Genomic DNA, 72,089 nt, shown 5'->3' on the forward strand with positions numbered 1-72,089 from the left:
TCTAGATATTTATAAAAGTTATATACGTTTTAATAATAAAGTTCTTTTTAAACTGAAAACGTTTTTGTATGTTTGAAACTAAATAGATCAATCGAGTCTTTATGAGATTCAATCTTCCACTATCCTTTGTATAGTTCTCAATGATTGACAATTTGTTCATATTTATAAATCACTTTACCATTTTCCGAATATTGTTAAAATGAAAAGATTTCTCAAATCAACGTGGGCCTTTCAACAGAGACTTGTAATCATAATTTAATATATCTGATAATGCAATCATTTGATCTTATCTTCTAATTCCATTGATAAACATTTTGAAACAGATACAATCATATAAAGTATTTAATCTAATATTTTGTTTACATTTCAAGTTATAATATATATACACATATACATATATAATCATATTCGTTTAATGGTTCGTGAATCGTTGGAACTTGGTCGAGGTTGAATGAATGTATGAACATAGTTTAAAATTCTTGAAATTTAACTTAACAAATATTGCTTATCGTGTCGGAATCATATAAAGATTAAAGTTTAAATTTGGTTGGAAATTTCCGGGTTGTCACAGTACCTACCCGTTAAAGAAATTTCGTCCCGAAATTTGAGTGGAAAGGTCGTGAATGATAATAAGTATGTTTTCATGATGCATACGGGCTGAAAATTAGAGTTTTATCATCAGCGAATAATTTGGATAAACAATCCATTTATATGAAGAGTACGAATGAAGCTAACATAGAAGAGTGAAATGAGTAAGTGTAGATTCATCTTATCATTTGACGTAGATATGATTGATTCCTAGATTTTAAGGGATTTGAAGAAAATCTTCTTAATAAGATTTGACTCTCCGGTAATCAAGGGAATTAGGATCCGCTTTAAATGCGATCATCCATTTTAATTGTTCTGTCAGAGATTTTCTTATAAAGTCACCTCCTTCGTTTCCTTACAACTCACACCATCTGTTGATGCATTTTATGCAAGTCTCTAGACATCTACCCACGTCCATTGCAGGTACAACAGTTTACAGGCCACCATGATTGCTCGTTATTATCCTATCCGTGTTTGTATGTGGTTACAGGAACTGCAGGAACGAGATTTAGATGTTTAACTATGTTAGACTTAGTCAGATGTACGAGTGAAGCCTCACTAGTACGGCTGACAGGCTCATACGCATGGTTGATGCTGAGCTAAGTCACAATTACAACCTAAATGATAAGACACGAGTGAGTGATCACCCGTACGGTCGATGAAGCCAACTCGTACGTGTGATGAATGAATTGTATGGGTGTGTCAACAGCAGGGGTATATAAAGTCTTATGTTCTTCATTTTAGGTTAAGCCTCTCATTTGTTACACACACTTAGATCTAGTGAGCTCCTTCGATTCTCTCTCAGTCCAAATCACCCAGGTGGTGAATAATAGCTCTAGGTGTTGATCTAATCACACTTGATTTAGTTGTGGTTTGACTAAATTAATCAAAAAAAACTTAACCTATTCACTAGAGGGTTTGATTCACTTATTCTGCCATTGTGTGAGTTAAATCTGTTGATTTCTAAGTTCCTAGTCATGTTTCATCACCTTCTATTCTTTCCCCCTCAACTCATATTTTAAAGTATTCATCAATATGATCCATTCAGTTCTGATTCTCGATATACTTCTAACTTTCATATCGGTCATTCTTCTTTTTTTTCATCTATCGCCGGAAGAATCTATTTACTTCTACTATACTCTTGGATTTATAGTGTTCCTAGTTCTCCCGTGTCTTTATATTGCTATATGCATCGATATATATGGTTTATAATTTCTGGTTTGTCGTTGGGCTTTATATGTTCCCTTATATTTCAAAGTCTCTGCTTCTGTCTTCTATAATCATTATCATTCACAGTTAATGCTCTCTTTTATTTGCTGCAATTTATACCCCAATTTCTATTTTGGAGTTTTGTCCTTTCGTTTCTTCTTCTTGCGATTAAGCACCGCTTGTAATGGTCCAGAATTCACAGATATGAATTTCGAAATGAACATTGTTAATGTTCTAGGAAGGAAATTGTGATGGCACGATCTTGACTTGTCAAATTACTAAAATACCTTGGAAAAGGCCGAATCATCAAGAAAAATTTTCTTGATATTTTAGAGGTTAAATAGAATACAAGAGTCGTATAACATGGCACATGATGATGTTATGATCTGTGAATCATCACGTTCCATTTAGAAACTCAGCATGACTTACTGTAATATAATCACATTGATCAAGTGTCATTATATTATACTAATTCATGCTTCAGTTCCCAACACTACTTCAAAATATTCCTATTTTAAACTTGAATGTTTCAGAATTTAGAAACTAAAATAGTTTCTTTTATGATGTAATACAAATAGCGCGAAGAGGTAAATGATTTCAAATAAGAAAAATTAAGAAAATATCTTCAGAAATATGGAGGATATTTATTATGAAAGATATGATGATATTTTAGAATTTCTAATATCAGAGGATAATGAAGAATATTGTCCGCAGGGGTTTAGAGTCAGGAGCAAGGTATTCGTTAATGACTTCAGCAGATACTGAATTATTTGGATCCTTTGAAGTCAGGTCAGTCTTTGTAATTTGTTCACAGCCTCCTTCCTACTTTGCTCAATCCGTTTTCCAGTTCCAAGACTTCTCTTTTTTTGCGCTTTACCAGCACACCTATTCATTATCATCAAACTTTTACTGTTAAGGTCATTTATAGTTTTTTTTTTGCTGCTTCATCAGTATTTTTCCATTTTCGGAGAACCAATTCTTAGTTCGAAGTGTTTTTCAGAATCTTCACATTCAAATTAAGTCCAGAAGATATACGTTATATATACACATATAACTGTTGGTGTAGACATGCTGCGAGATTTCAAAATACTGATTGCTAATTCCCAATGATTCGTATGGAAATTCTCATTACAAGATGCGAAGTAGTATATGATGGGGTTTCAATGAATAATTATAATAACTTTTTGGAGAGGCTAAAGTCAAAGGGTAATGAAGTTGTTGATACATCTGTTAATAATGTGGTGGAATGTAAAAGGTTCCTTGATAACGATGGTGTATATCTCAAGGTTATAATAAGGTTAGTCTGACTAAAAAGTCGAAGTTGACTTGCTGGAGCTGTGACAAAACTGGCTACTTTGAATAGGAGTCGCAAAGTTATTTTTGTTAATAAATGCTAAAGAATCTGACGCGGATACGTTGTTTAAACTTTTACTTTGGTTTCAAGAGTTTTTCGGGTACATAACTGTGGGTAACATGTGGTTGGATCATCATATCGATTGCTCATCATTCGAAGTGTCTTCAGAAATTTTCAAAGGGTTTGAACACAGATTGTAATCATTAACATACATTTGATGTTCTAACACAGTTTTGAAGTCAAAATATAGCTTGTGAAAGATGTAAGGATCTAAGAGTGATGATTTTGGTCATATCTCAAGTTGAATTTTGAGATTTCAAAATCAGAATATGTAATTAAATTTTGAATGAGTATGGTTGTTTTGATTTCTATAAAAGAATGTATATTGTTGTGAAAGTAGGGAGTATAATGGATGATTTGCTGAATCAGATTCGAAGAATGTAATATATTAATTGTGAATTTATATATCTCTCGGGTATTACCTACCCGTTAAAAAAAATTTCACAATTAATATTTTGTACAAAAGAATTTTATTACAGTCTTTATGAAAATATATATATGTATATTTTCTTCAGATGTAACATAGATTTAATGAGTTAATGTTAAATTAAACTCATTTGATTTACGGTTGAAACTAGAATTGAATAATCCCTAAAGGCTTTAAAAAGTATATAACTTTTACGCAGTATTTCTTTAATGACATTGAAATTATGAATCAATACTTCGTTATTTGTTGATGTATGATGTTCGGTTCGTGGAATTCTTGTGAATTTCGCAAAGTACGAATGATGTTATCTGAAAAGTTTCGGGTACATCGATGATGAAAGTCTAAAATCAAATATATACTTGATTTATTATGAATTGGAATTTGTTGAATTGCGACAGAGATTGTAGTTAACGCTGGTTAAGTTGCGGCCGAAGGACGTACATTATTGCATATTTGTAATATGAATTAACCGAGTAGTTAAGATTCACACACAATAGCTTAGCACGGAAAGATTTATTTTTATTTCAAAATATATAAAATATACATATAATTTCTTCAAAGGGAATGAGTTAATTCTTCATAACTCGTTGATACAATATACGGGTTATTGATTCGTAATGATGTCCATAGTGATTCTTGAGCTGACAGAGTTTGTGATGTTATAGGTGTTGTTGATTCTGATGTTGACTGTACTGATGATGCTGGTGACACTGACGGTACTGTTGATGCTGTTGGTAAAACAAGTTTAGCTTGTTAATCACACACCATTTTTGTCAGGGTTTCTACTCTTCCTTCTATCATTTTGGTTCGCTTAACTGATTTATGGTTAGGGCTAGATTAGATAATCTCTAAGACTTTAGAGATTACATAATCTGCGCGGAATGTTTCTCCAATGAAGTTATGAATTAATACTTCGTCGGTTATTGTTGTTGGTATTCCTTGGTATCTACAGGGCGTATGACATTGGTGCTCGTGGGACAGAGTGTAAAGTTGAGGTTTACGACGTGGTTGTGGTTGGGGTGGTAATGGTACTATTGGCGTTGATGATGGTGTTACTGGTTATGCTGCTGATGCTGCTGCTGGTGTTTGTAATCTCTGCACCATATTCTCCAAAGCCACTACCCGAGCGCGAAGCTCGTTGACTTCTTCTATTACACCGGGGTGATTGTCGGTTCGGATGGGCGGATAAATAAAATCTAAAATTTGATGTAATATATAATCGTGATGAGATACTCTGGAAATGAGCGAGAAAATGTTGTTTCGAACAGGTTCGCCGGTAAGTGCTTCAGGTTCTTCATCAAGAGGGCAATGTGGTGGATGGAAGGGATCACCTTTTTCTTGTCTCCAATGATTGAGGAGGCTACGAACCTATCCCCAATTCATCCAGAATAGGTGATGACTGATTGGTTGATTTATTCCGGTCACACTGCTTTCGGAGCTGGAGTGGAATTCCATTTTAAAATCCGAGGAACTTGAATTAATGATGAATTCCATTTCGTACGATTGAATAAGGATTTTTTTTTTTCGATATGAAATGATTTTCGGTTATCGGATGGTATTCTAATTACATAGAATATCCATATATATAGAACAAAAGATTTCGTAAATTATGGAGGAATTTACGGGATATATCAGGCAACGTTTACAGTAATAGATACGATAAGATATGATTTAGCAGATACGCTAAGATATGAATTTTTGTCTATACACTATTCATTCAATCAATGCAGCAAGACGTGTCTTAGACTAAAAATGATAAGCAGGTAATTTCCTGAGGATGATAAGTAGTTAATTTTTGACACAAAATGATAAGCAAAACTATTGACGTGCAGACACGGTCGAAGTCCAGACTCACTAATGCATCCTATCGACTTATCTGTTAGACACACTAATGCAGACCTGGTTCGCTAAGACCACCGCTCTGATACCAACTGAAAGGACCCGTTCATATACATTATAAATGATTCACAATAGTTGATTACATTGCGAGGTATTTGACCTCTATATGATACATTTTACAAACATTGCATTCGTTTTTAAAAGACAATCTTACTTTACATCGAAAATTGACAGGCATGCATACCATTTCATAATATCCACTATCCAACTATAAATTGATTTAATAATAATCTTTGATGAACTCAATGACTCGAATGCAACGTTCTTCGAAATATGCTATGAAAGACTCCAAGTAATATCTTTAAAATGAGCAAATGCACAGCGAAAGATTTCTTTAACACCTGAGAATAAACATGCTTTAAAGTGTCAACCAAAAGGTTGGTGAGTTCATTAGTTTATCATAATCATTTATTTCCATCATTTTAATAGACCATAAGAATTTCATTTCCAGTTCTCATAAATATACGTCCCATGCATAGAGACAAAAATAATCATTCATATGGTGAACACCTGGTAACCAACATTAACAATATGCATATAAGAATATCCCCTATCATTCCGGGATCCTCCTTCGGACATGATATTAATTTCGAAGTACTAAAGCATCCGGTACTTTGGATGGGGTTTGTTAGGCCCAATAGATCTATCTTTAGGATTCGCGTCAATTAGGGTGTCTGTTCCCTAATTCTTAGATTACCAGACTTTAATAAAAAGGGGCATATTCGATTTCGATAATTCAACCATAGAATGTAGTTTCAATTACTTGTGTCTATTTCGTCAAACATTTATAAAAGCGCATGTATTCTCAGTCCCAAAAATATAAAGGGTAAAAAGGCAAATGAAACTCACCATACTGTATTTTGTAGTAAAAATACATATAACGTCATTGAACAAGTGCAAAGTTGGCCTCGTATTCACGAACCTATATTAATTATATATATTTATATGTTGGTCAATATTTGTATAGCAATGTAGGTCAGGTCATAGTGTAATCCTATCCTATAGCTCGAGTCTGACTCTACAGTATAGTAACATGTTATATTACTCATGCTCAATTAAGATTCTAGTAAAAGGTGACGTGTGAAACAACGTAACACAAATGGTTTCATAATCATAAAATAGTATTTTAGGTTTTTTTTTTTTTACAGAAAATCAACACAAAAAGTTAACTGAAAAGTTAACAAGAAAAGTCAAAGTTCAAAGTCAAAAGTCAAAGGTTAAAGTCAAAAGTCAAAGGTCAAAGTAAAAATGAGGTCGCATGCAAATATATAATAACTTATACAAAAATGATTTTCGGTCAAACATGACTAAACGGGCCACTTCAGCTATTTTTAGAAAAATTATCGGAACTCCGATTGATAAACGGCCAAAGATAAAAGTTACACATTACCAAAAAGATTAAGCATAAATATTACAGAAGTAAACTAAACCTAGACAACTCGTAGTTGCCAACGCGTTTTCGGCGTTTCAAAGTTAATTTTTCAGCTTTAATAAATTTACAAAAGTGACCGAGTAGCCTACTTTGGAGATTTTTAGAAAATTCCTCAAAACTCGTATTGACAAACGGTCAAAGCCTGCAAATTCTCGTTACCACAAAGATATAACATGATTTTTGGCAAGAGTAAACACATATCAGGCCGACCATGACAACTGATACAAAACTGACATTTTTAAATAAAAAAGTTTCAGCTCTTTTTAGAATTTTAAAATGTGACCAAACCGTCAACTTTGATGATTTTTAGAAAAATCTTCGAGACTCGAATTGACAAACGGCCAAAGTCGTTTGTTAGACCTTACAGCAAAGAATTTAGTGGTATTTTTTTTATATATGAAACAACGCAGATCAGCGAGAATTTCAGTTCCCATTTCGATATTTCATCAAAATTTGCAAAACTTCTTTTGTCCATAACTTGACAACCGTTCAACGAAACGAGACGTGCTTTATATGAAAATTCATCTACTCGACGAGTAGAATCCAAATAACCACTTTTTATAACCCAGAAAATTAGTTCACTAATTATCATCAGCAATTTTAATTACGAAATTAATTATGCAATTTGTTTATTTCATAACTTTCTAACCGTTATTTGGATTCAAGTGATTCTTAAACCAAAATTCAACTATTTTTCGCTAGCTTTCCAACGAAATGTATATCTTATACCTTATCTCAATCGTATATGTAACTAATTCTGGAATCAACATAACCTATCTAATGGCAATATCAAAAGTACAAGCATGCATAATCCTATATACTCGAGCACTAGTCAGGGATACACTATTAGTATGTAAAAATTAAATTATGAGTACTCACATATCAATATTGAGATTCAATATTGCAGGAAAGGTACGTAAACGCAACGGAGATGATAAACACTATATTGACCTCACGAGCATACCCATGAACCATACTCAATCACCTCCATAGCTATAACCCATCATTTCCTTAATCCTATCCCACTCGAAAAAACAACTTCGAAATCACTCGGACAGCACTCCGTCGTAATATTTTATGTATACTAATAATATCTTGAGATAATACGGAGTAAATATATATATGTAAATCGATTGAGAGAGTTTAGAGAAAACTATTTTCAAGTTTCTATGAAATAATGAAACCTATTGAATTCTATTTATAATAGATTTTTGAATTATTAAAGTGAATTATTAAAGTATGAATTATTAAAGTGAATTATTAAAGTATGAATTATTAAAGTGAATTATTAAAGTATGAATTATTAAAGTGAATTATTAAAGTATGAATTATTAAAGCGAATTATTAAAGTATGAATTATTAAAGTTAAAGTAAAGTAAAAATAAAGTAAAGGTAAAGTTTAAGTATTGTAAAAGTATAAAACTATGTACGTATAATACGCGTATAAATATATATAATATTAATTTAAATCGTTATATATATTTAATAAAATAAAATATAAATATCGTTATCTTTATCATACTAGTTAAGTAATGAGTTGTCAAAAGTGGTTCTAGATATTTATAAAAGTTATATACGTTTTAATAATAAAGTTCTTTTTAAACTGAAAACGTTTTTGTACGTTTGAAACTAAATAGATCAATCGAGTCTTTATGAGATTCAATCTTCCACTATCCTTTGTATAGTTCTTAATGATTGACAATTTGTTCATATTTATAAATCACTTTACCATTTTCCGAATATTGTTAAAATGAAAAGATTTCTCAAATCAACGTGGGCCTTTCAACAGAGTCTTGTAATCATAATTTAATATATCTGATAATTCAATCATTTGATCTTATCTTCTAATTCCATTGATAAACATTTTGAAACAGATACAATCATATAAAGTATTTAATCTAATATTTTGTTTACGTTTCAAGTTATAATATATATACACATATACATATATAATCATATTCGTTTAATGGTTCGTGAATCGTTGGAACTTGGTCGAGGTTGAATGAATGTATGAACATAGTTTAAAATTCTTGAAATTTAACTTAACAAATATTGCTTATCGTGTCGGAATCATATAAAGATTAAAGTTTAAATTTGGTTGGAAATTTCTGGGTTGTCACAAAAAGAAAAACAAATACTAACACAGCTCGTTTACCTCTGTTTTGTACCACATTGATTAAAACCTCGAATTCAAACAAATTTCCAAAATCTAAAAATGCAGTTTTGTTAGAAATCTCGTGTTTAAACTATCTGCAAACTTTCAAAGCTCAATTTTTCAAAACGAAACCGAATTTCTGAGTCAAAGTTTTAGATATGAAAAAGTCAACAATTGTTCTTCATTAAAATTCGACATCTGGTTGATGATTCAAGTTTAATTGACAAATCAGAAAGTTTCTAAAAATACTTTAAAACCTAATTCATGTTGTAAATTTTCTCTGAAAATGTCTATAAATTCGAATTAATGTTTGAGTTATGTCCGATGTACTCGGAGCTGTACTTCGGGTTTTTTTTAATTTTATTTTGTTCTTTCTTTTTCTTTCACTATTAAATTCAACCGTCGATCAAGTTGGTCTATTTCAAACAAAAATTCAAAAACTAAATTTTATTTAGTTGTGTTGATTGTTTAACTCGTTGGTCGATTCAAGTATTGAGGAAGAAGAAAGTAGAACAGAAATAATATTTTTTATATTTAGTCTGGTGAAAGGACCCGTTCATATACATTATAAACGATTCACAATAGTTTATTACATCGCGAGGTATTTGACCTCTATATGATACGTTTTACAAATATTGCATTCGTTTTTAAAAGACAAACTTTCTTTACATCAAAAATTGACGGCATGCATACCATTTCATATTACATCCAACTATAATTGACTTAATATTAATCTTGATGAACTCAACGACTCGAATGCAACGTCTTTCAAAGTATGTCATGAATGACTCCAGGTAATATCCTTAAAATGAGCTAATGCACAGCGGAAGATTTCTTTAATACCTGAAAATAAACATGCTTTAAAGTGTCAACCAAAAGGTTGGTGAGTTCATTAGTTTATCATAATCAATCATTTCCGTAATAGTAATAGACCACAAGATTTCAGTTTCCATAAATATCCGTACACTCGCAAATGTTTAAAAGTATTCTATAAGTTGTAGGCACCCGGTAACAAGCCTTAACATTCATGTTTTACCCTCTGAAGTACACCAGATCAGGTGTGTTTAAAATAACCTCGAAGTACTAAAGCATCCTATAGTCAGGATGGGGTTTGTCAGGCCCAATAGATCTATCTTTAGGATTCGAGCCTACCGTACATAGACAAGTAGTTTAATGTTACCAAGCTAAGGGTATATTTCTGGTTTAAACCCACATAGAATTAGTTTTAGTACTTGTGCCTACTTCGTAAAACATTTATAAAACAGCGCATGTATTCTCAGCCCAAAAATATATATTGCAAAAGCAATTAAAAAGGGAGCAAATGAAACTCACAATACTGTATTTCGTAGCAATTATGTATATGACATCACTGAACAAGTGCAGGGTTTGTCTCAGATTCACGAACGTATCAATATTGTGATTCAATATTGCAGGAAAGTACGTAGACGCAACAAAAATGATAAACGTTTGGTTGACCTCACGAGCAATACCCTCGATCAATACCCATAACCTCCATAGCTATAACCCATAATTTTCTTAGCTCTATCCCGTTTGAAAACTTATTTTGAAATCGTCTGAGTATAACTCCGTCGTAGTATTTTATGTATACTAATAATATCTTGAAATAATACAAAGAAAATATATATATGTAAATCGATTGAGAGAGTTTAGAGAAATATATTTTCAAGTTTCTATCAAATAATGAAACCTATTCAATTCTATTTATAATAGATTTTTGAATTATTAAAGTGAATTATAAAAGTATGAATTATTAAATTGAATTATTAAAGTTTGAATTATTAAAGTGAATTATTAAAGTGAATTATTAAAGTATGAATTATTAAAGTGAATTATTAAAGTGAATTATTAAAGTATGAATTATTAAAGTGAATTATTAAAGTATGAATTATTAAAGTGAATTATTAAAGTATGAATTATTAAAGTAAATTATTAAAGTATTAATTATTAAAGTGAATTATTAAAGTATGAATTATTAAAGTTAAAGTAAAGTAAAGGTAAAGTTAAAGTATAGTAAAAGTATAAAACTATATACGTATAATACGCGTATAAATATATATAATATTAATTTAAATCGTTATATATATTTAATAAAATAAAATATAAATATCGTTATCTTTATCATACTGGTTAAGTAATGAGTTGTCAAAAGTGGTTCTAAATATTTATAAAAGATATATACGTTTTAATAATAAAGTTCTTTTTAAACTGAAAACGTTTTTTGTACTTTTGAAACTAAATCAAATAAATATGAAAATTTTGTTTTCCAAAACTAAATATATTTAAGAATCATTTTGTTAAAAGGTTAAAATAATGGAAATCGTTATATCATAAAACATTTTAGAAAAGTAGAATTATATATATTCATAATAGGTTTCAAGTTTTTAAATTACATTCTGTTGGTGAAGCATGGGATAAAGTCTAAAGGTTAAATAAATGTATGAAATCATCTTAATGAAAAATGTCGAGTTACTTAACTTGTCGATATCCAACATCTAAGTTATTTACACTCCACGTTCTTATTTTCATATTAAATAAAATGAAAGTTAACATAGTTATCTTATCAAGGTCACGAGAAAAATATTATAAAACATGCCTTGGAAATTAAACAGGAATTTCCACTAACCCTTTTCTAGTTCCCGTTAATTAACACATTTATTCTTATTTATAAATCACTTTACCATTTTCCGAATGTTGTCAAAAAGAATAGATTTCTTAAATCACAGTGGACCTCATAACATAGGCCCGTAATCATATCATAATGTATCTGATAATTCAATCATTTGATATTATCTCTTAATTCTGTCGATAAATATATCAAAACAAATACGTTCATGTAAAGTATCATATATCTAATACTTTGTTAATGTTTTTAGGTTAATATTATATATTATATATACATATCTATATACTCATAATTGTTCGTGAATCGTTGAACACGGTCAAAGGGTAATTGATTACATGAATGTAGTTCCAAACTTTTTGAGATTCAACATTACAAATTCTGCTTATCGTGTCGGAAACATATAAAGGTTAAGTTTAAATTTGGTCGAAAATTTTCGAGTCGTCACAGTACCTATCCGTTAAAGAAATTTCGTCCCGAAATTTGATCGAGGTCGTCATGGCTAACAATAAGAATGTTATTATGATGAATATAAGTTGATTCATAGGGTTTTATCATGATTGAGAAATATGGATAAAATAATTCGATTACTCGCAACGTATGAGTGAAGGAGTGAAATGAGAAAATAGGGATTCGTCTTATCTTTTGACGTCATCACGGTTGATCTATGGATTAAAGAAAATCTTTGTAATCTATATAGGATTTGATTCTTCAGTGATTAAGGAAATTATGATCCTCTTCGAATTAATGCGATGATTCATCTCGATTTTTCTGTCGGATATTTCACTATAAATCCACCTCCTTCGTTTCCTTTTAATTCACACCTTCTATTCTTTCTCCCTCAATTCTTACTTTAAAATTATTCGTCAATATGCTTCATCCAGTGCTAATTCTCGATATACTCCTCACTTTCATATCTGTCGTTCTTCTTTTTCATCTACCTCCAGAAGAATCTATTTACTTCTACTATACTCTTGGTTTTATAGTGTTTTTAGTTCTCCCATGTCTTTATATTGCTATATGCATCGATATATACGGTTTATAGTTTATGGGTTGTTGTTGGGTTTTATATCTTCCCTTATATTTCGATGTCCCTGCTTTTGTCTTCTATAATCATTGTCATCCCCAATTAATGCTCTCTTTTATTTGCTGCGATTTATACCCCAATTTCTATTTCGGAGTTTTGTCCTTTCGTTTCTTCTTCTTGCGATTAAGCACCGCTTGTAATGGTCCAGAATTCGCATATATGAATTTCGAAATGAACATTGTTAATGTTCTAAGAAGGAAATTGTAATGGCACGATCTTGACTTGTCAAATTACTAGAATACCTCGAAAAAGGCTGAATCATCAAGAAATATTTTCTTGATATTTTAGAGGTTAAAGAGAATACAAGAGTCGTGTAACATAGCACATGATGACGTTATGATTTTTGAATCATCATGTTCCATTTAGGAACTCAGCATAACTTACTGTAATATAATCACGTTGATCAAGTGTCATTATATTATACTAGTTCATGCTTCAGTTCCCAACACCACTTCAAAAATATTCCTATTTTAAATTTGAAAGTTTCAGAATTTAGAAACTAAAATAGTTTCTTTTATGATATAATACAGACAGCATGAAGAGGTAAATGATTTTAGATAAGAATAATTATGGAAATATCTTCAGAAATATGGAGGATATTTATAATGAAAGATACGATGATATCTTAAAATTTCTAATATCATAGGATGATGAAGAATATTGTCCGTAAGGGTTTAGAGTCAGGAGCAAGGTATTCGATAATGACTTCAGCAGACACGGAATCATTTGGATTCTTTGAAGGTAGATTTCGTCCTTGTGATTTATCCACAGCCTTCTTCATGGTTTGCTCAATCCGTATTTTTCAGTACCAAATCTTCTCTTTTTCTGAGCTTTGCCAACACACTACTCTTTATCATCAAACTTTTTACTGTTAAGGTCGTTTATAGTTTTTGCTGCTTCATCAGTATTTCGAGAACTAGTTCACAGTTTAGGGTGTTTTTCAGAAACTTCACATTCAAAGTATATAAGTCTAGAAGATAGACACATATAATTGTTGGCATAGACATGCTGCGAGATTTCAAAATACTGATTGCTAATTTCCGATGATTCGTATGGCAATTCTCGTTACAAGATGCAGATGAGTAAATGATGGGGTTTTGATAAATATAAATTTTTTTCAGAAAGTCAAAGATCAATGAAGTTGTTAATAAGTTTACTGCTAATGTGGCAAGATATGAAAGGTTCTCCGATAATAATGATAAAGGGGTAATCATTATAATAAGGCTTATTCGAATGAACAATTGAAGTTGGTTTGCTGGAGCTGTGACAAAACCGTCTATTTTTAGAAGGGATTGAAAAGTTATTTTAGCTAGTAAATGCCAAAAGGTCTGACATGGATACATGTTAAATTATGACTTTGGTTTCAAGAGTTTTTTAGGTACGTAACTGTGGATAACATGTGGTTGGATCATCATCTCGATTGTTCGTTATTTAAAGTGTCTTCAGGTATTTCGAAGGGCTTGAACACAGATTATAATCGTTAACATACATACAATGTTCTAACACAGTTTTGAAGTTAAAGTATAGCTTTGAAAGATGTAAAAATCTAAGAGTGATGATACTGGTTATAACTTGAATTGAATTTCTGTGATTTTAAAATCAGAATATGTAATTAGATTTTTGAATGAGTATGGTTGTTTTGATTTCTATAAAAGAATGTATATTGTTGTGAAAGTAGGGAGTATAATGGATGATTTGCTGAGTCAGATTCGAAGAATGTAACATATTAATTGTGAATTTATATATCTCTCGGGTATTGCCTACCCGTTAAAAAAATGTCACAATTAATATTTTGTACAAAAGAATTTTATTACAGTCTTTATGGAAATATATGTGTATATTTCTTCAGATGTAATATAGATTTAATGAGTTAATATTAAATTAAACTCACTTGATTTATGGTTAAGGCTAGGATAGATAATTTCTAAACTTTAGAAATTACATAATCGTCGTAGAATGTTTCCCAATGAAGTTATGAATCAATACTTCATCGTTGTGGTATTCCTTAGTATCTACAGGGCGTATGACGTCGATGCTCATTGGACAGATTGTGAAGTTGAGGTTTGCGATGCGGTTGTTATTGGTGGTGGTAATGGTACTGTTGATGTTGTTGATGGTGGTACCAGTTATGTTGCTGGTGCTACTGCTGGTGTTTGTAACCTTTGCACCATATTCTCCAAAGCCACTACCCGAGCGCGAAGCTCGTTGACTTCTTCTATTAAACCGGGGTGATTGTCGGTTCGGACGAGCGGATAAATAAGATCTAGAATTTGGTGTAGTATATAATCATGACGAGATACTCTGGAAATGAGAGAGAAAATGGTGTTTCGAACAGGTTCGCCGGTAAGTGCTTCAGGTTCATTGCCAAGAGGGCAATGTGGTGGATGGAAAGGATCGCCTTCTTCTTGTATCCAATGATTAAGGAGGCTACGAACCCATCCCCAATTCATCCAGAATAGATGATGGCTGATTGGTTGATCCATTCCAGTCACACTGCTTTCGGAGCTTGAGTGGGATTCCATTTCAGAATCCGAGGAACTTGAACTGATGACAAATTCCATTTCGTACGATTTGATAAAGGATTTTTTGATACGAAATGATTTTCCGGCTATCGGGTGGTATTTTAACTACATAGAATATCTATATATATAGATCAAAAGATTTCATAGATTGCGGAGGAATTTACGGAATATGTCAGGCAAAGTTTACGGTAATAGATACGATAAGATATGATTTAGCAGATACGCTAAGATATGAATTTTGTCTATACACTATTCATGCAATCAATGCAGCAAGACGTGTCTAGACTAAGAATGATAAGCAGGTAATGAAAGGACCCGTTCATATACATTATAAACGATTCACAATAGTTGATTACATCGCTAGGTATTTGACCTCTATATGATACATTTTACAAACATTGCATTCGTTTTTAAAAGACAAACTTTCTTTACAACGAAAGTTGACGGCATGCACACCATTTCATAATACATCCAACTATAATTGACATAATAAAAATCTTGATGAACTCAATGACTCGAATGCAACGTCTTTCAAAATATGCCATGAATGACTCCAAGTAATATCCTTAAAATGAGCTAATTCACAGCGGAAGATTTCTTTAATACCTGAGAATAAACATGCGTTAAAGTGTCAACCAAAAGGTTGGTGAGTTCATAGGTTTATCATAACAATCATTTCACTATATTAATAGACCACAAGATTTTCGTTTATAAATATATGTACACTCGCAAGTGTATAAAAGTATTCTATAAGTTGTAGGCACCCGGTAACAAGCCTTAACGTTCATGTTTTACCTTCTGAAGTACACCAGATCAGGTGTGTTTAAAATAACCTCGAAGTACTAAAGCATCCCATAGTCAGGATGGGGTTTGTCAGGCCCAATATATCTATCTTTAGGATTCGCGCCTACCGTACATAGACAAGTAGTTTAATGTTACCAAGCTAAGGGTATATTTCTGGTTTAAACCCACGTAGAATTAGTTTTAGTACTTGTGCCTATTTCGTAAAATATTTATAAAAATAGCGCATGTATTCTCAGTCCCAAAAATATTTATAAAAGGGAGCAAATGAAACTCACCATACTGTATTTCGTAGTAAAAATACATATAACGTCATTTAACAAGTGCAAGGTTGGCCTCGGATTCACGAACCTATATTAATTATATATATTTATATGTTGGTCAATATTTGTCTAACAATTTTTTGGTCAAGTCATAGTGTACCACAATCCTAATGCTCGAGACTAAAATGCAAAAGTCAACAAAAGTCAACTTGACCCAAAATGACTTCTAAAATTTATACATGTTTATTATATAACTTAACTATAGTCGTTTTATATATTTAAATATATTTATTAGATTTTATAATAATAAAAGTCATTTATTAATAAAAATTTATATTAACGTTTATATATGATAAAATATACTTTTATATATCTTAAGTAGTAAAATTTATAAAGTTTACTTAATATCGTAAAACTATAGTGGTAAGTATTATTAATGTAATTATATTACGCGTGGTGAAAAATATCTTTGTATCCCCTATTTATTTGATAAAATAATATTGATCATAATAATAATAAGTAAAAGTTGTATTATTTTGTAATAATAATAATTATTATTCTATAAAAAAATAACAATATTTATATTTACTAAAAATGGTATTATGATAAAATGATAATACTAACATAATAGTAATAATGATATTTTATAATAACAATGATATTTCTATTAAAATAATAACGACGATAGTAATAATAATCATTTTAACAATAATACTAAAATTCAGTTGACTATAACTTCTAATCCGTTCATCGAAACCATTCGATATCTAAATGAAAAGTTCTTAATTTTTCGCTAGCTTTCCAATGACATGCATATCATATACCCTATCTCAGTAGCATATGTATCTAATTCACGATTCAACAAACCTATCTAAGGACAATATTGAATGTACAAGAATGCATAATCCTATATACTCGAGCACTAGTTAGGGATACACTATTGATATATAAAAGTTAAGTTATGAGTGCTCACATATCAATATTGAGATTCAATATTGCAGGAAAGTACGTAGACGCAACGGAGATGATAAACACTAGATTGACCTCACGAGCATACCCATGAACCATACCCATCACCTCCATAGCTATAACCCATAATTTCCTTAGCTTCGACTCATTCAAAATAACTATTTTGAAATCACTCGGACATCACTCCATCGTAATATTTTATGTATACTAATAATATCTTGAAATAATACAGAGCAAATATATATATATATATATATATATATATATATATATATATATATATATATATATATATATATATATATATATATATATATATATATATATATATATATATATATATATATATATATATATATATATATGTAAATCGATTGAGAGAGTTTAGAGAAATATATTTTCAAGTTTCTATGAAATAATGAAACCTATTGAATTCTATTTATAATATATTTTTGAATTATTAAAGTGAATTATTAAAGTATGAATTATTAAAGTGAATTATTAAAGTATGAATTATTAAAGTAAATTATTAAAGTATGAATTATTAAAGTGAATTATTACAGTATGAATTATTAAAGTGAATTATTAAAGTATGAATTATTAAAGTATGAATTATTAAAGTGAATTATTACAGTTAAAGTAAAGTAAAAGTAAGTAAAGTAAATTTAAAGTATAGTAAAAGTATAAAAACTATGTATGTATAATACGCGTATAAATATATATAATATTAATTTAAATTGTTATATATATTTAATGAAATAAAATATAAATATCGTTATATTTATTATTCTGGTTAAGTAATGAGTTGTCAAAAGTGATTCTAGATATTTATAAAACTTATATACTTTTTAATAATAAAGTTCTTTTTAAACTGAAAACGTTTTTGTACGTTTGAAAATAGATTAATAGAATATTATGGAAACCAATTCTCCACTAGCTTTTGTCTAACTTTCGTAAATGACACTTTTTATTTTTATTTATAAATAGCTTTACAAGTTATTCTGAATATCATTAAGAGGAATAGATTTTCTCAAATCATAGTGGACCTCTCAACAGAGACTTGTAATCATAATTCAATGTTTCTGATAGTTCAATCATTTAATATATTTTTTTTAATTTCGTCAATAATCATATTGAAACAAATACGTTCATATAAAGCATTATACGTTTAAATACTTTGTTGACATTTTCAATTTATAACATATACACATATACATACATATTCATATATGTTCATTTAATGGTTCGTGAATCATTAGAATTTGGTCGAGGTTTAAATGAATGTATAAACATAGTTTAAAATCCTTGAGATTTAACTTAACAAACATTGCTTATCGTGTCAGAATAATTTAAAGATAAAGTTTAAATTTAGTCAGAAATTTCCGGGTCATCACAGGTAATTTCCTAAGGATGGTAAGTAGATGATTTCCGACTAAAAATGATAAACAAAACTTTTGACATGCAGACACGGTCGAAGTCCAGACTCACTAATGCATCTTAACAACTATCAGTTAGACACACTAATGCAAGAACTGGTTCGCTAAGACCACTGCTCTGATACCAACTGAAAGGACTCGTTCATATACATTATAAATGATTCACAATAGTTGATTACATCGCGAGGTATTTGACCTCTATATGATACGTTTTACAAACATTACATTCATTTTTAAAAGACAAACTTTCTTTACATCAAAAATTGACGGCATGCATACCATTTCATATTACATCCAACTATAATTGACTTAATATTAATCTTGATGAACTCAACGACTCGAATGCAACGTCTTTCAAAGTATGTCATGAATGACTCCAGGTAATATCCTTAAAATGAGCTAATGCACAATGAAAGATTTCTTTAATACCTGAGAATAAACATGCTTTAAAGTGTCAACCAAAAGGTTGGTGAGTTCATTAGTTTATCATAATCAATCATTTCCGTAATAGTAATATACCACACGATTTCAGTTTCCATAAATATCCGTACACTCGCAAGTGTTTAAAAGTATTCTATAAGTTGTAGGCACCTGGTAACAAGCCTTAACATTCATGTTTTACCCTCTGAAGTACACCAGATCAGGTGTGTTTAAAATAACCTCGAAGTACTAAAGCATACCATAGTCAGGATGAGGTTTGTCAGGCCCAATAGATCTATCTTTAGGATTCGCGCCTACCGTACATAGACACGTAGTTTAATGTTACCAAGCTAAGGGTATATTTCTGGTTTAAACCCACATAGAATTAGTTTTAGTACTTGTGCCTACTTCGTAAAACATTTATAAAACAGCGCATGTATTCTCAGCCCAAAAATATATATTGCAAAAGCAATTAAAAAGAGAGCAAATAAAACTCACAATACTGTATTTTGTAGCAATTATGTATATGACGGCACTGAACAAGTTCAGGGTTTGTCTCAGATTCACGAATGTATCAATATTGTGATTCAAAATTGCAGGAAAGTACGTAGACTCAACGAAAATGATAAATGTTAGGTTGACCTCACGAGCAATACCCTCGATCAATACCCATAACCTCCATAGCTATAACCTATAATTTCCTTAGCTCTATCCCGTTTGAAAACTTATTTTGAAATCGTCAGAGTATAACTCCGTCGTAGTATTTTATGTATACTAATAATATCTTGAAATAATACAAAGAAAATATATATATATGTAATTCGATTGAAAGAGTTTAGAGAAATATATTTTCAAGTTTCTATCAAATAATGAAACATATTCAATTCTATTTATAATAGAATTTTGAATTATTAAAGTGATTTATTAAAGTATGAATTATTAAAGTGAATTATTAAAGTATGAATTATTAAAGTGAATTATTAAAGTGAATTATTAAAGTGAATTATTAAAGTGAATTATTAAAGTATGAATTATTAAAGTGAATTATTAAAATAAATTATTAAAGTATGAATATTAAAGTGAATTATTAAAGTTTGAATTATTAAAGTGAATTATTAAAGTAAATTATTAAAGTATGAATTATTAAAGTGAATTATTAAAGTATGAATTATTAAAGTTAAAGTAAAGTAAAAGTAAAGTAAAGGTAAAATTAAAGTATAGTAAATTTATAAAACTATATACGTATAATACGCGTATAAATATATATAATATTAATTTAAATCGTTATATATATTTAATAAAATAAAGTATAAATATCGTTATCTTTATCATACTGGTTAAGTAATGAGTTGTCAAAAGTGGTTCTAGATATTTATAAAAGATATATACCTTTTAATAATAAAGTTCTTTTTAAACTGAAAACGTTTTTTTGTACTTTTGAAACTAAATCAAATAAATATGAAAATTTTGTTTTCCAAAACTAAATATATTTAAGAATCATTTTGTTAAAAGGTTAAAATAATGGAAATCGTTATATCATAAAACATTTTAGAAAAGTAGAATTATATATATTCATAATAGGTTTCAAGTTTTTAAATTACAGTCTGTTGGTGAAGCATGGGATAAAGTCCAAAGGTTAAATAAACGTATGAAATCATCTTAATGAAAAATGTCGAGTTACTTAACTTGTCGATATCTAACATCTAAGTTATTTACACTCCACGTTCTTATTTTCATATTAAATAAAATGAAAGTTAACATAGTTATCTTATCAAGGTCACGAGGAAAATATTATAAAACATGCCTTGGAAATTAAACAGGAATTTCCACTAACCCTTGTCTAGTTCCCGTTAATTGACACATTTGTTCTTATTTATAAATCACTTTACCATTTTCCGAATGTTGTCAAAAAGAATAGATTTCTTAAATCACAGTGGACCTCATAACATAGGCCAGTAATCATATCATAATGTATCTGATAATTCAATCATTTGATATTATCTCTTAATTCTGTCGATAAATATATCGAAACAAATACGTTCATGTAAAGTATCATATATCTAATACTTTGTTAATGTTTTCAGTTAATATTATATATTATATATACATATCTATATACTCATAATTGTTCGTGAATCGTCGAACATGGTCAAAGGGTAATTGATTACATGAATGTAGTTCCAAACTTTTTTAGATTCAACATTACAAATTCTGCTTATCATGTCGGAAACATATAAAGGTTAAGTTTAAATTTGGTCTGAAATTTCCGGGTCGTCACATCAGGCGTATTATAAAACAAAAAAATAAAAACGGAGCAATGGTTAAGTAAGGTTGCGGGGTAGAGAGTGGTCGCGGGTTCGAGCCCGGGCATGGGCTGTTTTTTTTTTTTTGGAACACCTTCCTTTGAGGTTCGTGACTCCGAAACCAACCATGCATTGTTCAGTTCAGTCGAATGAATATTTTTACTACAAAATATTGTATTGTGAGTTCATTTGCTCCCTTTTTACTCATTACATTTTTAGGCTGAGAATACATGAAAATGCTTTATTAACTGTTTTACAATAATTATATACGTGAGTTCATTTGATTCCCTTTTACTCTTTACATTTTTGGGACTGAGAATACATGCGCTGTTTTTATAACTGTTTTATTAAATGCTTTTGAGATATATTTTTGAACTGAGAATACATGAAAATTTTTTATAAATGATTTATAAAATAGACACAGGTATTCAAAGCTACATTCTATGATAGAATTATTTGGATTCAGAGGTTCGATTATATAAATATTGTATTATCGACCATCGGTGAGATGATTTTTTCATTGCACTATGCATTAGCTACCGAAATGGTTCGATTTAATAGTTAGTAACGGTGAGATGATTTTGCATTGCACTACGCACTAGCTACCGTTTTAGCTACCTTGGTGAGATGATTTCGCATTGCACTACGTGTTAGCTACCATTGTATTGTATTATATTGTATTCGATTTTGTGGTTAGTAGCGGTGAGATGATTTTGTCATTGCACTATGCATTAGCTACCGTTTTAACTACCCTAGGTGAGATGATTTTTCATTGCACTACGCACTAGCTACCGTTGTAAAATTATATTGTATTAACTACCACGGTGAGATAATTTTGTCATTGCACTACGCATTAGCTACCGTTGGTGAGTTGTTTGAAAGGTTCCGGTGTTCTTCATATGAATGATTTTACAGCCGGAGTAGACCTTCACAGATTGTTTTCTAAATATGAGTATCTTGTGGTCTATTATACTATTAGAAATGATTGTTTATGATAAACTAACTAACTCACCAACCTTTTGGTTGACACTTTAAAGAATGTTTATTCTCAGATAGTAAAGAAATCTTCCGCTGTGCATTAGCTCATTTTAAGGATATTACTTGGAGTCATTCATGGCATATTTCGAAATGACGTTGCATTCGAGTCGATGAGTTCATCAAGATTATTATTAAGTCAATTATAGTTGGATGTATTATGAAATGGTATGCATGCCATCAATTTTCGATGTAAAGAAAGTTTGTCTTTTAAAAATGAATGCAATGTTTGTAAAATGTATCATATAGAGGTCAAATACCTCACGATGAAATCAACTATTATGAATCGTTTATAATGTATATTAACGGGGCATTTCAGTTGGTATCAGATCGGTGGTCTTAGCGAACTAGGTCTTGCATTAGTGTGTCTAACTGATAGTTGTTTAGATGCATTGGCGAGTCTGGACTTCGACAGTGTTTGCATGTCAAAGTTTTGCTTATCATTTCGTGTTGAAAATTACCTACTTATCATCCTTATGAAATTATCTGCTTAATATTCTTAGTCTAGACACATCTTACTGCATTGACTGCATGAATAGTGTACAGACAAAATTCATATCATAGCGTATCTGCTAATTCATATTTTAGCGTATCTGTTACTATAAACTTTGCCTGACAGTTTCCGAAGAATCCTCCGTAACATATGGGATTTTAGTATTATAGATATATATATGAAAATATGTATTTAAGAATATCAATCTAAATCCTATAATCTATTTCATATTGAAAATCAATTCTCTGATCATACGAGATAGATCCCTCAACCAGTTCGAGTCCCTCGGATTCCGATAGCTATTCCGATAGTTATTCCGACAGTTATTTCGATATGGATATTCATCTGAGCTCCGAAAGCAGTGTAACCGGAATAGATCAACCAATCAGCCATCATCTATTCTAGATGAAATGGGGATGGGTTTGTAGTCGACTAAATCAATGGAGACGCGAAGAAGGCGATCCTTTCCACCAACCAAATTGCCCTCTTGACGAAGAACCCAAAGCACTTACCGGTGAACCAGTCCGAAACACCATTTTCACCCTCATTTCCCGAATATCTCGCCACGATTATATTCTATCTAAAATTCTAAACCTTATTCATCCGCTCGTTTCGACCGACAATCATCCCGGAATAATAGAATAAGTCAACGAACTTCGCGCTCGAGTAATCAATTTGGGGAATATGGTGCAAAATTTACAAGCTTCAACAACATCACCGGCACCAACAGTACCATCAGTAACAGCACCAGTACCATCAACAATCCATGCCTCAACATCTCATTCTGTACCTCGAGTATAATCATCGTTCTGCGTATCGTTCTACATCAATTATCTTCGTTCTTTATGGCGATTATGTAATCTCTAATGTTTTAGAGATTATTTATTCTAGTTTGACGATAAACCAAATGAGTTTAATACTATATTAACTCATTAAATCCATGATTACATCTGAAGAAAAAATATATATATGTATGTATATTTTCATAAAGATTGTAATTAAAAATTCTTTTGTACAAACTGTTAATGGTAAAAATATTTTAATGGATAGGTAATACCCTAGAAATATTTAGAATTCATATTAATAAGTTACACTGTAAATTCTTCCAATTTGATTCAACAGTCATTTACTATCCTACTTACATCCACAGATATACGTATCCGTTCACCGCAGAATAACCATTTTCTTTCAATTTCATATTTGGATTTTGACATATCAGAATCTAACAAGTGGCATAATGAAGAAAACATTGGACAAAAATAAAAATTGTTAGAAACAAACAAATTAACTATGAGAAATTTTGTTAAGAATCCACCCTAACAAAATCCTAGCCAACTGTTCCTAGCTAACTGTTAATTCCTTATTACATTTATTTATCGCAATTTTAATTATCGCAATTTTATTTATCATCTTTTAATTTCTGTTATTTACTTTACGCACTTTATATATCGTCGGATAAATCGGGACACATATACAATGTTTTGACATATCATATCCACGTCATCTATATATATTATTTAGAATAACCATAGACACTCTATATGCGGTAATGTTCGAGTTAGCTATACAAGGTTGAGGTTGATTCTCAAATAATATATATACTTTGAGTTGTGATCGAGTCTGAGACTTGTATACAATGGATCACGACACGTATTAATTAATTCGAATATTATATGTTAAACTATATATGAATTATTGAACTATTAACTGTGGACTACTAACATTGGACAATTAAAATGAATTAAAATATTGATTATAACATATGAAACTAAACATTTCTTCAAGTTTGCCACTTGATTTCATCTTAAACCTCATTTATATCTTGATGTTTACAATCTGCGTTCAAACCTTTCATGATTCTTGAAAACACCTCAATCGAGAGGATGAACCAATCGCACTTCATCTACGGAAGAAAAGTTTGATGCATATAGTTATGCACCAGAAAACACTCAGAAACTGAGTAAATGTTTAACACATAGCTGTGCTAATTCCTTTAGTGTTATTATTACTGAAAAAAACTTTACAACTCCTGTTCGAGATAGCCAATTTTGTCACAGCTCCGGCAAGATAACTTCGACTTTTCATTCGGATTAGCCTTATTATCACCTTGATATATAAGTTAGCCTTTCGTCATTGTTACCGTAGAATCATATTTATATCCTATCACATTAACAGTAAACATACCAACAACTTCATTGATCCTTGACTTTCCGAAAAATCATTATATTTATCGAAACTCTATCATATACTCATCTGCATCTTGTAACAAGAATTTCCATACCAAGTACCGGGAAATCAGCAATCAGTATTTAGAATCTCACAGCGTTTCTACATCAATAGTTATATGCATACATATAACATTTATCTCTTAGAATTATGATCTTCCATTCTGAAATTCTGAAAAGCACTCAATCTATGAAACAATACTCTAAATTTTGAAAATTGCTGATGAAGCAGCAAAAACTTTAAACGACCATAATAGTCGAAAGCTTAATGATAAAGAATGGAGTGTTGGAAATGCTCAATAGAAAATTTAGTACCAAAAAGTGGATTGTGCGAAATTATGAAGGAGACTCTGAACAAATCACAAGGACTAAACTTGTACATAAATAATCCAGATGATTCTGTTTCTGATGAAATCTTTAGCGAATACATTGCTCCGTAATTGTTCTAAATCATTGTGAATGAATTTCTTCATCACATTTTGATTGTAGAATTCTAAGATATCATCATATCTTTTATTATAAATATCCTCGATATTTCTGAAGATATTTTCATATCTAATCTTATCTGAAATCATTTATCTCTTCGCAATATCAGTGTTACATCAGAAAGGAAACTGTTTTAGATTCTAAATTTTGAAAAAAAAAAATCGAATTTAAAATATGAATGTTTTGAAGGAGTGTTGGGAACTGAAGCATGAGTTAGTATAATATAATGACACTTGATCAACATGATTATATATTACAGTAAGTCATGCTGAGTTTCTAAATGGAACATGTTGATTCACAGATCATAACGTCATCATGTGCTATGTTACACGACTCTTGGATTCTACTTAATCTCTAAACATATCAAGAAAATATTTTCTTGATGATTCGGTCTTTTCTGGGATATTCTGGTAATTTGACAAATCAAGTTCGTTCCATTACGATTTCCTTCTTAGAACATTAACTATGTTCATTTTGAAGTTCATATCTACAAATTCCGGACCATTATTCGCTTGACTTAGAGTCGAGAAGAGAATAAAAAGGCAAAGAGCTCCGAAATATAAGGGAGAATATAAAGCTCGATAACAACACATAAATTACAAACCGTGTATATCAATGTTTATTTCAACATAAAGACACGGGAGAATTAAAAACACTATAACCCCTAGGGCGAAGTAGAAGAAAATAGATTCCTCCTGTGGAAGTTGGAAAAGGAGAATGATTGTTGCGATAGTAAGGATAATGACAAGGATTAGAACTGGATTAAGCATTTTCACAATCTTTGGAATTTGGGAATTGAGTATAGGAGTGATAAAAGTAATGGAACGGAAGAAGTTAATTTATAGTGAAATATCTGATAAAGAAATCAAGACAGATAATCGCATTTAATTAAAGAGATTTTATTCACCAAAGAATCAAATCTTTCAGATCTCAAGGATTTTCTCTAAATCCCTTGAATTCCAGAAATCAACCATATCTACGTCAAAAGATTTGACGAAACACTATTTACTCATCTCACTCTTTTGTGATAGCTTCACTCATACGCTACGAGTAATCGAATCATTTTATCCATATTACAATATGGTAATAAAATTCTATTTTATCAACTCATATTCGTCATGAAAACATTTTTATTGTTAGCCAAGACAACCTATATCAAAATTTGGGACGAAATTTCTTTAACAGGTAGGTACTGTGACGACCCAGAAATTTCCGACCAAATTTAAACTTAATCTTTATATGGTTTCAACACAATAAGCAAAGTTTGTATGGTTAATTCTTAAAAAAAATCTAAGCTGGTTTCATGAATTTAATTTGACATTTGACTATTCCCGACGATTCACAAACCACTATTTGTAAATATAAATGTAAGTATATATATAATAATAATAATTGGAAATAATAAAATATAAATTAAATATTAAAATTAAATATGTAAAATAGAATATAAGATAATAATATTGTTATATATATATGATTTATATACATAAGCTTTATTATATGTATATTGTAATACATTATTATATATAATATATAGTTAGTAATGTCATACCACGTCCAAATTCTTCTGAACGAATACAATAACATCTGGTACCATTGCGATGAACGGACCTCTATATGCCATGAACGACTCCATGTAATATGAGCAAATGCACAGCGGGAGATTTCTTTCATACCTGAGAATAAACATGCTTAGAAGTGTCAACCAAAGGGTTGGTGAGTTCATAGGTTTATCATAAAATAATAAAATTCATCATTTTGATAGACTATAAGATTTAAATGCTGCAAGGTACAAATGGGCCCGAATCCTACACCCACCTGTAATGTACATTCGATATCTTTTAAATACAGTACACCTTTCTCGTGTACGAAATCCATTTTTCATAAATCTTAGTAGTGTACACATATCTCGTGTACAAAATATAATACACATAACCTGTGTATAAAAATCATTCTCTCGATACGTAACATTCACTTTGCATTCATTGCTTGGCTTGGTAACCGACCTTAACATATAATGCGCATCAATAATATCCCCAAAACAGAACATCTCGTCTGTATAAATATATAAACTTCGAAGTACTAAACACCACGCCCACTAGCACTTTCGTCTAGTGAACATTCTGGGTGGGGGTGTTAAACCCGGTAGCTACCTTTAGGATTCGCGTGAATTATGGCCATACCCGATTCTAATTCTTAGTTTACCAAGCAATAATAATCAGAAAAAAATATATTCATCAATTGGTGGCAATTATCATGTCCACCTAATTCCATAAGAAACCACAGAACTTCTGTCTGCATAATAATTCATTCGAGGAATGTTTTGCTTGTGTCTATCTCTTCAAATATTTATAAAAGCATTTCATGTATTCTCAGTTCAAAATATATTTTAAAAGTATTTAATAAAGCAGTTGTAAAAACAGCGCATGTATTCTCAGTCCCAAAAATATAAAGAGTAAAAGAGAATCAAATGAACTTACTATACTGTATTTTGTAGTAAAAATACATATGACGGTATTGAACAATACAAGGTTGGCCTCGGATTCACGAACCTATATCATTTATATATATATTAACACACATAATTATAATTGAACAATTTATATATTAATAGTGATATAATTTTTATTTTAATAAATTATAAGTTTCATTAATAACTTAATTAGATATATTTATTTTTATATACTTTAAATTACTAATTGATATTTATTACAAAAATATAAGTATTGTTATGTTTTATGTCAATAATATATTTTATTATAGGAAATCTTTATTTGATATGCTACTAATGATAAAAGTAATACTAATTATGATAAAAAAATCATGATAATCCTAATAATAATGATAATAAAATATTTATAATAATAGTTATAATATCTATAATAATGATGTTTTTACTTAATAATGATAAATAATAATGATATTAATACTAATAATAATTATCATAATGATAATAATAATGATAATAATAATACTAATAATAATAATGAGTAATAAGTAAACTACCTCAAACAAGTAGTCCTTAAAAAATGCCCAAGTCCGGGTTTAAACCCGCGACGTCCCGCTAACCCGATAATATCCTTAACCCTTACTCCATTTGTGATTTCCTGATATAATATGGACCCAAATTGTTTTAACCCCAATTCAGTTTTCTTTTTAAAGAACCCATTTAATTATTCATCATCTTTAATCATCACCTCATCGTAACTCATTATGATTATCATAATCATCATTATACTTAAACTATCTTTCTCGACACCATGATCTTTACTCGATATCATCACTAGACTATTATCAACTTAAATCGTCATCCGATTATTATTTCATGTATTATTATTGATATTATTTATCATGTTCACTATCGAATTATCAACGAGATCATTATCATCATCGTCCACAGTCGCCATCACCAACTTCCATCATCATTATATCATCATCATTATCGTAACATCACCATATCATGCATCATCCTAACATTATCCTAATCATAACCTGATATAATCACCATTTCCTAATCATAATCATTCTCCTTTCTTGTTCATATAATTCATCATCATCTTGGTTATTCCCCTCATCATCGTCTCCATCCTATATCAAGATCTTCATTACCATCTTTATTCACTTTTTCATCGTGATCATAATCATCCTCACCTCATTACTATTAACTCGTCATTTTCAACCTTACATGTGAAAGTCCTAATCATAAACGTCACCTTCTACTTCTTGTCACTCGCGTGTAACTTCCCACACAGGAGTAGCGAATAACAGAACCAAGTAATATTAACTTCAGTATCAACGAATGGCCAATAATTGAATCAGAAGTCTAATGGGTTTGTAAAATGGCCCAACCGAATTCTATGATTCTCGTTCTAACAGAAACATTAATCCAACATTATACTAAGCCCAATAAGATGTAAAGAAGCCCAAAAATTCTATCCTGTAATCGTTTAATAAACATTAGCTCTATAATCCATAGCACATACACGTCATCAGGTTATTAGACATACACATCCATTTTGGTTTCATATTAAGGATTCACACTTGGTTCTTTCAAATAAAATAATTACCCACTAGCTTATGAATATGATATTTGTCGGCCATAAAATCCAAAACCATCCCACATGTGAGAACTTTACCTAAAGCATTTGATTTTTAATTTCCTTTATAATCATGGTGCCAACTCATTAATATTTGTTTTATTACTTACCAAATACAAGAAAAACAGAGCAGTTGCATATAAGATGGTCCTTGTGGCTTTTGCAGGAGAGAGAGAGAAAGAGAGAGAGAGAGAGAAGAGAGAGAAGTGTTTGTGATCAAGGTGGTTCGAGTTGATGTTAGTTGAGGTTGTGTTGTGATTCGAAAGTGATCGAGAGTGATGGCGGTTTGATCAAGCAAAGGAGTAGGATAGTCTATGGTGGTTCACGAGTAGTAAAAGGAAGAAAATGAGTGGTTGTCCTAAGGAGTTCAAGGTAGTGGTGGTTTTGGTTGATCATGTAAAAAAAATACAACAGTTTCAAAAGTTGTGGTAGTTGATAGTGGTGAAGATGACTGATGGTGGTGATAGGAGGTGGTGATTGTTATTGTATTCGAAACAGAAACATAAACATAAAATGAGTGATGGTGTTATGGAGAAGAAGTGGTTGTGATGTAGGATGAAGGTTTGTAAGGTGAGTAGACAAAATGGTGGGTTTGGTTAATGAATGAAGAAAAAGTGATTGGTAGTGAAGGTGGTTTATGGTTCCAGTTTGAGTTTGTATTTGATCACAAAATAGAAGGTGATGGTTTTTTTTCACAACCCGTCCTAATCCATCCGGACAAGTCCATATTGATTATAGACGATTCGTAATAGTTGATTACATCGTGAGGTACTTGACCTCTATATGATACATTTTACAAACATTGCATTCGTTTTTAAAAGACAAACTTACTTTACATCGAAAGTTGACGGCATGCATATCATTTCATAATATATCCAACTATAATTGACTTAATAATAATCTTGATGAACTCAATGACTCGAATGCAACGTCTTTTGAAATATGTCATGAATGACTCCAAGTAATATCTCTAAAATGAGCAAATGCACAGCGGAAGATTTCTTTCATACCTGAGAATAAACATGCTTTAAAGTGTCAACCAAAAGGTTGGTGAGTTCATTAGTTTAACATAAATAATCATTTCCATCATTTTAATAGACTACAAGATTTTCATATTTCATAAACATCATTCTCATATCAGGCATTTCGCAAACTGCATAGAGATAAAAATTATTCATATGGATTGAACACTTGGTAACCGACGTTAACTTAATGCATAGAATATCCCCAAAACAGAACCTCTCGTCTGTATAATAATCTCAAAGTACTAAAGCATTCGTACCCCGAATGGGACTTGTCAAGGTCCATAGATCTATCTTTAGGATTCGCGTCAATCAGGGGCCATTTCCCTAAATTCTTAGGTTACCAGACTTGAAGGGCGATATTCGGTTTAATAATCCAACCATAGAATGTAATTTTAAATACTTGTGTCTATTTCGTAAAACATTTATAAAAGCAGTGCATGTATTCTCAGTCCCAAAAATATATATATAGCAAAAGCATTTAAAAAGGGAGCAAATAAAACTCACCTAATGTATTTTGTAGTAAAAATACATATGACTATATTGAACAATGCAGGGTTGACCTCGGATTCACGAACCTATATCAATTGTATTTCTATTAAAACATATAATAGAAATCTCATAATTTTATTTATTTATATATATTATTTATATATATTTCGTAGTTATATAAGATTTATACTAGATTCTATTTAAAACATATTCTTTATTTTATATCTTAAATTATATGTTGTATATATTTATTATTTTGGATATGTATTTAAAGTGATTAATATAGTTATATTAATATCTATATATATTTAGTATTATATTATAAATACCTAATTTGTTGTATATAATTTTGTATATATGAAATGTTAATATGTTTTATATATAGTTATGTGAAATATTAATATAATTATAGTATATGTAATAACTATGTTTTATGTACAAAATATTTATTTGTTTAAAAATGATAGTTTTGATATTAATGGTTTACTAATAATAATAATAATAATAATAATAATAATAATAATAATAATAATAATAATAATAATAATAACAATAATAATAATAACTTTGTTAAAATTAATAATATTAATAAAGATATTGTTAATAATGAGACCTTTGTTTAATAATAATAATAATTATAATAATAATAATAATAATAATAATAATAATAATAATAATAATAATAATAATAATAATAGTTACAAAAGTGATACTTGTACTAATATTAATGAGAAACATGATAACTTGTTTTATATTTTATAATAATAGTAATAACCCTAATCATAATAATATTAATACATATATTAGTAACAATATCTATATTTCATAAATGATATTATTAATAATCATAGTAATTATAATACTAACACTAATATTAATTATAATACTTATAAATATAAATGTGGTAATAATTACAATCATAATACTAACAAAAATAATAATAATCATAATTGTAATAATAACAACAACAATAATAATAATAATAATAATAATAATAATAATAGTAATAATAATAATAATAATAAGAATAATAATAATAATAATAATAATAATAATAATAATAATAATAATAATAATAATAATAATAATAATAATAATAATAATAATAATAATAATAATAATAATAACTTGATATGGAAACTACCTTTAGAAAGCCTCCCTAAAAACAAATGTCGCGAACAGGGCTCGAACCCGAGACCTCTCGCTTCCCCGACACCCTCCTAAACCATTCCGCTATGCTTGATTTTTTGTTTTATTTCTAGAACTAATTTACTTTAACCCGTATTGTTTTTCTGTTTCTACTCTCTTCATCTTCTTCTCTAATAATCGATCAGAGACCCATTTGACAAGTATAAAAATTTGACTTTAGATTTGGAATTTAAATGAAATAATCTATCATTTGCTGAATTGATTTAACAGGAAGAATCATTAAATAAAACGAAATTGGGCAGTAGCAGCTAAAAAAAAAATAAAAAAAAATAGCACGATGAAAACTCAAACATCAAAGTCGAGTTTAAATGCGTTTTAGCTCACGGTTCCAAAATAAAATAAGTTTTAAATCCTTCTTAGAAATGTTCTCAGTTATCAATTTAACTTAAAACGTAAACACAATTTTGAATTTCATCAAGAACAACTGTTTGACTTTTTATTCCAAAAACTTTGACTTCAAAATTAAACCTCAATTTGAGAAATTGGTTCGTGACACTTTGTAGATAGTTTGGTTTAAGGATTACTAACATGTTTGCACTTTTAGATTTTTAAAAATCTTAAAAATTTGATGAATTGGAAAAAATGTACACGTACAGAGGTTTAGCTTTTGTTCTTTGACTAATTCTGTGGTAATTCGATTTAATAGACAGCTGGAATGGTTGTTGATGACTAATAAAGGTAGTAGTAGGTTAAACGATGTACCAATCGACTGAATTTGTCAATTAAAAAATGAATGTGATTCTCACTTTCGTAAATAGACAAAAGAGAACAGATAAACCAGTTGAGTTGAATTGAGATGCAAACAAATTTGCATTTTGTAATTGCACGTACGAATTTTTAATTAAAATTTAATAATAATAATAATTGAATTAATAATTATAATATTAATATTAACAAATAATACTAAAAATGATATTAATAATATTATTAATGATAAATATATTAATTTGTATTATTTTCTCATAATTATGATAATAATGATAATAGTAATCATTTATGTTAATAATAATAATCCTTATTGATAATGGTAATAATATCTAATAAAAATAACTATGTTAATATTAATGATATTGATAATAATATTAATATTTTTAAATATAATAATAATAATAATAAATAATCATAATAAAAATTATAAGGGTAATGGTACTAATAATGATAATGATAACACTAGTAATATTAAATGTTTCAAGCTTTATACATGTTATTTAGTAATATTAATAATACTGATCTATTTATTTTTAATTATAATGAAATTAATAATAATACTATTAATAATTATATTTTTTTACTTGTAATTACTTCTATTACATTTATGTTTCAATTTATATGTATATTTTATATTAAAATAATAATTTTAATAATACAAATATTGATGTTAACATTTATAATGAAAATAATGTTAATAATATTAATATAACAATTATATTCAAACTTGCAATCCATTTAATATAATACAATTTACACAATTTACCATAGTTGCTAATTATAATAATTTAAATCTTTAATATTTATTACTTATAATATATGATATTACTTATGTTTAGAATTCATATGCATACCTATATATATATATATATATATATATATATATATATATATATATATATATATATATATATATATATATATATATATATATATATATATATATATATATACATATATATATACATATATATATATACATATATATATATATATACATATATATATACATATATATATATATACATATATTTACAAATAATTGTTCCTGAATCGTTGGGAATAGTCAAAGGTCAAATGAATCCATGTAAACAGTTCAAAAATCTTGAGACTCGGTTTAATAGACTTTGCTTATCGTTTCGAAATCATTATAAAGATTAAGTTTAAATTTAGTCAGAAATTCCCGGGTCATCACAGTACCTACCCGTTGAAGAAATTTCGTCCTGAAATTTGAGTGAGGTGGTCATGGCTAACAATAAAAATGTTTTCATGACGAATATGAGTTGATAACTTGAGTTTTATCATCATTGAGTAATATGGATAAAAATAATTCGATTATTCGAAGAGTACGAGTGAAGCTATCACCAAAGAATAAAATAGGAAAGTAAAGATTCATCTTAACTTTGGACAGAGTCAGGGTTGAATTCCGAAATTTAAGGGATTTAAAGAAAATCTTCAAAATCTAAAAGATTTGATTCTTCGGCGAGTAAGGAAATTAAGATCTCTATAATTAAATACGGTGATCTGCCTTGATTACTCTGTCTGATGTTTCTATTATAAATTAAGCTCTTCCGTTCCATTATTCTCACCATTCCTATACTTTCTTTCTTAGTTCATACATTCAAAAGATTGTGAAAATGTTTAGTCCAGTTCTAATCCCTAATATTTTCCTAATTATTATTTATGTCATCCTTCTTTTCAATCTTCCATCAGAAGAATCTGTTTACTTCTACTATTACGTTGGGGTGATACTATTCTTAATTATACCGTGTCATTATATTGCTATTCGTATTAATATCCATGGTTTGTAATTTCTGCGTTGTTGTTGGATTTTATATCTTCCCTTATATCTCAATGTTCCTATTTTAGTTCCCTATAAACACTGTCATCCACAGTTAATACTGTAGTGGCCCGAACTTTTCCATGTTTATATATATTAATTGAGATTGATATTTACATGATTAAATATTTCCAACATGTTAAGCAATCAAACTTGTTAAGACTTGATTAATTGAAATAGGTTTCATATAGACAATTGACCACCCAAGTTGACCGGTGATTCACGAACGTTAAAACTTGTAAAAACTATATGATGACATATATATGGTTATATATATAGTTAACATGATAATATGATAAGTAAACATATCATTAAGTATATTAACAATGAACTACATATGTAAAAACAAGACTACTAACTTAATGATTTTGAAACGAGACATATATGTAACGATTATCGTTGTAACGACATTTAATGTATATATATCATATTAAGAGATATTCGTACATCATAATATCATGATAATATAATAATTTAAAATCTCTTTTGATATTATAAACATTGGGTTAACAACATTTAACAAGATCGTTAACCTAAAGGTTTCAAAACAACATTTACATGTAACGACTAACGATGACTTAACGACTCAGTTAAAATGTATATACATGTAGTGTTTTAATATGTATTCATACACTTTTGAAAGACTTCAAGACACTTATCAAAATACTTCTACTTAACAAAAATGCTTACAATTACATCCTCGTTCAGTTTCATCAATAATTCTACTCGTATGCACCCGTATTCGTACTCGTACAATACACAGCTTTTAGATGTATGTACTATTGGTATATACACTCCAATGATCAGCTCTTAGAAGCCCATGTGAGTCACCTAACACATGTGGGAACCATCATTTGGCAACTAGCATGAAATATCTCATAAAATTACAAAAATATGAGTAATCATTCATGACTTATTTACATGAAAACAAAATTACATATCCTTTATATCTAATCCATACACCAACGACCAAAAACACCTACAAACACTTTCATTCTTCAATTTTCTTCATCTAATTGATCTCTCTCAAGTTCTATCTTCAAGTTCTAAGTGTTCTTCATATATTTTACAAGTTCTAGTTACATAAAATCAAGAATACTTTCAAGTTTGCTAGCTCACTTCCAATCTTGTAAGGTGATCATCCAACCTCAAGAAATCTTTGTTTCTTACAGTAGGTTATCATTCTAATACAAGGTAATAATCATATTCAAACTTTGGTTCAATTTCTATAACTATAACAATCTTATTTCAAGTGATGATCTTACTTGAACTTGTTTTCGTGTCATGATTCTGCTTCAAGAACTTCGAGCCATCCAAGGATCCATTGAAGCTAGATCCATTTTTCTCTTTTCTAGTAGGTTTATCCAAGGAACTTAAGGTAGTAATGATGTTCATAACATCATTCGATTCATACATATAAAGCTATCTTATTCGAAGGTTTAAACTTGTAATCACTAGAACATAGTTTAGTTAATTCTAAACTTGTTCGCAAACAAAAGTTAATCCTTCTAACTTGACTTTTAAAATCAACTAAACACATGTTCTATATCTATATGATATGCTAACTTAATGATTTAAAACCTGGAAACACGAAAAACACCGTAAAACCGGATTTACGCCGTCGTAGTAACACCGCGGGCTGTTTTGGGTTAGTTAATTAAAAACTATGATAAACTTTGATTTAAAAGTTGTTATTCTGAGAAAATGATTTTTATTATGAACATGAAATTATATCCAAAAATTATGGTTAAACTCAAAGTGGAAGTATGTTTTCTAAAATGGTCATCTAGACGTCGTTCTTTCGACTGAAATGACTACCTTTACAAAAACGACTTGTAACTTATTTTTCTGACTATAAACCTATACTTTTTCTGTTTAGATTCATAAAATAAAGTTCAATATGAAACCATAGCAATTTGATTCACTCAAAACGGATTTAAAATGAAGAAGTTATGGGTAAAACAAGATTGGATAATTTTTCTCATTTTAGCTACGTGAAAATTGGTAACAAATCTATTCCAACCATAACTTAATCAACTTGTATTGAATATTATGTAATCTTGAGATACCATAGACACGTATACAATGTTTCGACCTATCATGTCGACACATCTATATATATTTCGGAACAACCATAGACACTCTATATGTGAATGTTGGAGTTAGCTATACAGGGTTGAGGTTGATTCCAAAATATATATAGTTTGAGTTGTGATCAATACTGAGATACGTATACACTGGGTCGTGGATTGATTCAAGATAATATTTATCGATTTATTTCTGTACATCTAACTGTGGACAACTAGTTGTAGGTTACTAACGAGGACAGCTGACTTAATAAACTTAAAACATCAAAATATATTAAAAGTGTTGTAAATATATTTTGAACATACTTTGATATATATGTATATATTGTTATAGGTTCGTGAATCAACCAGTGGCCAAGTCTTACTTCCCGAAGAAGTAAAAATCTCCGAAAGTGAGTTATAGTCCCACTTTTAAAATCTAATATTTTTGGGATGAGAATACATGCAGGTTTTATAAATGATTTACAAAATAGACACAAGTACGTGAAACTACATTCTATGGTTGAATTATCGAAATCGAATATGCCCCTTTTTATTAAGTCTGGTAATCTAAGAATTAGGGAACAGACACCCTAATTGACGCGAATCCTAAAGATAGATCTATTGGGCTTAACAAACCCCATCCAAAGTACCGGACGCTTTAGTACTTCGAAATTTATATCATATCCGAAGGGTGTCCCGGAATGATGGGGATATTCTTATATATGCATCTTGTTAATGTCGGTTACCAGGTGTTCACCATATGAATGATTTTTATCTCTATGTATGGGATGTGTATTGAAATATGAAATCTTGTGGTCTATTATTATGATTTGATATATATAGGTTAAACCTATAACTCACCAACATTTTTGTTGACGTTTTAAGCATGTTTATTCTCAGGTGATTATTAAGAGCTTCCGCTGTCGCATACTTAAATAAGGACGAGATTTGGAGTCCATGCTTGTATGATATTGTGTAAAAACTGCATTCAAGAAACTTATTTTGTTGTAACATATTTGTATTGTAAACCATTATGTAATGGTCGTGTTTAACAGGATATTTTAGATTATCATTATTTGATAATCTACGTAAAGCTTTTTAAAACCTTTATCTATGAAATAAAGGTTATGGTTTGTTTTAAAAATGAATGCAGTCTTTGAAAAACGTCTCATATAGAGGTCAAAACCTCGCAACGAAATCAATTAATATGGAACGTTTTTAGTCAATAAGAACGGGACATTTCAGTTGGTATCAGAGCGTTGGTCTTAGAGAACCAGAATTTTGCATTAGTGTGTCTTATCGAGTTTGTTAGGATGCATTAGTGAGTCTGGACTTCGACCGTGTTTACTTGAAAAATGATTGCTTAACAAATTTTGTTGGAAACTATATATTTTTAACATGTGAATATTATGTGATATATTAATCTCTTAACGCGTTTGATATTATGTGATAGATGTCTACCTCTAGAACAAGTCCCATTGACTCACCTAATAATAATGAAGAGTCAAATGTAAATTGGAATGATTCGTGGACTGATTCACAAGTTCCCGAAGAGGAACCGGAAGAAGAGTCGGAACCGGAAGAAGAATCGGAACAGGATGAGGAAATAGAACCGGTGGGGGAAATAATAAAACGGTTAAGTAAAAGAAAATTCTCAACCAACCGACCAAGATTAATTATGGTCAATGGTGTTTCCGCCAAGGAAGCAAAATATTGGGAGGATTACCAATTCTTCGATGAATCAGATTCCGACGAGAATTCCGATGATGTTATAGAAATTACCCCAACTGAATTTAAAAAGGCAAAAGAAAATAATAAGGGAAAGGGCATAAAAATAGAGAAATCTAATTCCAACCCCGATGAACTTTATATGTATCGTCAACCCCCGAAGTCCTTAAGTTGTAACAATGACCCGGGAACCTCTAAACCACCAGGTTTTTCTAAACCAATGTGGATCACGACGGCTCGTATTAGGGGAACATCATATATCCCTAGAAACTTGGCAAAACGAACCAAAACCGAAGAAGAAGAAACAAGCGAGTCGGAATAAGATAGTTGTATTCGTGTGGTGTAATATATGTAATATAGTGTGCTTATGCTTTATGATATATGTAAAAATTGCTTGTATTAATAAGTATTTTTTTTATGAATCTAACTCTTGTCTATTTTACAGTATAAAAACACAAAATGGATAGACAACCCAATATTTTAAGAGACCTACCCGGAGACATGATTGATGAAATCTTGTCTAGAGTCGGTCAGAATTCTTCGGCACAACTATTTAAGGCGAGATCAGTTTGTAAGACATTCGAAGAACGTTCCAAGAATGCCTTGGTTTATAAAAGGCTTTCGTTCGGAAGATGGGGGATATCACATTGGGAAATCCATAAGTTACGATGTGTTTACTTTGACGCATATATTGCGGGGAACCCAAATGCTATTTTACGCAATGGGTTAAGAAATTATTTTGACTCAATATATCCGAATATTGGACTTCGTGATTTAGAAAAAGCGGCTAACATGCAACATAAAGAAGCATGTTATGCTTACGGATTAGTAATGTTCGCTTCTCACCAAAGTGAGAACAAGAACATCGGGCTACAACTATTAAACAAAACGTTCCCACAAGTGACGGAGTCGGTAATTGGGGTAAGAAATGAGGTTTTTAGATTGTTACGGGATTGTTGGACATTACGTAACCCTCGTCCCTTTGACGACGTTACAACACGCTGTCTTATCAACGGCCATAACGGTTATGTTCCACAAGACCAAGGATGGGAAGTAGTCCTAGTAAAACCAGAATGCATGACTTGTTTCTGGACGTATGAATTACGTGTCTTTATTGCCTTTGCTGAACGACTTGTGTACTAGCTAGAATTATCTTCACAACTATCTTGTATCAAAGTTATTGTGTGCTATATTTCATGCTATATGTAAAATAAGCGGTATTGTAAGTTTGTAAAATATTGTGTAAAAGTTTGAACGCGAAATATTATTATAATCAGTTTTTCATATAGAATTGTAGTAGTTGAATTGTATATTAGCTACTAAGTATGAACTTAACGGGTAGGTACTACCCGAATTTAAACTTATAAAATGCTAATATGAAGAAAAAGCTTTTATAAATGAGTTCATATTATGCTACGAAATACTATTAACTACTCTTAATATTCTGTATGATTAACTTGTTCTATTTGACTATTTTGAAGGAAATGGCACCGACTACTCGACACACCGTGAATATGAATGAAGAGGAATTCCGTACTTTTCTAGCTTCAAACATAGCCGCAGTACAGGCTGCGCTACATACCAACAATAACCTTGGATCTAGCAGTACAGGAAATCGTGTAGGATGCACCTACAAAGAATTCACTGCCTGCAAACCTTTGGAATTTGATGGAACCGAAGGACCGATCGGATTGAAACGGTGGACCGAGAAGGTCGAATCGGTGTTTGCCATAAGTAAGTGTACTGAAGGGGACAAAGTAAAGTACGCTACGCATACCTTCACAGGTTCTGCGTTAACATGGTGGAATACCTATCTAGAGCAAGTGGGACAAGACGATGCGTACGCACTATCGTGGTCAGCATTCAAGCACTTGATGAACGAGAAGTACCGTCCCAGAACCGAGGTCAATAAGCTCAAGACAGAACTTAGAGGGTTACGAACCCAAGGATTTGATATTACCACGTACGAAAGACGATTCACAGAATTGTGCCTATTGTGTTCGGGAGCATTCGAAGATGAGGAAGAGAAGATCGACCCGTTTGTGAAAGGATTACCGGAAAGAATCCAAGAAGATATAAGTTCACACGAGCCCGCCTCCATACAACAGGCATGTAGAATGGCTCACAAACTCGTGAACCAGATTGAAGAAAGAATTAAAGAACAGACTGCTGAAGAGGCCAATGTGAAGCAAGTCAAAAGAAAGTGGGAGGAAAACGGTGATAAGAATCACCAATACAACAACAACAGCAATTACAACAATAATCGCAACAATTATCCCAACAATCGCAACATCAATCGCAACTACAACAAACGGCCCAACAATAACAACAACAACAACAACAACAACAACAGCAACTACAACAATCATCCCAACAACAATAATAACCGCAACAACAACAATAACAATCAGAAGCAGCTATGCCAAAGGTGTGAAAAGAATCACTCGGGGTTCTGCACCAAATTTTGCAACAAGTGTAAAAGAAATGGTCATAGCGCGGCGAAGTGTGAGGTCTACGGACCAGGGGTTAATAGAACGAAAGGAACAAATGGTGTCGGAACGAGTAATGGCGGAGCAAGTAGTGTCGGAGCAAGTTATGCCAATGTAGTTTGTTATAAATGTGGAAAACCGGGCCATATTATTAGAAATTGCCCGAACCAGGAGAACACGAATGGACAAGGCCGTGGAAGAGTTTTCAATATTAATGCGGCAGAGGCACAGGAAGACCCGGAGCTTGTTACGGGTACGTTTCTTATTGACAATAAATCTGCTTACGTTTTATTTGATTCGGGTGCGGATAGAAGCTATATGAGTAGAGATTTTTGTGCTAATTTAAGTTGTCCATTGACGCCTTTGGATAGTAAATTTTTACTCGAATTAGCAAATGGTAAATTAATTTCAGCAGATAATATATGTCGGAATCGAGAAATTAAACTAGTTAGCGAAACATTTAAGATTGATTTGATACCAGTAGAGTTAGGGAGTTTTGATGTGATAATCGGTATGGACTGGTTGAAAGAAGTGAAAGCAGAGATCGTTTGTTACAAAAATGCAATTCGCATTATACAAGAAAAAGGAAAACCCTTAATGGTGTACGGAGAAAAGGGCAACACGAAGCTACATCTTATTAGTAATTTGAAGGCACAAAAACTAATAAGAAAAGGTTGCTATGCTGTTCTAGCACACGTCGAGAAAGTACAAACTGAAGAAAAGAGCATCAATGATGTTCCCATTGCAAAAGAATTTCCCGATGTATTTCTGAAAGAATTACCGGGATTACCCCCACATCGATCCGTTGAATTTCAAATAGATCTTGTACCAGGAGCTGCACCAATAGCTCGTGCTCCTTACAGACTTGCACCCAGCGAGATGAAAGAACTGCAAAGCCAATTACAAGAACTTTTAGAGCGTGGTTTCATTCGACCAAGCACATCACCGTGGGGAGCTCCTGTTTTGTTTGTCAAGAAGAAAGATGGTACATTCAGGTTGTGTATCGACTACCGAGAGTTGAATAAACTTACCATCAAGAACTGCTACCCACTACCAAGAATCGATGACTTATTTGATCAACTACAAGGCTCGTCTGTTTATTCAAAGATTGACTTACGTTCCGGGTATCATCAAATGCGGGTGAAAGAAGATGATATTCCAAAGACTGCTTTCAGAACACGTTACGGTCATTACGAGTTTATGGTCATGCCGTTTGGTTTAACTAATGCACCAGCTGTGTTCATGGACCTTATGAACCGAGTGTGTGGACCATACCTTGACAAGTTTGTCATTGTTTTCATTGATGACATACTTATTTACTCAAAGAATGACCAAGAACACGGTGAACATTTGAGAAAGGTGTTAGAAGTATTGAGGTAGGAAGAATTGTACGCTAAGTTTTCAAAGTGTGCATTTTGGTTGGAAGAAGTTCAATTCCTCGGTCATATAGTGAACAAAGAAGGTATTAAGGTGGATCCGGCAAAGATAGAAACTGTTGAAAAGTGGGAAACCCCGAAAACTCCGAAACACGTACGCCAGTTTTTAGGACTAGCTGGTTACTACAGAAGGTTCATCCAAGACTTTTCCAGAATAGCAAAACCCTTGACTGCATTAACGCATAAAGGGAAGAAATTTGAATGGAATGATGAACAAGAGAAAGCGTTTCAGTTATTGAAGAAAAAGCTAACTACGGCACCTATATTGTCATTGCCTGAAGGGAATGATGATTTTGTGATTTATTGTGACGCATCAAAGCAAGGTCTCGGTTGTGTATTAATGCAACGAACGAAGGTGATTGCTTATGCGTCTAGACAATTGAAGATTCACGAACAAAATTATACGACGCATGATTTGGAATTAGGCGCGGTTGTTTTTGCATTAAAGACTTGGAGGCACTACTTATATGGGGTCAAAAGTATTATATATACCGACCAAAAAAGTCTTCAACACATATTTAATCAGAAACAACTGAATATGAGGCAGCGTAGGTGGATTGAATTATTGAATGATTACGACTTTGAGATTCGTTACCACCCGGGGAAGGCAAATGTGGTAGCCGATGCCTTGAGCAGGAAGGACAGAGAACCCATTCGAGTAAAGTCTATGAATATAATGATTCATAATAACCTTACTACTCAAATAAAGGAGGCGCAACAAGGAGTTTTAAAAGAGGGAAATTTACAGGATGAAATACCCAAAGGATCGGAGAAGCATCTTAATATTCGGGAAGACGGAACCCGGTATAGGGCTGAAAGGATTTGGGTACCAAAATTTGGAGATATGAGAGAAATGGTACTTAGAGAAGCTCATAAAACTAGATACTCAATACATCCTGGAACGGGGAAGATGTACAAGGATCTCAAGAAACATTTTTGGTGGCCGGGTATGAAAGCCGATGTTGCTAAATACGTAGGAGAATGTTTGACGTGTTCTAAGGTCAAAGCTGAGCATCAGAAACTATCAGGTCTACTTCAACAACCCGAAATCCCGGAATGGAAATGGGAAAACATTACCATGGATTTCATCACTAAATTGCCAAGGACTGCAAGTGGTTTTGATACTATTTGGGTATTAGTTGATCGTCTCACCAAATCAGCACATTTCCTGCCAATAAGAGAAGATGACAAGATGGAGAAGTTAGCACGACTGTATTTGAAGGAAGTCATCTCCAGACATGGAATACCAATCTCTATTATCTCTGATAGGGATGGCAGATTTATTTCAAGATTCTGGCAGACATTACAGCAAGCATTAGGAACTCGTCTAGACATGAGTACTGCCTATCATCCACAAACTGATGGGCAGAGCGAAAGGACGATACAAACACTTGAAGACATGCTACGAGCATGTGTTATTGATTTCGGAAACAGTTGGGATCGACATCTACCATTAGCAGAATTTTCCTACAACAACAGCTACCATTCAAGCATTGAGATGGCGCCGTTTGAAGCACTTTATGGTAGAAAGTGCAGGTCTCCGATTTGTTGGAGTGAAGTGGGGGATAGACAGATTACGGGTCCGGAGATTATACAAGAAACTACCGAGAAGATTATCCAAATTCAACAACGGTTGAAAACCGCCCAAAGTCGACAAAAGAGCTACGCTGACATTAAAAGAAAAGATATAGAATTTGAAATTGGAGAGATGGTCATGCTTAAAGTTGCACCTTGGAAAGGCGTTGTTCAATTTGGTAAACGAGGGAAATTAAATCCAAGGTATATTGGACCATTCAAGATTATTGATCGTGTCGGACCAGTAGCTTACCGACTTGAGTTACCTCAACAACTCGCGGCTGTACATAACACTTTCCACGTCTCGAATTTGAAGAAATGTTTTGCTAAAGAAGATCTCACTATTCCGTTAGATGAAATCCAAATCAACGAAAAACTTCAATTCATCGAAGAACCCGTCGAAATAATGGATCGTGAGGTTAAAAGACTTAAGCAAAACAAGATACCAATTGTTAAGGTTCGATGGAATGCTCGTAGAGGACCCGAGTTCACCTGGGAGCGTGAAGATCAGATAAAGAAGAAATACCCGCATCTATTTCCAGAAGATTCATCAACACCTTCAACAGCTTAAAATTTCGGGACGAAATTTATTTAACGGGTAGGTACTGTAGTGACCCGAACTTTTCCATGTTTATATATATTAATTGAGATTGATATTTACATGATTAAATATTTCCAACATGTTAAGCAATCAAACTTGTTAAGACTTGATTAATTGAAATAGGTTTCATATAGACAATTGACCACCCAAGTTGACCGGTGATTCACGAACGTTAAAACTTGTAAAAACTATATGATGACATATATATGGTTATATATATAGTTAACATGATAATATGATAAGTAAACATATCATTAAGTATATTAACAATGAACTACATATGTAAAAACAAGACTACTAACTTAATGATTTTGAAACGAGACATATATGTAACGATTATCGTTGTAACGACATTTAATGTATATATATCATATTAAGAGATATTCGTACATCATAATATCATGATAATATAATAATATAAAATCTCTTTTGATATTATAAATATTGGGTTAACAACATTTAACAAGATCGTTAACCTAAAGGTTTCAAAACAACATTTACATGTAACGACTAATGATGACTTAACGACTCAGTTAAAATGTATATACATGTAGTGTTTTAATATGTATTCATACACTTTTGAAAGACTTCAAGACACTTATCAAAATACTTCTACTTAACAAAAATGCTTACAATTACATCCTCGTTCAGTTTCATCAACAATTCTACTCGTATGCACCCGTATTCGTACTCGTACAATACACAGCTTTTAGATGTATGTACTATTGGTATATACACTCCAATGATCAGCTCTTAGCAGCCCATGTGAGTCACCTAACACATGTGGGAACCATCATTTGGCAACTAGCATGAAATATCACATAAAATTACAAAAATATGAGTAATCATTCATGACTTATTTACATGAAAACAAAATTACATATCCTTTATATCTAATCCATACACCAACGACCAAAAACACCTACAAACACTTTCATTCTTCAATTTTCTTCATCTAATTGATCTCTCTCAAGTTCTATCTTCAAGTTCTAAGTGTTCTTCATATATTTTACAAGTTCTAGTTACATAAAATCAAGAATACTTTCAAGTTTGCTAGCTCACTTCCAATCTTGTAAGGTGATCATCCAACCTCAAGAAATCTTTGTTTCTTACAGTAGGTTATCATTCTAATACAAGGTAATAATCATATTCAAACTTTGGTTCAATTTCTATAACTATAACAATCTTATTTCAAGTGATGATCTTACTTGAACTTGTTTTCGTGTCATGATTCTGCTTCAAGAACTTTGAGCCATCCAAGGATCCATTGAAGCTAGATCCATTTTTTTCTTTTCCAGTAGGTTTATCCAAGGAACTTAAGGTAGTAATGATGTTCATAACATCATTCGATTCATACATATAAAGCTATCTTATTCGAAGGTTTAAACTTGTAATCACTAGAACATAGTTTAGTTAATTCTAAACTTGTTCGCAAACAAAAGTTAATCCTTCTAACTTGACTTTTAAAATCAACTAAACACATGTTCTATATCTATATGATATGCTAACTTAATGATTTAAAACCTGGAAACACGAAAAACACCGTAAAACCGGATTTACGCCGTCGTAGTAACACCGCGGGCTGTTTTGGGTTAGTTAATTAAAAACTATGATAAACTTTGATTTAAAAGTTGTTATTCTAAGAAAATGATTTTTATTATGAACATGAAATTATATCCAAAAATTATGGTTAAACTCAAAGTGGAAGTATGTTTTCTAAAATGGTCATCTAGACGTCGTTCTTTCGACTGAAATGACTACCTTTACAAAAATGACTTGTAACTTATTTTTCTGACAATAAACCTATACTTTTTCTGTTTAGATTCATAAAATAGAGTTCAATATGAAACCATAGCAATTTGATTCACTCAAAACGGATTTAAAATGAAGAAGTTATGGGTAAAACAAGATTGGATAATTTTTCTCATTTTAGCTACGTGAAAATTGGTAACAAATCTATTCCAACCATAACTTAATCAACTTGTATTGTATATTATGTAATCTTGAGATACCATAGATACGTATACAATGTTTCGACCTATCATGTCGACACATCTATATATATTTCGGAACAACCATAGACACTCTATATGTGAATGTTGGAGTTAGCTATACAGGGTTGAGGTTGATTCCAAAATATATATAGTTTGAGTTGTGATCAATACTGAGATACATATACACTGGGTCGTGGATTCATTCAAGATAATATTTATCGATTTATTTCTGTACATCTAACTGTGGACAACTAGTTGTAGGTTACTAACGAGGACAGCTGACTTAATAAACTTAAAACATCAAAATATATTAAAAGTGTTGTAAATATATTTTGAACATACTTTGATATATATGTATATATTGTTATAGGTTCATGAATCAACCAGTGGCCAAGTCTTACTTCCCGAAGAAGTAAAAATCTGTGAAAGTGAGTTATAGTCCCACTTTTAAAATCTAATATTTTTGGGATGAGAATACATGCAGGTTTTATAAATGATTTACAAAATAGACACAAGTACGTGAAACTACATTCTATGGTTGAATTATCGAAATCGAATATGCCCCTTTTTATTAAGTCTGGTAATCTAAGAATTAGGGAACAGACACCCTAATTGACGCGAATCCTAAAGATAGATCTATTGGGCTTAACAAACCCCATCCAAAGTACCGGATGCTTTAGTACTTCGAAATTTATATCATATCCGAAGGGTGTCCCGGAATGATGGGGATATTCTTATATATGCATCTTGTTAATGCAGGTTACCAGGTGTTCACCATATGAATGATTTTTATCTCTATGTATGGGATGTGTATTGAAATATGAAATCTTGTGGTCTATTATTATGATTTGATATATATAGGTTAAACCTATAACTCACCAACATTTTTGTTGACGTTTTAAGCATGTTTATTCTCAGGTGATTATTAAGAGCTTCCGCTGTCGCATACTTAAATAAGGACGAGATTTGGAGTCCATGCTTGTATGATATTGTGTAAAAACTGCATTCAAGAAACTTATTTTGTTGTAACATATTTGTATTGTAAACCATTATGTAATGGTCGTGTGTAAACAGGATATTTTAGATTATCATTATTTGATAATCTACGTAAAGCTTTTTAAAACCTTTATCTATGAAATAAATGTTATGGTTTATTTTAAAAATGAATGCAGTCTTTGAAAAACGTCTCATATAGAGGTCAAAACCTCGCAACGAAATCAATTAATATGGAACGTTTTTAGTCAATAAGAACGGGACATTTCAAATACTCCCTCCTATTTGCTGCGATTTATACTCCAAATTCAATTTCGGAGCTTTTTCCCTACCTTTCTTCTTCTTGCGGTTAGGCATCTCTTATAATGATCCAGAATTCACATATATAAATTTTGGAATGAACATAGTTAATGTTCTAGGAAAGAAATGATAATAGTACAATCTGACTTGTCAAATTACCAGAATTCAAGGGAAAAATAGATCTATCAAGAAAAACATGTTCTTGATATGTCTATAGATTTAGACAGAATATAAGAGTCGTGTAACATGGCACATGATGACGTTATGATCTGTGAATCATCACGTTCCATTAGAAACTCAGCATGACTTACTGTAATATAATCACGTTGATCAAGTGTCATTATATTATGCTAACTCATGCATCAGTTCCCAACATTACTTCAATAACATTCATATTTTAAGCTTGAAAGTTTATAGAATATTGAAACTAACAGTTTCTATATGATGTAACACTGATGGCACGAAGAGATTAATGATTTCAGATAAGAATAGTTATGAAAATATCTTCAGAAATATGGAGAATATTTATAATGAAAGATACGATGATATCTTGGAATTTCTAATATCGAAGGATGGTGAAAAAAAAATTTGTCCGCAAGAGTGTGGAGTCAGAAACAAGATATTCGTTAAAGATTTCAACGGATCCAGTTTTACCTGGATTCTTTGAATATAGGGTATGGTCCTTGTATTTGTCCTTGGTCTCCTTCGTGGTTAGCTCAATCTGTTTTCCAGTTCCAACTTTTCTGAGCTTTTCCAACGTACTATTCTTTATCATCAAACTTCCGATGATTAAGGTCGTTTACGGTTGTCTAAGATTTCTGCTGCTTCATTCAGGTTTTTCAACATTCAGAGTATTGATTTGTAGACTGAGTGCTATTCAGAATTTCAGAGTGAAAGACCATAATTCTAAAATATAAATGTTATACATATAACTGTTGATGTAGATATGTTGTGAGTATTCAAAGTACTGATTGCTGATTCCCGGTAATTGGTATGGTAATTCTCGTTGTAAGATGCGGATGAGTATACGATAAGGTTTCAATAGGTAAATATAGTGATTTGTCGGAGAGATTTAAACCGAGGAGCGACGAGGTTGCTGGTACATCTGTTGGTAATATGGTGGAATATAAAAGGTTCCCTGATAACGATAACGAAATGCAAGCTTATAAATCAAGATTATAATAAGGCTTGTCCGACTAAAAAGTCGAAGTTGACTTGCTGGAGCTGTGAAAAACTTGGCTAATTTGGAAAGAGATGTCAAAGTTATTTTTGGTAATAACAAAGCTAAAGGAATTTGTACAGATACGTGTTAAACGTTTAATCAGTTTTCAAGAGTTTTCAGGTGCATAACTATATGCATCAATCTATTCTTCAGTAGATGAATTGCGGTTGGTTCATCCTCTCGATTGAGGTGTTTTCAAGAATCATGAAAGGTTTGAACGCAGATTGTAATCGTCAAGATACAAACGAGGTTTAAGATGAAATCAAGTGGCAAACTTGAAGGATTGTTTAGTTTCATATGTTATAATCAATATTTTAATTCATTTTAGTTATCCAATGTTGATAGTCCTCAGTTGATAGTCCATAGTTAGCAATTCAATAATTAATATATAATTATTTATATAATATTCGAATTAATACATATCGTGACCCGTGTACATGTCTCAGACTCGATCACAACTCAAAGTATATATATTATTATAGAATCAACCTCAACCCTGTATAGAGAACTCGATTATTACTGCATATAGAGTGTCTATGGTTATTCTAAATAATATATATATATATATATATATATATATATATATATATATATATATATATATATATATATATATGTGTGTCAAAACCTTGTACACGTGTCTCGATATATAAAGTGCGTAAAATAAATGCAAAAATTAAATGACAATAAATAAAATTGCGAGAATGTAAATTGCGAGAATGTAAATTGCGATAAATAAAATGTAACCAGTTAGCTAGGAACAGTTAGCTAGGAACAGTTAGCGTGGATTCTTAACAAAATTCTTTTCATAGTTAAATTGTTTGTTTCTAACAAATTTTATTTTTCCAATGTTTTCTTCATTATGCCATTTGTTAGATTCTGATAAATCAAAATCCCAATATGAAATTGGATGAATATGGTTATTCTGTGGTGAACGAATTTGTATATCGGTGGATGTAAGTAGGATAGTAAACGACTATTGAATTAGCTTCGAAGAATGTACAGTGTAACTTATTAATGTGAAATCTGAATATTCCTCTGGTATTACCTACCCGTTAAAATATTTTCACAATTAACACTTTTTAAGAAAGAATTTTTAATTACAATCTTTCTGAAAACATATATACATATATATTTTCTTCAGATGTAATCATGGATTCATTGAGTTAATATGATATTAAACTCATTTGGTTTACCGTTAGAATTAGAATACATAATCTCTAAAACATTTAGAGATTACTTAATCACCATGAAGAACGAATATAATTAATGTAGAATGATTCGTAGAACAATGATTATGCTCGAGGTACAGAATGAGATATTGGGGCATGTGATGTTGAAACTTGTGTTGTTGCTGGTACTGTTGATGCCGGTGATGTTGCTGAAGCTAGTTCGTTTTGCACCATATTCTCCAAATTGATTACTCGAGCACGAAGTTCGTTGACTTCTTGTATTACTCCGGGATGATTATCGGTCGGAATGAGCAGATGAATAAGATCTAGAATTTGAGATAATATATAGTCGTGATGGAATACTCTGGAAATGAGAAAGAAAATGGTATTACGAACAGGTTCGCCGGTAAGTGTCTCAGGTTCTTCGCCAAGAGGGAAAGTCAGTGGATGGAAAGGATCGCCTTCTTCTTATCTCAAATGATTAAGTCGACTACAAACCCATCAAATGAATTGGTTGATTCATTCTGGTGACACCGCTTTTGAAGCTTAGGTGAAACTCCATATCGAAATAGTTGTCGGAATCCGAGGAATTCGAACTGGTTGAGGGATTCATCTCGTACGATCAGATGAAGGATTTTTCGATAAGAAATAGATTATAGGATGTAGATTAGTACCCTGAAATACATAATTTACATATGCCTATATAATACTAAAATCCCATAAGTTACGGAGAAATCTACGGAAGCTGTCAGGCCAAGGTAACAATAACAGATACGCTATGATATGAATTTATCTATACATAGTCTATGCAATAGAGGCAGTAAGACGTGTCTAGACTAAGAATGATAAGCAAGTGATTCCCTAAAAATGATAAGCAGGTAATTTTCTAAGGATGATAAGAAGATGATTTCCGACTAGAAATGATAAGCAAAACTTTTGACATGCAGACACGATCGAAGTCCAGACTCACTAATGCATCCTATCGACTTATCAGTTAGACACACTAATGCAGACCTAGTTCGCTAAGACCACCGCTCTGATACCAACTTTCACAACCCGTCTTAATCCATCCGGACACGTCCATATTGATTATAGACGATTCGTAATAGTTGATTACATCGCGAGGTACTTGACCTCTATATGATACATTTTACAAACATTGCATTCATTTTTAAAAGACAAACTTACTTTACATCGAAAGTTGATGGCATGCATATCATTTCATAATATATCCAACTATAATTAACTTAATAATAATCTTGATGAACTCAATGACTCGAATGCAACGTCTTTTGAAATATGTCATGAATGACTCCAAGTAATATCTCTAAAATGAGCAAATGCACAGCGGAAGATTTCTTTCATACCTGAGAATAAACATGCTTTAAAGTGTCAACCAAAATGTTGGTGAGTTCATTAGTTTAACATAAATAATCATTTCCATCATTTTAATAGACCACAAGATTTTCATATTTCATAAACATCATTCTCATATCAGTGCATTTCGCAAACTGCATAGAGATAAAAATCATTCATATGGATTGAACGCCTGGTAACCGACATTAACTTAATGCATAGAATATCCCCAAAACAGAACCTCTCGTCTTTATAATAATCTCGAAGTACTAAAGCATTCGTACCCAAAAATATTCTCAGTCCCAAAAATATATATAGCAAAAGCATTTAAAAAGGGAGCAAATGAAACTCACCTAATGTATTTTGTAGTAAAAATACATATGACTATATTGAACAATGCAGGGTTAACCTCGGATTCATGAACCTATATCAATTGTATTTTATTAAAACATATAATAGAAATCTCATAATTTTATTTATTTATATATATTATTTATATATATTTTGTAGTTATATAATATTTATACTAGATTCTATTTAAAACATATACTTTATTTTATATCTTAAATTATATGTTGTATATATTTATTATTTTGTATATGTATTTAAAGTGATTAATATAGTTATATTAATATCTATATATATTTAGTATTATATTATAAATACCTAATTTGTTGTATATAAGTTTGTATATATGAAATGTTAATATGTTTTATATATAGTTATGTGGAATATTAATATAATTATAGTATATGTAATAACTATGTTTTATGTACAAAATATTTATTTGTTTAAAAATGATAGTTTTGATATTAATGGTTTACTAATAATAATAATAATAATAATAATAATAATAATAATAATAATAATAATAATAATAATAATAATAATAATAATAATAAATTTGTTAAAATTGATAATATTAATAAAGATATTGTTAATAATGAGACCTTTGTTTAATAAAAATAATAATAATAATAATAATAATAATAATAGTTACAAAAGTGATACTTGTACTAATATTAATGAGAAACATGATAACTTGTTTTATATTTTATAATAATAATAGTAATAACCCTAATCATAATAATATTAATACATATATTAGTAACAATATCTATATTTCATAAATAATATTATTAATAATCATAGTAATTATAATACTAACACTAATATTAATTATAATACTTATAAATATAAATGTGGTAATAATTACAATCATAATACTAACAAAAATAATAATAATCATAATTGTAATAACAACAACAACAATAATAATAATAATAATAATAATAATAATAATAATAATAGTAATAATAATAATAATAATAATAATAATAATAATAATAATAATAATAATAATAATAATAATAATAATAATAATAATAACTTGATATGGAAACTACCTTTAGAAAGCCTCCCTAAAAGAAAATGTCGCGAGCAGGGCTCGAACCCTCGACGTCTCGCTTCCTCGAAACCCTCCTAAACCATTCCGCTATGCTTGCTTTTCTATTTTATTTCTAGAACTAATTTACTTTAACCCGTATTGTTTTTCTGTTTCTACTCTCTTCATCTTCTTCTCTAATAATCGATCAGAGACCCATTTAACAAGTATAAAAATTTGACTTTGGATTTGGAATTTAAATGAAATAATCTAACATTTGCTGAATTGATTTAACAGGAAGAATCATTAAATAAAACGAAATTGGGCAGTAGCAGCTAAAAAAAATAGCACGATGAAAACTCAAACATCAAACTCGAGTTTTAATGCATTTTAGCTCACGGTTCCAAAATAAAATAAGTTTTAAATCCTTCTTAGAAACGTTCTCAGTTATCAATTTAACTTAAAATGCAAACTCAATTTTGAATTTCGTCAAGAACAACTGTTTGACTTTTTATTCAAAAAACTTTGACTTCGAAATTAAACCTCAATTTGAGAAATTGGTTCGTGACACTTTGTATATAGTTTGGTTTAAGGATTCCAAACATGTTTGCACTTTTAGATTTTTAAAAATATTAAAAATTCGATGAATTGGAAAAAATGTACACGTACATAGGTTTAACTTTTGTTCTTCGACTGATTCTGTGGTAATTCGATTTAATAGACAGCTGGAATGGTTGTTGATGACTAATAAAGGTAGTAGTAGGTTAAACGATGTACCAATCGACTGAATTTGTCAATTAAAAAAATGAATGTGATTCTCACTTTCGTAAATAGACAAAAGAGAACAGATAAATAAACAAGAAAATAAAATTAAAATCGAATCAACTAGTTATCTGATTTGTACGAACGATTTTGATGGTTAACAACTTGGAGATAGCAACAAAAATCAAATACAGTTGAGTTGAATTGAGATGCAAACAAATTTGCATTTTGTAATTGCATGTACGAATTTTTAATTAAAATTTAATAATAATAATAATTGAATTAATAATAATAATATTAATATTATAAAATAATACTAAAAATGATATTAATAATATTATTAATGATAAATATATTAATTTGTATTATTTTCTCGTAATTATGATAATAGTAATAATTTATGTTAATAATAATAATCCTTATTGATAATGGTAATAATATCTAATAAGAATAACTATGTTAATATTAATGATATTGATAATAATATTAATATTGTTAAATATAATAACAATAATAAATAATCATAATAAAAATTATAAGGGTAATGATACTAATAATGATAATGATAACACTAGTAATATTAAATTTATCAAGCTTTATATATGTTATTTACTAATATTAATAATACTGATCTATTAATTTTTAATTAAAATGAAATTAATAATAATAATATTAATAATTATATTTTTTTACTTGTAATTACTTCTATTACATTTATGTTTCAATTTATATGTATATTTTATATTAAAATAATAATTTTAATAATACAAATATTGATGTTAACATTTATAATGAAAATAATGTTAATAATATTAATATAACAATTATATTCAAACTTGCTATCCATTTAATATAATACAATTTACACAATTTACCATAATTACTAATTATAATAATTTGAATCTTTAATATTTATTACTTATAATATGTGATATTACTTATGTTTAGAATTCATATGCATACCTATATATATATATATATATATATATATATATATATATATATATATATATATATATATATATATATATATATATATATATATATATATATATATATATATATATATATTTACAAATAATTGTTCGTGAATCGTTGGGAATAGTCAAAGGTCAAATGAATCCATGTAAACAGTTCAAAAATCTTGAGACTCGGTTTAATAGACTTTGCTTATCGTGTCAAAATCATTATAAAGATTAAGTTTAAATTTAGTCAAAAATTCCCGGGTCATCACAGTGTTTGAGCCTGATCGAGTAGCAATCAAAACGTAAAAGGATGGTTAGAGTGGTGTCGGGAAGTTGGGTTGGAATGGTGTTTGTTCTTGGTACTTTCCGGCTACTCAAATAAAATAGAAAGGTCATGAGTTGCACGGTGGTGATAGATGCTAGATTTTTTATTTTTATAAGTTTTTGATTTTCATTATTGATTTGCAGTGAGTTAACTTATATCATGTTATAGAGTATATAATTTAACAGTACACTGGATCCTAATTGATTTGTGAAGTTGACGTTTAACAATCTACAGACAAGAAATACAAGGATTATTCGCTCAGGAAGAAAAATAGAAAAGAAAAAAAATAAATAGAGTTTGATTGGGACATGAAACAGATTTTGTATGAACTCATATGGAAAATTCGTGGATTCTGATTCCTAATATATCAATAGATATATGTATTTATTTGTATATATTTAATTAGATTTATGTATATCTATATGTATTAGTATTCATAAAATCTATTTTTATAGTAGTATTTATATTTGTAGATTGTAATTAACTTTATTAATAATATAAATATAAATATAATAATAATACACTTAATAATAGTAATACAAATTTATAATAATATAATAGTACTAATTATATTATTACTAATGATAATTATAATAATGTTTTTCAATAATATTATTATTAATAATAATACTAATTATAGTAATGCTAATATTAATAATAACAATAATACTAATTATAATAATGCTGATATTAATAATAACAATAATATTAATAATAACAATACTAATGATAATAATATTAATATTATTCATGATTCATGATAATATAAACAACTTAAGTGTATTTACTTTCAATAATATAACTAATACTGATTTTTACGTTAATATTATTGTTAATATTAATAATATTAATGAAGGTACTAATAATGTTAGTATTATATTTTTAACTTGCAATCAAACTGATCATATTAATATTACCTATTTTTAATTATGTAATATATAATATCATATATCGAATATTTATTATTCATACATATAATATAATAATAGTTATACATTGATATCATATAGATATGCATTTTAATTATAACTTATTTATTTACATTTTTTAATTCCAATAGATTAAAGTGTATTTTATTAATCCAAAATTTATATATATAGACTTATATTTATATTCATATATATATATATATATATATATATATATATATATATATATATATATATATATATATATATATATATATATATATATATATATATATATATATATATATATTACATATTAATTACACACCATTGTTCGTGAGTCGTCAGAAATAGTCACAGGGTAATTTAATATATGAAGTATTTCAAAAATTTTGAGACCCACCTTTACAGACTTTGCTTATCGTGTCGAATCATAATAAGATTAAGTTTAAATTTGATCGGAAATTTTCGGGTCGTCACAGTACCTACCCGTTAAAGAAATTTCGTCCCGAAATTTGATTGAGATTGTCATGACTAACAAAAAGAATGTTTTCTTGACGAATATGAGTTGATCAATAGATTTTATATCACTATTAAATAATATGGATAAAGCAATTCGATTTTTGCAAAGAGTACAAGTGAAGCTATTATAAAAGAGTGAAATCAGAAAAATAAAGATTCGCCTTAGCTTTTGACGTAGTCACGTTTGAATTCCGAAATTCAAGGGATTTAAAAGATAATTTTCGTTATCTATATAAGATTTGATTCGTCAGTGATTAAAGAAATTAAGATTTCTTTAATTAAATGCAGTCATCTGCCTTGATTGCACTGTCAGATGTTTCCGTTATAAATTTACCTCTTTCATTTTATTATTCTCACCATTCCTATACTTTCTTCCTTAATCCATAATTCTAAAGATTGTAAAAATGCTTAATCTAGTATTGATCCTTGTCCTTCTTCTGACAATCGCTTATGTCTTCCTCCTTTTTCATCTACCATCGGAGGAATCTGTTAACTTCTACTATTACCTTGGGTTTATAGTGTTTTTCATTCTCTCGTGTGTTTATGTTGTTATCCGCATTGATATACACGGTTTGTAATTTATGTGTTTTGTTGGGATTTAACAAGTTTGAAACTCTTAAAACCATTTAAGATTTTAATCAAAACGGAAGCGTGAAAATACCAATTTAACTTGTTAATCTTTAAACCAATATAAAGTTAAATCCCAATAGGATCAAGTTGTGAAATCATGCTTACAAATTAACTAGAAAGGGAGAGTTATATACCTCCTTAAAACAAGTTTAAGGGCTGTCCAAAATGCTTATAATATGATGAACAAATATGTAGAACTTCAAGCCTTTGATGCACCAACAACACGCTTTAAGTTAGCTAGACCTTAGAACCTTAACAACCTTGTCTAGCAAGCTTGAAATCCCTTGTAATTTGCTGAAAATTTCGACCAGGGACAGCAGCTAATGATGATGATTATGAATGAATTAAAGCTTCTAACTTGAAGCCTCAAGTGTAGCATACCCCAAGCTTTCAATCACCAACACCTTCCTTGAATTAGTTAGGATTTTAAGACACTTATTAAGCTAGAAACCAAGCTAATGAACCCTTCTTTGTTGCTTACTGATTTCGGCCAGCAGCCTCAAGAGAGAGATATTGTGTGCATATTAAACTATATCACTTAAAGAATGAGTCAAGCTTGGTTATTAGAGACTAGCATGCACTTGAGGGAGTGTGCATATGAAAAGTAACAAAAGATTGCATGGTTTGTCTCCCTTGGAAGACCAAAACCGCCACTTCCATGTGGGGTATTGTAAAAAAGAATTTGTTTAACAAATATTATGTAAACACATGCATTTATTTGTTACTTGCACATTTTTATAAAACCTTTTATAAAATGTAACACATTTTAATTATTTAAACCCTTAAATAATTAATTCCTCAATGTATAAATTATCCAAATAATTTCTCAAGTGAAAATACTTTAGAAAACCGATTTTCTAAAGTTCAAGTGTCGCGTATTTACTTAACGAACCAATCGTTAAGATTAAACACATATAAAGTGTCGGTAAGCTTGTTATTGGGTATGACCCGACTTGGGTCATAAAACATTTGCCACATTAATTTAATATGTCTCTCGGGCATACGAAATACCTTCATGTTTGTGATCGATTTTATATTTTCCTCTATATTTCGGAGCTCCATGCTCTTGTTTTCTCTTTTCGATTCTAAATCAAGCGAATAATGGTCCAGAATTCGTAGATATAGAGTTTCGAATGATTATAATGTTCTAAGCAGGAAGGAACGTAATAGCACGATTTGATTTGGTAAATTACCAGAATCACAGAGGATAGAACTATCAAGAATATATTTTCTTGATATGTTCATCCCGTGAATGTATACCAATCATAGTTCATAATAGTCTAATCCTCACATTTGCTCCCACAAATGTGATCGACTACGGAATTCAGAATAATTACTTATTCATGGATAAAATATGCAAAATAGGAACATAACTCAAAATAAATTAATACCATAATTATATTAATGAGTTTGAACAATTTCGTTCCGTTACAATACTTAAAACAGATCATGACCAATCACTAGAATATTGAAGCCCTAATGCACTAACATGCCCTTGATGTTTTGCACCATGTAAGAGCTTCGTGAGTGGATCCGCTATATTTAGATCTGTGTGAACTTTGCGAATACATATCTTTCCTTTTTCAACTTCATCCCTTATGTAGTTGAATCTTCGCACAATGTGACGGGTCTTTTGGTGAGCACGAGGTTCCTTGATTTGAGCAATCGCACCCTCGTTGTCACAAAAGATCTTAAGAGGGTCCTGAATAGAAGGTCTAATAACCCGAACTAATCCATCCGGACAACGTCCATATTGATTATAAACGAATTATAATAGTTGATAACATAGCGAGGTACTTGACCTCTATATGATACATTTTACAAACGTTGCATTTATTCTTAAAAGGCAATCTATCTTTACATCAAAAATTGATATGATCGTCTATCATTTCACAATATCCAAATGACCTAATCTGTCTTTTACTTAATGATAGTCTTTAATAATCTTCAATGACTCGAATGCAACGTTCTTGTATCATAGCTTAATTTGGTCCCATCTAGTATCCTTAATACGAGCTAAAGCACAGCGGAAGTCTTAATTCGTACCTGAGAATAACATGCTTTAAAACGTCAACATAAAGTTGGTGAGATATATAGGTTTGATGCTAGCAGCGTTATAACAATGGACCACAAGATTTCGTATATAATCATTTAATAAAAATATTCTAAGTGGTTGAGCACTTGGTAACCATACTTAACAATTAATCACGTCGCATATTCCCTTTAATATGAAATCTTACTACACTGTACCAAGTGTAGTCACAAAACGAAGTACTGTGCAACCGTTGAATACTGGTCGTCCAGTCCGGTTGGGGTTGTCAGGCCCGATAGATCTATCAACAGGATTCGCGTTTACAATACCGCTGTAAATAGTAGTTACCAAGCTACAGGGAAGTATGCCAGTGGTACAACTCAACGTAGAATATATTTTTCAGTTACTTGTGTCCATATCGTAAAATATAAAATGCATGTATTCTCATCCCGAAATATTTAAAGTTTAAAAGTGGGACTATATACTCACCTAATGTATTTTGTAGTAAAAATACATATAACACCATTGATAACTTATAAGGTTGGCCTTCGATTCACGAACCTAATTATATATTTTTATATCGGTTAATATCTATTTAACAAGTGAAGTTAATTTATAGTGTACCACAATCCTAATGCTCGAGACTAATATGTAAAAGTTAACAGAAATTCATTTGACTCAAAAAGATTTCCAAAATTTATACATAATTATTTTTAGGTAAATATTGTCATTTTATATTCTTAAATATTTTTACAAAATTTATTAGAGTAAATTATAATATAATTCACTTATTAATAAATAAAACTTTACATAAAAATATATACTAAAATGATAAGTTAATACTTTATAATAATATTTTCAAAGAATTTATACACGATTAAATATAATTAAATATTGTTGTTTAAAATATTTTTATAAAACTTATTAAAGTAATTAATGCTATAATTCATTACTAATACTTTATATATATATAAAATGATGTTTTATAATATTTACATCAAAATTTTAATGTTAAAAATAATAAATTGATAGTTTTAATAATAATGATCAAAATAATAATTTAATGATCAAAATAATATTTTGATAGTTTTAAAAATAATATTTTAATAGTTTTTGATAAAAAAAATATATATATTTTAATTGTTGATAAAAATCATGATAATAATATTTTGATAATAATAATTATAACAATCAATATTTTTTTTTAACAATGATTTTAATGAGGTCGTAGTAAAAATATTCATTTTCAATAATTTACACAAAATTCAATTGACTATATCATCAAATTCATCCGTCGAATCCATTCGACATCTAAATGAAAAGTTTATAGTTTTTCGCCACCTTTCCAAAAACATATATATCATATAGCTTATCTTAACCGCATGAGTATCTTACTAAGATTCTATCCTAAAACATATTTTGTCAAAAATAAATAAAATAACATGCACGATCCTAATTTCTCGAGCACTAGTCAAGGATACACTAAAAGTAAATAAAAGTCAAGTTTAGAGTGCTCACGTATCAATATTGAGATTCAATATTGCAGGATAGTATTTAGACACAACGAAGTTGAGAAACACTAGTTTGTTTCACGAGCAAAACCCCTGATCATTACCCATAACCTCCATAGCTATAACCCATAATCTCCTTAATTCTATCCCATTCATGAAACCAGTTTTGGAACACTTGGGCAGAGCCCCGTCATAATATTTTGGGTATTTTTAACATTAATAGCACTCCTAATCGTAAAATTAACATTATTAATCTTGATCTTAATCTTATTATTAATAATAATAAGATTAATTAATTTTTAAAATTAATAATAATAATAATTATAAGTAATACTACGGAGTAATATAAATGTATATGTGTGTGTTGTGCGATGAAATGAAATAACTGGTACCTAGAAGGCCTTTTAAAGAAATTTTCGTCACCTACCCACTTTATGTCGGCAAAACATTACACGTTTCGTGTAGATGGGTACACGATTCGTGTAAGGTATAGTCACGAAAGTTGTAGATTTTTGAGTTACGGTTGTTTGGACACCAAGATCACCCTTTTTCTAGTCCGAATGAATTAGTTATGATTTTTCTCGTGCAAGTGCGCAGGTTTAGTGATTTACAATGTTTTAACTTACAATCATGTGATGAAATGTTGTAGTCTTTTGGTGTCATTAAAAATCTTTATATTATCTTTATTTTTATTTTTATATTATTGAAAATCCATAAAAATATTTTATAATCAAATTATATCATATCGAAAAAAAATGTGTTCGTTGTTTAACTAAGTGTTTTTAAATACAAAACGTTTTATATTTAGTTAAAGACTATATTTAATCATTTTGTAAAATACATAAATATATATTTAATAAACACGTTTTAATTAAATATATATTTTTATAAAAATCACGGACCGTTACATTTATCGTTTAACAAAAGGTTTCTAGAAAAGTTATGACTTTTAAAATAACGTTAAAACGTTTAATCTTATTAAAATGATTCTTAAATAATTTGACAAAAATGGTTTCAGATATTTATTAAACATATTATCTTTTACTCTTGCCAATATAATAATCTTATTTCAAAACCTATTACGTATCTAATACTTTTGTTATCGTTAACTATAAATAATCATATAACACATATACACATAATCATTCGTGAATCGTCAGGCTTGGTTAAAAGGGTAACTAATCTTCCAGATTTAGATTTCAGACTTTCTAGACTCAACATCAAGGTTTTTGCTTATCGTGTCGGAAACATATAGAGTTTAAGGTTTAAATTTGGTCGGAAATTTTCGGGTCGTTACAGTACCCACCCGTTAAAGAAATTTCGTCCTCGAAATTTGGTAGAGGTTGTCATAAATAACAATAGAAATGTTTTCATGACGAATATGAGATGATAACGGAGTTTTGTCATTATTGAAAAAAATATAGATAAAATGATTCGATTATGAGGCGCGCGAGTGAAGCTATCACAAACGAGTGAAATGAGTAAATATGGAATTGTTTTTAACCAATGACATGATTAGGTTTGATTTCCGGAATTTAAGGGATTTTAAGAAAATCTTACGTAATAAGATTTGATTTTTCAGCGATCGGAATCTTCTCGAATGTAATGCGGCAATCTGTTTCGATTTTTCTGTCGAATATTTTTCTATAAATTCACCCCCTTCGTTTTTCCTATTCTTCACACCTTCTATCCCTTATTTCTCTACTCATTCCTTAATATGCTTCACCCAATCCTAATTCTTATTATACTTCTAACTTTCATATCTTTCATTCTTCTCTTTCATCTGCCGCCAGAAGAATCTATTCACTTTTATGATTTCCTTGGAATTATAATGTTTCTAATTCTCCCGTGTCTTTACGTTGCAATACGTATTGATATACACGGTTTGTAGTTTCTGAGTGGTTGTTGGGTTTTATATCTTCCCTTATATTTTGATATCCCTACTTCTGTTTTCCATAATTATTGTCATTCACAGTTAATGCTTCCTCCTATTTGTTGCGTTCTATACCCTAATTTCTATTTCGAAGCTTCATTCTTTGGTTCCCTCTTCTTGTGTTTAAGCGTCTCTTGTAATGGTCCGAAATTCGTAGGTATGAGATTCGAAATGAATATAGTTATTGTTCTTAAAAAGAAATGGTAATGGCACGATTTTGATTGGTCAAATTACCAGAATATTTCGAAAAATTAGAACTATCAGGGTGATACGTTCTAATATGTTTGGAGATTGGATAGAATGTAAAAGCAATGTAGCATGGCATATGATGATGGTATTGTGAATCATCACCTTCCATTAGAAACTTAACATGACTTACTGTAATATAATGAAGTTGATCAAGTTTCATTATATTATACTAATTCATGCATCAGTTCCCAACACTACTTCAAACATTCATATTTTAATTTCAAAGGTTTCAGAATTTAGATACTAATGCAGTTTCTTTTATATTGTAACGCAGATGTTACGAAGGGTTGAATGATCGCAGATAGGAATAGTTGTGAGAATATCTCCAGAAATATGGAGAATATGTATAACGAAGGATATGAAAATATCTCATAATATCTAAGATAAGATGATGATGAAGAATATCATCTTGAAAAGTTTAGAATAAGGAGTAGAGTTCTTACTAACGGTTTCAGCAGGTACTGGATCATTTGGATCCTTTGAAGACAGGTTCTGTTTTCACGATTTGTTCACGGTCTCCTTCATACTTTGCTCAATCCGTTTTCCAGTTCCAACCCTTCTCTTTTTCTGAGCTTTACCAACCTACTGTTCTTTATCGTCAACCTTTAACTTGTTAAAGTCGTTTACAGTTTTTGCTGCTTCATCAGCATTTTAAGAACTACTTCATAGTTCAGGGTGTTTTTCAGAAACTTCACATTCGAAGTATGAAACTCTTAGGGATAGACGTTTTCGGTATAACTTGAAGAATTTCTACGAGATTTTCAAAATACAGATTGCGGATTCCGCCAAAGATATGACGAACTACTTGATGTCGTGGAATATAAAAGGTTCTCCGGTGACGTTGGCGAAAGAACAAGATATAAATATCGAAGTTATAATAGGAGTAGTCTTACTGAGAAGTCGAAGTGGAGCTGTGACAAAATTAGCTTCTTGAAAAGGAAGTGTAAGATTGTTTTTGCTAATAAATGGCAAAGGATTCAACACGGTATGTGTTAAACTATGAATTCGGGTTTGAGAGTTCTTCAGGTGCATAACTGTATGCATAAATCTTTCTTTCATAGACGAGGTGCGGCTGGTTCAACTTCTCGACCGAGGTGTTTTCAGGAATCATGAAAATTTGTGAATGCGAATTGTAATTGTCAAGATACGAATGAGGTTTAAGATAGAATCAAGTGGCAAACTTGAAGAATTATTTAGTTTCATATGTTATAATCAATATTTTAATTAATTTTACTTGTCCATAGTTAGCAGTCTGTTAGTTCGATTGTCCAATAGTCCAATAGTTTAATAATATATATATATATATATATATATATATATATAATATTCGAATTAAATAATACATATCGTGACCCGTGTACCGGTCTCGGTGTCGATCACAACTCAAAGTATATACATATTTTGGAATTAACTCCGACCCTGTATAGCCAACTCCCACCTTCACATATAGAGTGTCTACGGTTGTTCCGAAATATATATATAGATGGGTCAATATGATATGTCGAAACCTTGTATACGTGTCCCGTTTATTTAAAGTGCGTAAAATAAATAAATATATATCATGACCCATGCACCGTATTGTCTCAGAATTAATCCGACGTATTGCGTACATGTGTCCCGACTCAAAATGCATAAAAGTAAATAACAGAAATTAAATGACGATAAATAAAATTGCGAGAATGTAAATTGCGATAAATTAAATGTTAATCAGTTAGCTGGGAACAGTTAGCCGGAACAGTTAGCGTGGAATCCTTAATAGATTTTCAATTAGTTAAATCGTGTGTTTCTAACAATTTTAATATATCCAATGTTTTCTTCATTATGCCACTTGTTGGATTCTGATAGATCAAAATCCGAATATGAAATTTAAATGAGAATGGTTATTCTGGGATAAGCGGATACGAATATCGGTGGTTGTGAGTAGAATAATAGATGACCGCTGAATCAGATTCGAAGAATGTACAGTGTAACTTATTAATGTTAAATCTAAATATTCCTCGGGTGCTACCCACCCGTTAAAATATTTTCATCATTAACAGTTTGTACGAAAAAATTTTTAATTACCATTTTTATGAAAATATACTTGCATATATATTTTCATCGGATGTAATTATGGATTTAATGAGTAAAGAAAATATTATACTCATTTGATTTATTGTTGGCACTTGATTACATGATCTCTAGACATTAGAGATTACATAATTGCCATGTCGAACGAAAGTAAATGAGGTAGAACAATACGTAGAACGAAATTAATCGATGTAGAACGATATGTAGAACGAAGATCATACTCGAGGTACAAATGGTGATATTGAGGCGTGTAATGTTGATATTCGAGGTACAGATTGTGATGTTAAGAGTTACGGCGTGGTTATGGTTTAGGGATGATAAGGGTACTGTCGACGTCGATGATGGTGGTACTTGATTATGCTGATGATGCTGCTGCTGGTGTTCGTAACCCTCGCACCAGTTTCTCCAAAATCGTTACACAAGCGCGTAGTGTGTTAACTTCTTCTAGTACTACTGGATGATTGACGGTTGAAGCGAGCGGATGAATAAGATTCGAGATATGGAAAAGTATATAATCGTGACAAGATACTCTAAAAATGAGAGAGAGAATGATTGCTCGAACAGGTTCGTCGGTAAGTGCTTTCAGGTTCATTGCCAAGAGGGCAATTTGATGAATGAGAAGGATCTTTGTTGTGAAATGATTTTCGGATGTCGGATGATATTCTAACTATATAGAATATCTATATATAATTCTAAAGATTTCGTAGGCTACAGAGGAATTTACGGCATATATCAGGCAAGTCTAAGATGCGCTAAGATATGAATTTCGTCTATACACTATCGATGCACTAAATGCAATAAGACGTGTCTAGACTTATGAATGATAAGCAGGCTATTTCCTAAGGATGATAAGCAGATGATTTCCGACTAGAAATGATAAGCAAAACTTTTGACAGGCAGACACGGTCAAAGTCCAGACTCACTAATGTATCCTAACAACTACCAGTTAGACACACTAATGCAATGCCTGGTTCGCTAAGACCAACGCTCTGATACCAACTCTAATAACCCAAACTAATCCATCCGGACAACGTCCATATTGATTATAAACGAATTATAATAGTTGATAACATAGCGAGGTACTTGACCTCTATATGATACATTTTACAAACGTTGCATTTATTCTTAAAAGGCGATCTATCTTTACATCAAAAATTGATATGATCGTCTATCATTTCACAATATCCAAATGACCTAATCTGTCTTTTACTTAATGATAGTCTTTAATAATCTTCAATGACTCGAATGCAACGTTCTTGTATCATAGCTTAATTTGGTCCCATCTAGTATCCTTAATACGAGCTAAAGCACAGCGGAAGTCTTAATTCGTACCTGAGAATAACATGCTTTAAAACGTCAACATAAAGTTGGTGAGATATATAGGTTTGATGCTAGCAGCGTTATAACAATGGACCACAAGATTTCGTATATAATCATTTAATAAAAATATTCTAAGTGGTTGAGCACTTGGTAACCATACTTAACAATTAATCACGTCGCATATTCCCTTTAATATGAAATCTTACTACACTGTACCAAGTGTAGTCACAAAACGAAGTACTGTGCAACCGTTGAATACTGGTCGTCCAGTCCGGTTGGGGTTGTCAGGCCCGATAGATCTATCAACAGGATTCGCGTTTACAATACCGCTGTAAATAGTAGTTACCAAGCTACAGGGAAGTATGCCAGTGGTACAACTCAACGTAGAATATATTTTTCAGTTACTTGTGCCCATATCGTAAAATATAAAATGCATGTATTCTCATCCCGAAATATTTAAAGTTTAAAAGTGGGACTATATACTCACCTAATGTATTTTGTAGTAAAAATACATATAACACCATTGATAACTTATAAGGTTGGCCTTCGATTCACGAACCTAATTATATATTTTTATATCGGTTAATATCTATTTAACAAGTGAAGTTAATTTATAGTGTACCACAATCCTAATGCTCGAGACTAATATGTAAAAGTTAACAGAAATTCATTTGACTCAAAAAGATTTCCAAAATTTATACATAATTATTTTTAGTTAAATATTGTCATTTTATATTCTTAAATATTTTTACAAAATTTATTAGAGTAAATTATAATATAATTCACTTATTAATAAATAAAACTTTACATAAAAATATATACTAAAATGATAAGTTAATACTTTATAATAATATTTTCAAATAATTTATACACGATTAAATATAATTAAATATTTTTTTTTAAAATATTTTTATAAAACTTATTAAAGTAATTAATGCTATAATTCATTACTAATACTTTATATATATATAAAATGATGTTTTATAATATTTACATCAAAATTTTAATGTTAAAAATAATAAATTGATAGTTTTAATAATAATGATCAAAATAATAATTTAATGATCAAAATAATATTTTGATAGTTTTAAAAATAATATTTTAATAGTTTTTGATAAAAAAAAAAATATATATATTTTAATTGTTGATAAAAATCATGATAATAATATTTTGATAATAATAATTATAACAATCAATATTTTTTTTTTAACAATGATTTTAATGAGGTCGTAGTAAAAATATTCATTTTCAATAATTTACACAAAATTCAATTGACTATATCATCAAATTCATCCGTCGAATCCATTCGACATCTAAATGAAAAGTTTATAGTTTTTCGTCACCTTTCCAAAAACATATATATCATATAGCATATCTTAACCGCATGAGTATCTTACTAAGATTCTATCCTAAAACATATTTTGTCAAAAATAAATAAAATAACATGCACGATCCTAATTTCTCGAGCACTAGTCAGGGATACACTAAAAGTAAATAAAAGTCAAGTTTAGAGTGCTCACGTATCAATATTGAGATTCAATATTGCAGGATAGTATTTAGACACAACGAAGTTGAGAAACACTAGTTTGTTTCACGAGCAAAACCCCTGATCATTACCCATAACCTCCATAGCTATAACCCATAATCTCCTTAATTCTATCCCATTCATGAAACCAGTTTTGGAACACTTGGGCAGAGCCCCGTCATAATATTTTGGGTATTTTTAACATTAATAGCACTCCTAATCGTAAAATTAACATTATTAATCTTGATCTTAATCTTATTATTAATAATAATAAGATTAATTAATTTTTAAAATTAATAATAATAATAATTATAAGTAATACTACGGAGTAATATAAATGTATATGTGTGTGTTGTGCGATGAAATGAAATAACTGGTACCTAGAAGGCCTTTTAAAGAAATTTTCGTCACCTACCCACTTTATGTCGGCAAAACATTACACGTTTCGTGTAGATGGGTACACGATTCGTGTAAGGTATAGTCACGAAAGTTGTAGATTTTTGAGTTACGGTCGTTTGGACACCAAGATCACCCTTTTTCGAGTCCGAATGAATTAGTTATGATTTTTCTCGTGCAAGTGCGCAGGTTTAGTGATTTACAATGTTTTAACTTACAATCATGTGATGAAATGTTGTAGTCTTTTGGTGTCATTAAAAATCTTTATATTATCTTTATTTTTATTTTTATATTATTGAAAATCCATAAAAATATTTTATAATCAAATTATATTATATCGAAAAAAAATGTGTTCGTTGTTTAACTAAGTGTTTTTAAATACAAAACGTTTTATATTTAGTTAAAGACTATATTTAATCATTTTGTAAAATACATAAATATATATTTAATAAACACGTTTTAATTAAATATTTATTTTTATAAAAATCACGGACCGTTACATTTATCGTTTAACAAAAGGTTTCTAGAAAAGTTATGACTTTTAAAATAACGTTAAAACGTTTAATCTTATTAAAATGATTCTTAAATAATTTGACAAAAATGGTTTCAGATATTTATTAAACATATTATCTTTTACTCTTGCCAATATAATAATCTTATTTCAAAACCTATTACGTATCTAATACTTTTGTTATCGTTAACTATAAATAATCATATAACACATATACACATAATCATTCGTGAATCGTCAGGCTTGGTCAAAAGGGTAACTAATCTTTCAGATTTAGATTTCAGACTTTCTAGACTCAACATCAAGGTTTTTGCTTATCGTGTCGGAAACATATAGAGTTTAAGGTTTAAATTTGGTCGGAAATTTCCGGGTCGTTACAGAAGGGACTACTCCTAAGTCGTCGATGAATTTTTCATCCATGCAGCTTCCTGAGCAGCCAATGATTCGGCGATGTACTCCGACTCTGTAGTGGATAATGCAACAACATCCTGTTTTGAACTCTTCCAAGAGACCGCACCTCCATTTAATGTGAAGACATAACCGGATTGTGATCGAGAATCATCACGATCAGTTTGGAAACTCGCATCCACGTAACCTTTCACAGCGAGCTCCTCCTCACCAGACCCATATATTAGAAACATATCCTTAGTCCTCCTAAGGTATTTCAATATACTTTTAACAGCAATCCAATGACTGTTTCCTGGGTTATTCTGGTATCTTCTTGTCAGGCTAAGAGCGCATGACACATATGGGACTTTCTTCATTTTCTCTTGTTCATCTTTCGTGGTGGGCCACTGAGATGAACTGAGGAGTGTTCCTCTTTGAATAGGTACCAAACCTTTTTTAGAGTTCTCCATCTTGAACCTTTTCAAGATCTTTTCAATGTATGCACTTTGATTCTTACCTATCAGTTTCTTGGATGTATTCCTATAGATCCATATCCCCAATATATATTGTGCTTCTCCAAGATCCTTAATGGAGAAGCAACTTTTAAGCCAAGTTTTGACTCCTTGCATTGTGGTAATATCATTCCCAAATAACAATATATCATCCACGTATAGTACGAGGAATATAACAGAGCTCCCACTAGCTTTCTTGTATACACAAGCTTCATCACCATTTTTAATGAAGCCAAATTTCTTTGCCTCCTCATTAAAACAATGATTCCACATTCTAGATGCTTTTTTCAATCCGTAGATTGATTTCTTTAACTTGCATTCCTTTTTAGGATGTTTCGGATCAACAAAACCTTCGGGCTGTACCATATAGACATCTTCCTCAAGATATCCATTTAGGAAAGCGGTTTTGACATCCATTTGCCATATTTCATAATCATAGTGTGCAGCAATGGCAAATAATATCCTAATAGACTTTAGCATTGCCATAGCCGAGAAAGTTTCATCAAAGTCAACTCCTTGAGTTTGAGTGAAACCTTTTGCTACAAGTCTAGCTTTGTATGTATCCAAGTTTCCATGTATGTCGGTTTTCTTCTTGAAAAGCCATTTGCAATCAACTAGCTTGGAGCTAGGAGGTTGCACAACAAGTTCCCAAACTTGGTTTTCATACATGGATTGCATCTCGGTGTTCATGGCCTCCTGCCATTTGTCTTTATCAATCCTTGATAAAGCATCTTCGTAGTTTGTGGGTTCATCCAAATCAACCGTACAGCAACCATCCACGAGAAAACCATATCTCTCAGGAGGATTACTAATCCTACTAGATCTTCGAACGTCTTGTATACTTTGATCAACCACTTGATCATTTTCAACATTTTCATGTTGAGTGCTAGTGTTAACCAATTGTGTATCATCTATTTGATCTTGAACCTCTTCAAAATCTATCTTCCTTTCACTATTTCCTTCCATTAGGAACTTAGCTTCAAGGAATTCCGCCTTTCGAGCAACAAATACATTTTGCTCCGTCGGATCATAGAAATAGTATCCCATATCATCCTTGGGATATCCTATGAGGATACACTTTATGGATCGAGCATGCAACTTATTAGCATCATAGCGCTTAGGATAAACTTCACATCCCCATACTTTCAAGTATGATAGAGAAGGAGGTTTTCCGAACCACATCTCGTGAGGAGTTCGTTCCATTTTCTTGGTTGGGGCCATATTTAAAATACGAGCCGCGGAGCATAGACAATAACCCCAAAATGATAGAGGTAACGAGCTTCTTGCCATCATAGATCGAACCATATCCATTAGGGTTCGGTTTCTCCTCTCGGACACTCCATTAAGCTGGGGTGTTCCGGGTGGAGTAAGTTGTGAGATAATCCCACAATTTCTAAGATGATCCTGGAAGGCATCGCTGAGGTATTCACCTCCTCTATTGGTACGAAGTACCTTAATTGTCTTGTTGAGTTGATTTTGTACTTCATTTTGATATTCTTTGAATGCTTCAAAAGTTTCATCCTTGTGTCTTAATAAGTAGACATATCCGAAACGACTGAAGTCATCAATGAAAGTAACGAAGTACCTTTCACCATTCCTAGTCATGGGCTTAAAAGGTCCACATACATCCGAATGTATTAATCCTAATAAGTCTTTAGCCCTTTTATAGGTCCCTTTGAAAGGTGCGTTAGTCATTTTGCCTTGTAAACAAGATTCGCATACATCAAACGAATCCAGCTCACTTGATTTTAAAAGACCACTCTTTTGAAGTGTATGCATTCGATTCTTGTTTATGTGACCAAGGCAACAATGCCATAAGTAGGAATCACTCAAATCCCTTTTGAGCTTCTTGGTGCTTGCTTGGTATATTGAGCTATCGAATGATGTGTTATCATGAACCAATTCATAAATACCATTCAAAGGCGAGGCCTTAAAATAGAACATATCATTCAAAGAAACATGGATATCATCATTAATAAAATTAAGATTAAAACCACATAGTCTTAAACGGGAAACAGAAATAATGTTTCGTGTTAAAT

The sequence above is a fragment of the Rutidosis leptorrhynchoides genome, chromosome 4 (genome assembly GCF_046630445.1).
Source record: "Rutidosis leptorrhynchoides isolate AG116_Rl617_1_P2 chromosome 4, CSIRO_AGI_Rlap_v1, whole genome shotgun sequence".
NCBI lineage: Eukaryota > Viridiplantae > Streptophyta > Magnoliopsida > Asterales > Asteraceae > Rutidosis > Rutidosis leptorrhynchoides.